This window comes from Mastacembelus armatus, chromosome 17, assembly GCF_900324485.2.
Source record: "Mastacembelus armatus chromosome 17, fMasArm1.2, whole genome shotgun sequence".
In the NCBI taxonomy this organism is placed as follows: Eukaryota; Metazoa; Chordata; class Actinopteri; order Synbranchiformes; family Mastacembelidae; genus Mastacembelus; species Mastacembelus armatus.
The window spans coordinates 16,288,323-16,344,970 of NC_046649.1; the positions used below are offsets into that span (position 1 = coordinate 16,288,323).

The 56,648-nt window shown below is 37.6% G+C and overlaps 2 protein-coding genes across 2 annotated transcripts; one reads left to right on the top strand and one right to left on the bottom strand.

Moving 5' to 3' along the window:
* Positions 1-292: 292 nt before the first annotated feature.
* pth1r (parathyroid hormone 1 receptor) lies at positions 293-36,320 on the bottom strand. The gene is made up of 13 exons (XM_026314336.1): positions 35,174-36,320; positions 16,322-16,424; positions 11,650-11,760; positions 11,332-11,453; positions 8,742-8,836; positions 6,840-7,026; positions 4,137-4,290; positions 3,634-3,694; positions 2,250-2,316; positions 2,002-2,096; positions 1,326-1,467; positions 883-924; positions 293-798 (listed from the first exon to the last, which is right to left on the bottom strand). The coding sequence occupies exons 1-13, from the start codon at positions 35,240-35,242 to the stop codon at positions 436-438; spliced, it is 1,611 nt and encodes a 536-aa protein (XP_026170121.1). The 5' UTR covers positions 35,243-36,320; the 3' UTR covers positions 293-435.
* Positions 36,321-51,030: 14,710 nt separating this feature from the next.
* Positions 51,031-54,168, top strand: myl13 (myosin, light chain 13). Its single transcript, XM_026314320.2, has 6 exons — positions 51,031-51,217; positions 52,777-52,804; positions 53,139-53,288; positions 53,469-53,642; positions 53,746-53,856; positions 53,952-54,168. Exons 1-5 carry the CDS (start codon positions 51,116-51,118, stop codon positions 53,850-53,852), a joined length of 561 nt encoding a protein of 186 aa, XP_026170105.1. The 5' UTR covers positions 51,031-51,115; the 3' UTR covers positions 53,853-53,856; positions 53,952-54,168.
* Positions 54,169-56,648: the final 2,480 nt, after the last annotated feature.

Sequence of the window (56,648 nt, forward strand, 5' to 3'; positions counted from 1 at the left end):
TGGCTTTACAAAGGTGATTAAGGCAGTTCATGGTAACTACTTTACCTAACTAATCCCAGTTTGATTTACGCAGAAAAGCTGAGCATAAGACATCTGCCAGTAAAACAAACACAAGGTAACAACAGTTATGGTAGTGGAGAAGAATGAAGAAACGGCAGTCTGTTTTCAATGTTTTACAAATTCACTGTGATGCTGAAAGAGTTGAGAGTATTTGCCAAACATTGAAGGTCGTCAACCATTCTATAAAGGCGACCCAGCTCTCTAAAGTGATACACCCTTTTTGCCTTGAGCCTCATCATTCAATAATGTTCTGGCTCGATTCACAGGAGAAAAAACTGGCAGTGTTGATGCATGCAGCCATCCCCTTCAGACTGTCCCGAGACTGGCATGATTTGCTTTTTCCAGCTTTCATCCCTATCCTCAGCACCCTGGAGGTCACATGACTGTCTCCCTCTCTTCCTCCACCACAGGGGAGGGTTTCTCATCCTCGCCGGGCCGTGAGTGAGCACAATGCTCCTCTTCGGGAATGTGAAGCTCCTGTACTGATGAAGGTATAGAATTCTCTGAGATAGAGCCGTTCTTCACGTAACCGGGGAGGTTCCGGTGCCCGTTCATAGGCACTGGTCCCAGCTTCGTGGTGAGGTGGAGGGCCAGCGGTCCTCTGGCAGTGACGTTGGTAACACTGGTGTGTGACACCATAGGTCCATAGCTGTAAGTGTTGCTGCCGCTCCGAGCTTTTCTTTTGAAGTCGAGAGCCAGAGTCCTTCTGCTCCAGGACTTTTTGATTTCAGCTTGCACCTTAGAAGAGAAGAAGCTGTTCAGTCACATAAGAGTTTCAAAGTTTTGCAGAAAATTTGCTTTAAAATACTTTTTAGATCTTACCTCTCCATTGCAAAAGCAGTATATGATTGCAACTATGAATCCCTGGAAAAAATACACAATGATTTCACTCATGTCATCCGTGAATTTCCAGGCCAGTTATCTTTAATATGCACTTAATATGACATTTTCACTATGTAATTTGCTGTTTAGCATGATATATTTGTAATCATCAGCCACTTCTGTGTTTCTCTTTATCTTAATTAAAATCTAACCACAAACAAATACCTCAACAGTAAGCAACTAGTAGGTAACTGATCCCCCCCATTGTGCTTTTCTGAGATATCGGCAGTGTTTTAGTTGATAAAGACATATTAACCCTGAGGACATGCGAAACTCTGATCAGGTCAGTGAGATTTGTTCACCTTTAAAGGACACATAAATATTTATGTGGGGTCCTCATTCCTAAATTAACAATCCAGGCATTTATACCACAAGTGCTTTACCTGGATGGAGTTAAACAGCATTTCATAGTGCATCTGAATCAGCCAGGGAATTCCATACACCTCTGTATATGGCATGGCACTGAATATGATGTAGTGGACACCAAACAGCGGCATCAACACCAACGTGGATTTTAACAGTTTTCTGTAACAGGAACAAGGCATTAAAATTTTAGAATCTTAACAAAACACTAGATAGCAGTTTGTCAAAGCATCTGTGTATTATGCAAAACATCTCATACATTGTTCATTGATTTATTAATTCATTTGTTATTCATTTATTATTTGCCTACTGCTTCACTTTTAGGGCCACTTTTCAATATTTAAAGCCATAATACTTTGGACAAGAGAAGCAATTTCAACACTTCACCATGAACCCCAAAAAAACTTAAAACAGTATATTAACTATTTTCTGACAGTTATAGACTGAACCATTAAATAACTCAACCAATAATGATGTGTGAAGATAATAATTATTAACTGCACTCTTTTCATAACTGGGCTAGGGTTCTAAACTGCCTCATGATGCAAATGTAGTAAGAGTAAAGATATTAATGGTTGCATTGTGCTGGCAGTGACAAATACAGCATATTACAGTATCAGTGAATAAAGGGAAGCAGCTGCTGTAGTAAATTTAGTAATGAAAATAATAATTTTGTACAATGCTAGTATTTGATACCTGTACTGTTTTCTTGTATCACACCTTCCGGCATTTGTTTCTCGCAGTTTTGTTGCCAAGACTCTGATGATGTTCAGAAATAATATAAAATTAACCTGAAGAGAAAATAGAAACACAATCATATAATTAAGTGTCATCATGAGCATAATAAGGTGTCTTATCTAACAGCTGTGATACCACAGGTGCAGTCAAACACTGTCATTTCCTCTGTAGTAGGCGAAAGCTGCAAACATTAAGCACATACTCACCACTACAGCCACCAGGATTGGCACTTGATATATCCATTTCAAATTGCCTGCACTTAAGTCCCAACACCTGCAAAGAACAACAAAATGGGGATCAGCAAATGATAACTAAGGATCAAACTGCTCACCAATGGTCCATCTCTTCCACTGTGGTGTCTCTAATGATCACCACTGCATTTCATAAAATGATAGGATTGCAACATGAGCTGGTCTTAGACCGTCGTGAGACAGGTTAGTTTTACCCTACTGATGATGTGTTGTTGCAATATTAATCAAGGCATGGTTCTATTTTCCTTTCTCTTTCAGGTTTATTTGAAAGGTTTGAAAGTTCTTAACTCCTGAAACTGTTTTAACTAGTCTACTTCAGCTTGACAGACAGTTCTTTGTAACAGTTGATGATAAATACTCAAAATCATCTATACTAAGTCATGGCGTTCCACAGGAATCAGTTTTAGGGCCACTATTTTTAAATGTTTAAATGTTATCCCTTGTGGTGTCCTCAGAAGACTGTATCACATACAGTTTTTAGATGTAGATTTTAGATCAGTGGCTTTTACATGTATGTAAGGTGCCATATAAATAAAGTTTAATTTCATTTGATTTAGATACAAATATCGTGTCAATGATAAATTAATCTTGTCAAAGTACAATTTTTTTTAAAATTTGATTTAATACATTTTTTTTTACCAATTACCAATCAGGTAGTTGGGACACCAAAGTCATAACTTTTGGTTTTAGCAACAAAAATGATTTGTAGACAAATGTAAACATCATGGCACTTGGTTTAGGCTAAATGTGACATTTACTGGCACAAATGTGAAAGCACATGTCTGAGATATGGTTTTTATGATGCTTGGTTTGTTTTCCTGCCTGTAGAAGGCTAGGAGGGAGGCAGAAATGTTTTGCTGCTCTCCTGTTGGCTGAGGAGGGAAATATGGTTGAGTTCCACTGGACAGCTGCTGGATATGAGCTTAGCCATAAGCTTTCTGAGTCCTCAGTGTATGATAGTACAGAACCAATGTGGAGACAGCAGATAGTGCTAGTCTGAGTGAGTTAGGGGCTGCCAAGCTGGGTTTAGCCAGAGGTGGTGGATGAATACATTTTAATTCCAGTCAGCTCTCTAACCAGTCTTCGTTTTGTCTTGTGCAAACTGATATCAGTATTTTTTATACTCAGTATCTTTACAGTTTGCCATTTCATCCTTCAAAATTTAGACCTGTCTGAAATGCTGCTTTTTAAGTAGCAATGTATGGACATCACATTCTAGTTAGTGATACAGCATGTACTTTATCATTAATCTTGTATGCTCCCTAAGCTATATACCATAAAGGACTCATAACCTTAGCATTTCAAAATAATGTATATATTATCAATGTAGATCACTTACTCTGTGTCTGCAAATGTGGCTCTTACAGTTGCCCAAACTGTCACAAACACAGCTGGTACTCCTGAAAAGTAAAATAAAAAATATTTTAACTCTTATGAAGAAATTACCATCACAGAAATGGTCATCAGAAATGGTCTCTAAAAATATTCTAAAACACAGTACAAGAATTTGCTCACAACAGTAGAACTTGGGTAGCACAGCATCCACATTGTATGCGCTGTGCTTATGTAACTTACACGCACAGTGTGTACAATGCAGGAACTGTAAATCCCATATTCATGCAGGTCGTGCTTTTTACACAACTTCAATTGTCCTCACCAGCTTGTTAACGCAATATCAGGGATTGGGCAGCATTTCCCTTCTTTTGTTGAAACTTTTTAACATAATAATTATACAATCAAAAATCAAATACTTTCCATAAGTTTAAATTAAACGCTATTAAGTCTGCTAATCATATTGCAATTATGTGCATGCATACAAAATGTAAATAAAGCTGGACTCACCCCACCCAATCAGAGTAAATCCCCACAGATACTTTCTGTCTGAGAAGAAGGTCATAAAGATGAGACTATGGAGGTAGAGACCCTCAACAAGGATCCAGAAGTAATTAGTTGCCAGAAAGTACAAGAACAAGGTCACAACCACCTTGCAGCCAATCTATACACAAGCAGCAAAGAAGAGCAGATGTAATCAATACCCACACTAAAAAGAAGTCCCAGTTTTCAAATACTTTGAAATACATTTCTATCATCTTATAGATTTCTGTTATAATGCTGCAGTAGCTCTTCAGTATTGTCTTCTGTAGGGTTGTCATCACACCTGGATTTAAACTACAAATGATATTTGAAGACAAGAAAGACACTTTTGATCATTTTCAACTTTTATCATTATGTTGATTGACTCTGACTTGGTCAAGGTCAGCTTCAATTCCCATTTCTTGAGGACTTGAATCTTTCTCTTTGTCAGTGTTTTTTTCCACTTTTTTGTTTTTTTTATTGGTATTTTCATTAAATTTTTAATGAAAGCATGTCAAACCTGTCACTCATTCAGCAAAATAACCTGACATCTACTACTGTAAATGGATTGGCACACAATGATGGGCAGCCTTGATCTGAATGATTGTGGAGATCCCACGGTGTCTTCTGTAGAACCACCACTGCAATTGTTGATTTTGCATGAAATTTCTTGACAACTATTGAGAAATTTGCAACATATTTTCAAGGATTCATTCTTTGTATAATTCTCTTATAATTAACACTGCAAATACCAGCACCTTATCTTCCCAACAGTGGTAAAGTTATTTTTACAGCTAATCAGCAAATGTTAGAAAGCTATCTAAGATGTTAAGTCTGCTAAACGTCAGGATGTTGGCATTGTGTCTCTGAGCATTTTAGCATGTGGCTATAGACTTAATTTGGGATAATAAGAATACCGGGGTGCTTTTAAATTACCTGTTTTTTAATAAATGTAAAAGCTATCTCCTACAAAACATGAAAAGTGTCATGTTTACATTTTATTTATTTCAAAGTATGCATTTAGAGCTGATATAATCCACATGAAGCAATAACATATATAGAGAATAAATAATGCACTTGCTTTGAGATTAGAAGACACTTTCCTGACAGTCTAATATTATTTTACTTTTACCTTGTGTTGATTGATTATCTATACTTGTGGAAAGCCAGGTTTTATTCTGAGCTTATTGTTTGAAGGTGCTCACACTTTGATTTTTAGGTAAGTGAAGCCGTAAATAGTTGAACACTTTGATAATGTGGAGTTCTGTAACTGAGCAGTTATTGTGTAACATACAGTATGTTTAACAAGCATATAGAAGGGTTTTCACCTGCCTATCAATGTGTTTGACACCTGAAACATATGATGTGTCATGAATGTGACATACATAACCTTTGACATGCTAATCATGTATTTTAGACAATGAATGCAATCACCACAACATATCGACTGAGGAAGAAGGTTATTGGAAAATTGGTTATTAGAAATTCAATTGCATCACAGTCGAAAGCTGCTTTGGTGTTAAAGTTACATGTCATAATTGCTTGCTGGACCATGTGGATTTCCCCTAGGCCCTGCCAAACGTTAATGGAAAGCAATGAAAATTGAAAGAGAGATCATACAAGTTATTGATTCAATTTAAAAAAAATATCCAGGTCCTAAATGAGTATCCTAGAGCTGTGCCTTTAATATACTATAGTAAAAATGATATTTTTAGATAATTTGGGTTTGAGCAGAGATTAATACATTATGTGCTGTTGTATTAATAGAGCCCTTGGAAGTCCCAGGAGCTTTCACTGATTTAGCCAGCCATTGATTTAACTGCCTCCAAATTGTTAACCAGCTTCGGGCTGTTGGTACCTTATTAGGCCATGATTATTAGTGCTCCGCTCTCTGGAGACTGATTATCAGTCTTATAAATTTTCATCAGTTTGTCTTCTAATAAGCATTGTTGTGCTGCTGCAGGGGATTTGTCATGGGGCAGCTATTTAATTGCAGTTTCACACTGTTGATGGTGATAGACATCTGTGATTTGAATTTGTTTGTTCCTATGAACATGATCTTTTCTTATTTCAGAAGAAAAGTATATTTATAAAGCTGTTTTTTATGTTCTGAAGTATGTAACATCTGACAGGTTATCATTATTATTATTAGTAGTAGTAGTAGCAATACTAGTAGTAGTAGTAGTTTTTAGTAGTACATTTTTATTATAATAGTTCTGCAGTAGTTCAGTTTGCTAGTTTATTTTCCCTAAGCTTGTTTGTTACATACAACTGTCGATTAAATATATGGCAGAAATAGTTTGTTTGCATATTAAAGCATGCATGAAAAGTGCCCAGTCTTTACCATTTTTTAAATTTGACTCTGAAAGTAAAAGCCAAGTACTGGCCCTTGTAAAAGCTTGGCATGGTGACAAACAGTACAGTTTATTTGCCCCAGCACTGGAAAAGCAGGTGAGACTTTGCAAAATACCACTTCCTCTTTGGAAGCAAAATGTTTAACATCAAAGTACTCCACAGATTTACTTATCTGTGCATGTAATTCAATCAAACACTGGGGATTCATTATGATTTTCTTTGGATTAAAACAAACACGCCTTTATTGACTTTAAAGTGTATTGCTTTCTCTGTGTATTTCATGTTTCATGTCGAATCTATACTGCAAGTATGTTTTATCTGTGTTGATGTACTTACAAACTGGGTTTTACTGGCTGGCGGTGCCTCTGTGATGAACTTGAGATCTTCCACTGTGACTCTTCCCGTGTTTTCTAAGGCTGACCCGGAGTAGAGCACAATATCTTTCACAAAAATGCTTATAGCTCTCAGCATGTAGGACACAAATAGGTGCATGTGAATGTAGTTCCTGGTGCAGTGTAATCGTCTAGGAAGAAAAGTAAAACAGTGTTAAGTTCAAACGCTAAATCTGCTGAAAATTCAGTGTTTTCTTCTTGTATATGTACTGTTTATGTGGACTAGTACACCTTCATTGAAGTGTGTGTAAGTATTTTCACACACACAAACAAAACTCATCCTAATTAGAGCCAGCTGAATTCCACGCTGACTATAACACATTCTGGGAATTTAGGGGCTTAAAATGCACAAATATCGAATTGCTCAGCTTAAAGTGAGCTGTAAAAACAAAATTGCAAGCATGTGTTGAAAAAAGCATGCAAATTTCCCTCCAGACAAACAAAACGTAAATCTGTCAAAATTTCTCCCAAAACATCCTGTGTGAGAGTTTTACTGGCCCTTTGAGGTCATACCCTGGTATTGGAACCAAATTGTGGATCGAATAGATGTAAAGGTTATGTCATTACTCAGGCAAGTAAAAAATAACAATGACAATATTTATTGAAAAATCTTTAGTGTTTCAATGATTTCCAAAAGCCAACTGGAACTACTGTACACTAATAAAAAACATCCTAACCTGCTACTGGACACTCGAAGTGTCCCACTGCATCCATTATTAACTTACCACCTTTGTCTCATTAATATATGACAAGCGACCCTCAGAGAACTATAGTTTTAGGAGCAGTGGGCAAAAACCAATCTAGTGTACATGGTGAAAAATATTGAACACATTGACTTATGGGAAATATGCCTTTCCACTCCCTTGGAACCATATATGAGCTCTCTCCTATCTAAAAGCTGACATTTTGAAGGGGAGACATGGCTTGAGTGTCTCACAACACAGAACCAAAATGTCAGATGGGCCCCTGGGAAAACTTATTAAACTCAATTGGCCTGTAGATTTCCTGGTGCCAGTTGGGAGCGTTCCTAAAGCCTTTTGACTGCCTGCCTGTACAGTAAGTCATGCTGATGGGAACACTGGTAAACAGCACCTTCACACAGCTTCCTGATTCTCCCTGTGCTCAACTAAATAAACAAATAATTACAAATGTGCAATACGTTAATCGAGAGTGAAAAACACATCAGACTGCAATACATTTATCCAACATTGTTTTACATTTTTAACACCTTTAACCACAATTACCACTAAGGAAAGTGAAATGAGATATTGTTAATGCCCGTGGAAAGTCCTTTTATCTGAATATTTCACTCTCATTTCATTATATTTGCATGCACTTTTATTTGTTTTTCACTCCATATTTCACTGGAGGAGAAAAAGAAAGAAACACACACTTTCTTCTTTTTTTTTTTTTGGACCTATTTTTAAGCTTGGCTTAGCTTAAATTCCACAATCAATAACTGTGCTTTGGTGGAGCTTTGGTGAAATCAGTTTGAAAATAACAAAGATCCTAAATGTCAGACAATGAGACACACATTACTGCAAGCCTGGAGGCAATCTCCTCCTCAAAGATAGATATGCCATAGTTTGGTAAAAGTCAATTGTATTATTTGATAAAGTTTGCATGCTTCCTGTTGTTGCTGTGACATGCAGTATGATACACTGCATGATTTTACAGTGAGTGAAAATTAAATGATTTCATGATAACTTCTTTTTTATTAAATGAATATGCCCTCTGCTCTTGAAGGCATCTATTGATCCCTTCTGCGATTGCTCCAACCTTAATTCCTGACCCTCTACTTTAATTAGTCTTTTGGGAATATTTGTAGTGCAATGGGCTGACTCACCTGAAATATCCCAAGATGACGACAGCCACCATAACTGATCCCAGAGAAATGGAATATCCCGCTGTGTAGATGAGATACAGACGATGAAAGACCTCCTGTTTGAAGAGGATAATCTGTTAGAATCTCAACAGAGTGAAAGTGTCTCATAAAAGGCAAAGTCAATATTCAGATGAAGGGAGAGTTCTCAAACATTCACATGCTGCTGCTTTTTTCCCCAAATTTCAAAACGTGTAAACGTCACCGTCTTTAAAAATAAATTGCCACTTGATGTCTCATATACCTATGAGACATCAGGCAGAGCCTACTGATAGGAATTGCATTTGACATGCGTGATGGAGCTGAGAAAGGCCGGGTGTAGCAGTTTGATTTTCCAGCAGTGAACTGGCAGCCAGAGGACACTGTAAGGAGAGCCACTAACCAGACCCTTTGTGCATCAACATGCAGACAGGGCCAACAGCCCTGTGTGATGTAACCAGATACTCCACCGCTGTTATCATTTAGCATCAGGATCCTGTGCCAGAAAAACGAATGTCTAAGTTGTGGTGGTGGTCTGTGGTATGGCAGTTCTCCTGTGTGGGGGCTTTCATTTGTGCATATGTATTTGTCATTAACTGCAACAACCTCTCCCCCAGGAGTCCATCGCCATAAATATAAGTCAGTAAGAAACTGAAGGGCGCCGTGATGAGGTTTTGCTCACATCCATCACCCCACATTCACAGAGGAAAGAAGAAAATATATTGGGACAGCTGATATTTGTATTATTTCATAACAAAAATGAATACAAATTCAACTCTGAAAGCCTTCACAGCTTTCTGCCAAGCTTTCTGGGTGAGCCTTCATTGTCTTTTATCAATGAGTGACTGATTATTACTCAATGTCCCCTATTTGTTGACAAATTGTAAGATTATTATTAGTGGCTATTATTAGTGTCTACTAGCAACAATACAAACTAGAGAGCCACTTTACATAATGATATTAATACACCTTCAAAGCTATTATAATGTTTTATACATCATGAAATGTTTCCAGATCGTATAAAAAAAAGGTTTTTTTAAAAATTACTTATATGAGAAAAACTTGTTCACATACACACAATAATGGCTGAGTAAGTGATGATTCTCATTTAAAGCCACAGTTTCCAGCTGTTTCCTACCATTCTTGCAATACCCAGGAGTCCTTTTCACTGCCAGTGTTGCACACTGACTTCCAAACCCACGACACAATCACAGAGAAACTTAAAAAGTGCAATTACAATCAGCATCACCTTTGCCTTTGTCATTCACATTGATGATGTCAGTGCTTAAAGTATTTATGGTCCCAGATTAGACGCTCAAATGCTGATTAACTTTAGATTCTAACTTACAGATGGTTAAGTTTCATCGTGTTTAGCATACAGGATTAGAAAGTTAGAGTTTAATGTTACAAAGGTATTCTTTGTGTTTAAATTAGCAATATTTAAATTTTAAGGGTGTAATGGGGAGTGAGAATTTGAGAGATACTGACAGTCATATGATCCTCGTTATACAATATATTTCCCAGTGAAGCTGCTGTATTTCAGCTGTTTCGAACTTGTGCACACAACAAAGGAGCTATGACTACTGATGGGACAGCCATGAAACTATTGCTACATTAGCTGATACCAATTATGCAACAACTGTATTTTTACAAAAGCAATAATTAACTAATAATAAATCACTGCTGCTGTTCACCATGGTTTCCATGGGTTGGTTTCGGTCAGTGGGAATTACAACCCTTCAGTATACAATGACATTACAATGACAATACTGCACTTCAACCACAGCTTGAGTGAAAGCAAAGCCGATCAAGAAAAGGCTTATTGAGTTTGGGGATGAAAAAAAAAGAACCTTGGCCTGCAGAGAGCCCTCAGCTTAAACCCATCATACACTTTAAGGGTACCTGGGATGAGGTGGCCCACCAAATGTGAGCCAGATCTTAATACCACTCATCTGTGCTTGACCTTGGTGATGCTCTTGTGACTCAGGAGCAAATCCTTGCAGCCTATTGTCAACATTTTGTTAAAAACCTTGCTGAGAGAATGGAGACTGCTTTAATAGCACAGCATCTCACTTGGGTGTAAGGTCCAAATATGTCCAATATGTATGTTTCTGAATTTAGAGGGTTTGAGTTTGTTGCAAAGATTGACATGACATTAGTACAATGCACAGTTTCTAAGCCTTTTAGGATTCTCAACTTGAAGCTGGATACGATGTTTAGTGATGACCTGTGAGATCTTAGATGGAGAGAACTGCTTTCAGTTAAGTTTTGAAGTGAAAGGTCATCATTTTCAGATACTATTTGAATGGACATTTAATGACTTACAAACGTCACTGTGTCCTGTGTCCTTGTAATCATCTGAACAATTATTAAATATGATTGAAGTTTGTTCACACCCTTCCATTATTGAGAAAGCATGTCGAAAATATACTAATCACTTCAAATGGATTTTAATTACAGAGAAAACAGTGCAATAGTAGCCTAAAAGGCAATTTAAGTATATTGCTCTTAATTTTTGTGGAGGAAGCCATAGTAACTGTCAGTATTATGTAAAAGAAAATGGGATTGCTCTTACCGGTTTATGGCTGTGGTTGTAATGGTGAAGGAATTTTTTACATTCGTTATAATTGGCCCATGTCTTGTTGGCTATGGCCAGCTCCCATGTTCCGTTGTTGTCACATCGACGGTATGCTCGACCTAGACATCAAGCAGAAAAGTGCTTTTTTTTAATTACCATTTGCCACTTGTTTGCCAACACAATTACTCATCCTCAGCTTGTTTCTTAATTAAACCTGCATAAATGAATACATTGCCAAGGAGGTTTTAGAGGGAGCCTAAGATATGATTGCAAAGTATACAGAAGTGCCCATCCTGTGTGCAGGACCAGTCTCACCTTCGGGGTCGAAGTCATGGATATAGTCTGGACAGGCAGTGGAAACAAGCTTTCCTGGAGGCCCTTCAGGCCAACAAACAATGCCATCCCATTCTGGTGAGCAGAAACCATCTGCAGTGAAAAAAGCAGATGAGTTTTAGTAATTGAGCCATAGAGAATTGTTCTCCCTTGATTCCAGTATTGCATCGTTATAGACATTTACAAGAGCAGTGGCACTGTACCGTACTGCATATTTATATATATGTTTATATATTATAAACGCTGGAAAGCAACCTTGTAATTTGCGTTAGGGTTGACTGTGAATAAGACCGTTTTTCTGTTATATTGAAGGAAAACATGGACTACCCAAAGAACACACATGAGTCCACTTCCCATCTATGGCAACATAGTTAAAATTGCAACCATGGAATTCCCAGAAGCCTGATAACTAGTTGTCCATTGAAGGCATCTTTGTTAGCAACTGCAGATTTCTGTAACTGCTCCATTGTTACATCATACTGTTTTTATGGTGTATGGAATTGGTTTCAGTATGGATCTCATTTACAATTCCCTGCAACACTGCATGCATTGTAAAACTTGAATAACCCTGTATAGTTGATTTTCCTCTCTGCAACAGACTGTTTCTGAATTTTATTTAACTAGAGATGCATGTCATAAATTAGTAAAAAAAAAAAAACATCTGATTTGCTGTCCTTAAAATGTCTGAAAAAAAATCTAAAAAAAACAGCAAGCAGCAAATCTTCACATTGGAGAATGTCCCATTTTGCTGTCAAAACACTGTAAAGATATTAAATGTTTTCAATATGTTTTCTTATTTATCAAGTAATAATTTCATTAGCTAATTGTTTCAAATGTATACTTTATTACTCTGAAGCGTTGGCATTCGAAGAACCTGCCATTTCTCTACTGTCATCAAATAAAGTAAAATAAAATGAATGACAATAATAATGTTACAGTTCAGACTGAATGTACATGAATGTAAAAAGGGAACATTATAACATTGATCTCTCAATATTTGTTATGCTTTTGAGAAAGTCCTACAATACTGCTGACTATGTGCTTTTCTTGAACATCACAAAATCTTTGTCTGTTTATATACTATATATCTATTTTCAGTGAGGAATGCACTACAAGACTTTGCAATAATGCTTCTATGCTCGGTTAGACAAAGAGCTGCAGGTTCAAAGGGGAAAAAAATCCTGTTTCAGTGCACGGAGTCCCATAATTATCAACTAACTCGTGGACCTCAACCCTCTGATAGTGGGAGCAAAGTCCCTTTCCCCACAGATTCCTGGCAAAACCTCCTTTATGGCTTGGCATTTATGCCGTATTATTGAAAACATCTGCCCCACTTCGACCACTAATAAGTAGCTAAGGATAAAACTAAAACTATCCTCTCCTTGCACTAGATCCATTATTTTCTCATTCCTGTAATCACACACACAAAGAAACATCTGAAGCAATGACGACATGCGTTTTATTTGCTTGTCACTTGGAGCACAAAATTAAAGAGTAGACTGAGTGGAGCTGACTGATTGCTACAGATCTCTGGTGGGAGAAAACAGCATTTAGTTTTCAAAATCACACTGACCACACATACTGGGAGTAAAAGTAAAATTGCTCTTCACTTTTTATTACCATAGGACCACCTACTAACAGACTTATATTAAACACCCAACACATACACATATATAATTTCCCGTAAATTTCTTGACCACGATTTAAATATAAACGTGACTTTGGTATTAGTGATGTCACTGGGGTTTTTATTAAGGGGTTTTCCCCTCCCTGATTCGTATGCTTCTGTCCTGCAGATGTCAAAACACAAATTGCACTTTTTCCTGATATATGCAACCTTTTATAATGATCACTGATGTTATTCTACACCCAGACCACAGGCTTGAAGGCTGAGCTATTTTCACACTGCAAGGTCTGGGGCACTGGACCCACATCCCTCCACTGTCCTCTCCAGGCAAACCTCAGTGTTTCCCTCAATGAAAACCTTGTCTCAGCCACGTAATGGAGACTTTGTGTATTTAAAGAACTGAAAACAAATAGATAAAATATTGAAAAACAACCAGAATGGGAGTTTCAGCCTCACACACAACCTAAACCTTTTTTCAGTGAACCTTGAATTGCATGATCAATTGATTACTGTAAAAAATCTTACATTTCACACTGGTAGTGTTTTTTTTTTTTCTTTTTCTTTAATAGCCACCACTCTACATCTCCTATAATAGTTCAGAAAACCACAGGTTTGCAGTGCCAGAAAAAAACTCTGAGGGTGGTCAGTCAGGACACAGGCAAGACAAATACAGATGTAAAGCCAAAGTCCTAAAAAATGCACACTAGCAACTATTCTCTGACTTTACCTCAACCCACAAATTCAAGGTCACACCACAATGCGAGAAAAAAAAGACTATGTAAAATATATATAAATACACATGTGAACTCCAAATCCTAATGACAGCTACAAATGAAACACTAACATGGGTTATCAGAAAGTGCAAGTAATGCTTTTCTTCAATTTTATATGAAATCTTGACAGTCTGCATAATTTTACTCTGCATCACAGCAAAACCACTACCCAGATATTAAATGATGTCCACATTACATAATTGTAAACAAACAACCAGATGAGACACTGAAGTTCAAATAAAGTTCGAATGAAATGAAGCCACATGTGCTATTAAGTAAAAAATCCCAATTCAAGCACATTAAATGAGCACATGTGGGCTCATCCAGGCATGTAGTACGGCCACATGTTATGTTTTATTATTAAGGTAGTACAGTAAATTTATTCTAATTGCTTCAACTGTTATGTGATTCAACAGACATTTGCAGAAAGAAATGCAGAAAGTAGCACATTATACACACATTTAAGATGGAATCAGAGAATGTCTTTTTTCCCCTGATGGATGCTTAAATTATTGATCGATTATTAGAATTCTGAACTTATCTTTGTCTGTCAAATAATCAATCAATTATTCACTAGTTTCAGTGCTACAATTCTATATTCTATATAATAATAAAAAATCAACATCAGCAAATGTGCTTGGATGTGGCTCCGTAAGTGTGACATCAGGCTTGCCATTCACTATAACATGTCAGGTTGAATTAAGCACAATGATGGGCAGATCAAGCATTATCTGGGAGAGGCCTGATGTTTGACTGACTGCTCTGCTCTGCATTAGCGTCTTTGTCCATCCTGTTAAAAGCGCTGTATTGTTATATAAGCCCAGTACATCTTACACAAGCTGCTGTTTGGCGCCTGCAGTTCTCAATAGTAGCAATTCTGTCATATTTTCTAAAATGAAATTTGAGATTTGTGGACATTTATGAAAACCATATTAAGATGGGAAATACAGCATGGGGCAACTATAGGAACCAGTCAACAAAAGCCTTTGTGTTCTGAGCCTGGAAGTAAACATTTTTAATTACGTGTTTCATTTACAAGGGGGTATCGTTCAGAGGGTCGAAGAATTTAAACATAACCACAGTGCACTGAGGTTAAAGAGAAAATAATATGATTGGGTTGGCTCTGGAATTCAAAATCCTCCTCTGAACAATTAACTTGGAAAATGACAGTAACCACAATGAGATACAGTAGATGCTGGGGTCTGCTGGAAAATGGTGGTCTTCAGTCACCCATAAATACACAAATATAGCCTAGGATCAGCTTTGCCTTCAATTCCAGAAAGCCACAGGGAGGACAAAGGAAACAGAGCAGCAGTTTTAAATGTAACCATCAACTTAAGAGTACCGAACACAATGAACTGCCTGGTATTTGATTTCAATATATCTGCAAGAAAGTACATAAAAACTGTTCCAAAAATGTTTATCCGAAACCTTCTTTCAAAATGTAGCATCCAGGTGATTTTGGCAGAGCAGAGAAGCGGGCGCAACATCCACTGATTAGTGTAAGCTCTTACAATCAACAATCACATTCAAACAAGTCACCAATCACGTTTAATCAAGATAACAAGGCGGTCTACAGTCTGATGCACTGTCACTTTCACACTTGTGATCATCATGCTGCTGCTGCTGGTGCTTACAGTGTTTAGATCCTCCAGTTCTATGAACTTTAGTATTTGTGTTGATTGTTTTTTTTTTTTCCTCCATCAATCCTGCCTCCTCCTGTTCCTCCTCCTATGTCTGATGGCATCCTCATCCTCATCCTCCTTGTAAATGACTTCAAATCTGTTGTAATGCAGTTCTGTTCTGAGCAGCCCCTAGGGGATTTAATGGGCTCCCCATTGAATCAGTGTAGTTTGAATTTACTGAGGAGCTCTCTCAATAGCCGAGCCTGTTCCAACAAATAAAATGATTTTGCTGTGATAAATGGCTAATCATCCTTTTGACATAAGGATCTTTGACAGAAATCTTTTCAGAGTAAGGTGCGTGTAGTGGAAAATCACGTTTGTAAACCTAAAAAAGGTTAATGAAATGGGGCTTCGCCATCCCTGTCTGTGACTATCTCAAATGCCCTGCATAATTACATTCCTTCAATTTTCATCTTCTTGTTTTCTCTCAGTGGTATTAGCCTGTTGCTAGACAAGGCATTTGGGCAGATATACACAAAGAAAACATCCAGTATTGTAAAGCATTGGTAAAGATACTGAGTGGTCCACAGTGAAATAGCTAAATGAATACTCTCATTCTTGATTCTCACCAGGAATCTTGTGCTTTGACTTGATGCTCCGCTCACAGTTCTGGCTGGCTTTGAACACCAGGGCCAACTGCTCATCTGTTGTGAGCACATCATCTGCATAAGCCTGCAAAAACACAAAATGAAATGGAGTTAGGGAAATTTTTCAGTGTAGTTACTAAATGCATTTTGTAAGCAAAACATAAAATCGGAGCTCCAAAAAGCAACATGAGAATCTGACCTGTCCAAAGATTTTGCCTTAAAAAAAAAGTGAGTGAGTATTTAACTTTACACCTCTGGTATATACTATATGGCTTTAAAGCAAGGGTTCTGATTTTGCTCTTAGAGTTAAAAAAAGCATCTCTATACACTTGCTGCACACAGCTTAATCAAATTCCACTAAAATACTCCATCAAATGTACAGAACCAACATTATTTTCAGAAAGATTAAGTCTAAGTGACAGAGTGGCTTGAATGTCAAGAACATGTGATCATGTTCTGTATTTGGAAGGTCAGATTAGATTGTACTTTAACTGCAAGAGCACACTCATCAAAGTGGTCATGGGCTAAGAAGTGTATTTATATCTATCTTTCTGTCTGTAGCAAAAAACAAAATATAAAAGACTGAGCTTTTTTTTCTTTGGCTAAACAGTATCAGGCTTATTTGTTGTTTATGGTCCCAACATTCTGTGGTTATGCTGAAAAAGCAGTAACTAATTGAATGTGACATGACAAAAATAGCTTCTATTCCCTAACATTTCCTCACACCTCATATTTTCTCAGCTTTTGAACATTGTTTGAGAGTGGCGTTGTACCCCAGGTGCGGTTTTCCACTCAAGGAAACATTTTCCATTCTAATAGGTCATACTGACTAGCCTGCTGTTTGCACACAGATCACGTTTGAGCAATGACAAATGTGACTGAATTGAAAATGACCACATTCATTTTAAACAGAGCGTGACAAGAAAAGTGGAAATGAAAACAAACAAAAAAAAATTAGCCCGGTGCTAAAACGAAAGCATAGAGGAGCACACAAATCACCACAATTTTCTATGCTGTCATATAGAGATTTTCATGGTGCTTTGAGCCAAACTGTGGCAAACATGCACTATGTATCCAAACACGTATACCACACAATGTGCCTGGAAGTATGACAAAAAAACAAAACAAAAAACGCTCTCAGTGTTTTTTTGGTTCAGTGATGCAGAGCAAACATTACCTGGCTGCATTTCTCAGCTTCAGATACAAATTACATACCTGGATGTAAAGAAATCAAATTCCCTTTTCAATTCTATGAAAACAAAAACTGTGACACAAAAAGAAACACAATGAAAAAGTTAAATGCATATATTATTATATGCATTTAATATTACACCTCTGTGTATCACAGCCATTTTTAGGCCAAATTATATTTTTTAAATATTGATATTGGCGTACTGCATCATATTATTGGATTGTTGCTACTTTTGTATATATAAGCAGCATTTTACAGCTACCTGAGGTGCAGCTAAGTTATTGTTTGTAGAAATGCACAGAAGAAGAAAACATTTCCCTCAAAAATGTAATGATTTAAAGTATAAAGTTGAAGACAATTTTCATGTACCTCAAAACTGCTCTAAAATGCAGTACTTGAAAAAAAAAAATACTACATCACTGGAATGTTTTACTACACACTGAGCTGTATCTTTATTTGTGGAGTTGGCTGCTACAAATAACATGAGAACCAACTATTGTGGTAAACTTTTGGTATTTTCCAGACTTTTTAAGCCGTCTCTGGTGCCTGTTTATAATCTGAAATAAGCAGCTAATAAACGTTGAAAGGAGGCATTGGGAACAAAGACGTGTATACATTGTCTCTGGTGTGCGTGCATAATGTCTTGGTCTTAAAATTGAACTGTAAATACCAAGCCGTCATGGGTTTGCTGCACACAAAACCGTACTACCTCTATCCATCAATATTTTCACGTCTTTCAACCCTGAAATAAGGATGTCCAGTCTGAGAGCTGAATAAGGTCACAGAATGAAGACATTTATAGCTCTGCACAGTAAACAACCACAGATGGAACAACATTTGACCGCAGCCGAACAAGGATAGATACTACCTGTTTACTGTACTAACTATGCCAATATAGAATATTCCACTGACAGCTCCTGAGCAGTACACACTATATTCATCTAAATGACTATTGCTTACTTTAGGTGAAAGCATAACCAACAGGAAACCAGACAGTTAATCTGGATGCTAACTGCTCTGAAAAGACAAGTGTGATTATCATCAGTTTAGTTCAGTATAGTACAGAGCAATTTTGTAAAACAGTACCACTGTTCATTTTCACAATTTAAATTGTGAATAAAATAAATCTGAATATATATTTTATATTATTTTCTGTACTGCAGATATGCAGATAGCTAAGCTGATACATCAAAGTTGCATTTTTATCATAAGGGTGATTTTTTACTTTAGTCAGTAACCTTTAAGTGATGTGAGATGTCAGCTAGTTTACCACCCTTTAAAATCACAGGGCACATATCCGCCACATATCTGCTTTTTTCAGCTCTTTTCTAGAAACCTGGTGTGTGTGCAGTTCCGATACATTAAGAACAAACATCTTAACCTTTACAGAGCAGTTTGAGCCCCTGTGAAACATTAAACTAAAATGAGGCATGGAGTTTCAGGAGTTTATTTTCTTTCTCAAAAACCAGAGGAATTTCTCCATCTTTTCCAAACTCCCACTTGCACGGACATAGAACAGTATCATTTACCATTTTGAGAAGAGAATCCTGGGTAATACGTGTGCCCCCTGATTATTTCTGAAAACTATTCCTCCTCCACTGGCTAGTGTCCAAACCTCCAAAAGTAAACACCACTCTCACAGGGAGAAACATGTATATTCTTATTTACTGCGTTTCAGTCAAAACACAGTATTCTTTTTGTCAACCGCTTTTGACTGTGTGCCAAAATAAAAAGTAGAAAAATACACACCGTATAAATATGTGTGTTTTCATCACTGGTCACTAGAATATAAACTCCACTTGAATAAACCACAAGTTTCTATTTGTCTTCACAAACTGCGGCTTGATGACTTGAACTGCAGCTCCATGCAAGGATATAAGACTAATATTGAAAGACCCGTATTTAGGCCGCTGTGTCAAGACAGCACCACTAAATACTGTACACAGTGTGGGAGTGAAGGTACCTTTGTTAGATTTAGTTTTCTAATTCAGGCATTTGTTTACTAAATTATTTTAGCAACTTAATACGAGTTATATTTAGTTTTGCCACAGATGAATATCTTCTCTGTACAGTTTTAACAGTTTGTGGCAAAAATTTCAAAACAATTTTTTTGTCCAAATCAAAAATGGAGTCATGTGGATAAATGTCATGCATACATTGAGTGGAGACACTGGGTTTCCGGTGCATTACCAACTTTTTTCTTTTTTTTTTTTGAAAGTTGTGGTTGACCAAAGTCATTTCCTGAAATGGCCTACAGTGAATCAGAGAGTCAAACCCTGGAGCGTGTGAGGTAGAGTGTCATTAGAAAACCCAAATCACAAAACTTGCTAAACTATGCAAAAAGTTTAAATGAGCCACAAAAACACCACTGACTTCAATGGAGTGTAATTATTTGTAATAAGTCAACGGTGGATTTTGAGTCAAAGTACAGCCCAGTTATCTCATTAGTAGTAACTCAGATGATGAAAAAGTTATCGTGATGGAGAGCTGTGTCACAAAACTCCAGTCTTCCAAAGGGGCTCGAACAGTGATGATGTATTCAAATGAAAAAATCTCTCACAGAATTACCATATTTTAGAATAAGAATGACTAGACACTGCATATATTTCAACAATAAATGCCTCCCGAGAGCTTGTGTTTACTGTTTAATAAAACAAATAATGAAATTCATTAACTATTCCCCTGTAAAGAAAGATAAATACATTAACTAACCGTCATCTTTTGACAAAGCTACAAGTGAAATATTGTTTGTTTTGTGACAGAGTTGCATGAATATATGAAGGAGCAGGCTGTGTAGAAAAGAAAATGCAAAACTATGCTGTGATCATTCAAGGGAATATCCTCGAATAAAGATCTGCTAAATAATCCAACTAAGCAAGAACCAGCCAAGCCGACTTATGATGGCTCTTGCTGCGTGACCAATGAGATTTCAGCCTAGATCAGAAAAACACTGGAATCCCTTCCATACCCGTCCACAAATGACAGAAAGCAATGACTGGTTTGTCTGTTTTTGTCACCAGAATAATCATAGTGTGGCCTAATGGTGATGCTAAGGGAATGACTGTAGGCTGTTGTTGGGAAAATACTTGTTCAAAACAAGCATTCTGTATTTAGCAGTAAGATCAGGAGATGAGTTATTTTGAGAGTTTAGGTGAGTTTGATGGCAGCTCTGGAGTGAGAATGTCCAATAGCTGACTCGGCACAGTCAGTGACTGGCTGAGAGCCAGTACAACTGTAGGGATTTAGGCAGCTTCTCCATAACAGAAAAACTAAAATGACATTTCATTTGTCTCAATTCCAGCAACAGATCCTGACAGTACACTCACTGTCCCCACGGCAGTCATGCATACTAAAACCGGATATCCCTATAGCAAGTTTGCATGTCAGTTCTTTCATGAAAGCCTCATCCTGTCACATTTAAAGTACTGTAATAATTAGGAATTAACTTACATGGTGAAATTATTAAGATGTGCATCATCGAAGATTTCGTTGCTAATGGGAATATTTTACACAGTTCAGTTATTTTCTACATGATTTACTGGTTTTCATTTAAGGATAAACAACATAATGAAACGGTTAGGTCAGTATTCAACCTTCTATTAAACTGTTTGGGCAGAGCGCTGTGTGCTGTAGAAACACTTAACACCATCTTATTTCAGTGTTTTCTGCTGTTCTTTATTGTCAACATAAACTCTCTGATTGCACCTCTGCTGGTGTTTTGACTGGAAACAAACCATATTAATTTTCTCTGTCAGTTCAGAGTCATCCAATAAAGCCTCTCTCTGTTAGCTGATCCATCGGTAAGGATAGGATTTTTAAGTAAATGATCGTATAAAGTGAGACTTTCCTTTCCAGATCACACTTCGTCACATGGATGATAAATAATATAGTGATAATATTTACTCTGCTTGCTGTAAAGCCCCTCTATTATGGAAATACAGTTGAATGTTTGTTTTATAAACTTGTTTTGGTCAATTGCCATTCTTTACACCATAGACTAACATTCACTTCCTTGTTGTTGGCATATATTCAAAATTTGATCCCAAGGGCTTTTTGACTTTCCTGTATGTTTCTTTTCTCCACAGAAGAGGGGGGTCTAGAAAATTATAACTCCGCTGAATCTTGTTTTTAATGGCCTGTCCTCTATCTGGAAAAAACATGAATATGTTGCTTTTGACATATTGCACCGCATGAATGTTTTAGCGGATGAGGTTCCTGGATATTATAAACTCTATGAGTCAGTGCCACTCCTCCTCAACTGTGCAATTTGCATTTGATGATAAAAACCTCAAACCACAAGACTGGTTGTCCTTTGGAAATGCTTGCAGACCACATTCTGACTTAAAGCAGCATTTAGTTCCTAATTATACCCTGCTCTGGTCGTAAGCCTGAAGAACAGCACTTTTGTGTTTGATGGAAACATTGTGTATGCTCTGTGAGGCAGCATGCGATTCATAGCTGTGATTGTGTTGTTCTTTAAATTAGACTAGGACCATTCTTGTGTTAAATGAGTGATGTAATACACCAAGTATGGGTTGCTCTTCCAATAAAGCAATGCAAGTGCAGCATTTTAAGTTTCATCCTTTCATCATTTCATTTCATTTTTAAATTAATTTAAATAGTGCAATATTTTTGGTTATAAATTTTAATGTGGGTTTATAATCCATAAGAGGTTTTTCAGATGTAACAAATCGTGCAGTTTTACTTCACAGACTGTGGCATTAATGACATGTGACACTCTCAACCGCAGTTTGACAAAATTAGCAGTAATCCTCAGTCACTGCATGAGATTAAACTAGGACATGATGTCATTGTTCAAAACAGCATTCCAAAAGCATCATGTATATTCATCGCTGAAAATAAAAAGAAATGAAAAATGAAAAGAATAAAATAAGAATAATTTCTGCAGCAAGGATTTTGTGTGTCATTAACAAAAAGAGTAGAGCACAACACTGCAATCAGTGCTATGGATGTAGTTTAACATTTCAGTGGAGAAGGACCAGAGTACAAAAAAGGTGATGCAGACAGGGTAACGCTCCAAGCAATCAACCCCTTTTTATCCAACTTAAAGGGGACCAAGCAGCCTCCTGCCTGTGGAGAAGTAGGACAAGGACACTGTTTGTATAAGAACTTTAATTGTAACTGCCTTCCCGATAAAGCCTCCACATTGAGCTCTAATTAGGTACTGCTTAATCACCCAAGGTGTCTCTCATTGCTTCCTAATATTACCCCTTTTTGATTTGCTTATTGCAAGGCTGCGACCCTTCTGCAGATGGTCACCTTGATTTAAGTGCTTTTCAGCAGAGCCATTCTAGCACCAACTGAATTTAAAATCATGAAGCAAATGCAAAGTCAAGACAAAGCGCATTACTCTTACCTGCAAACTAATCTTGAAAACGTACGTTGTGCCTTTTCCTAAAGCACTGTTTAGACTTAAAATAACATATACCATAATTCTCAGCAAGGTTTCCAAGAAAAAAAAACTAATTCACATGATCCATGTACACTTCAAATGCAAATGTACTTCAAGTATATTTAATTGTTTACATCACCTTCCTAATGCTGTTGCTAAAACATTAATTGTTTAACTAGGATGATGATTTAATTTATATCTGAGAAACAACTGTTGATGTATTTATTGAGGGTGATGATCCTCAGACTGTCCAGTGAGTGAAGAAAGCAAAAAGCAAGCACACATGGACTTCACTGTTCACAGTGTGCTCCAACTGAGAGGCCTGCAACTGGTCTGTCAGCATGAGCTTTCCACTTTCCACTTACTTGAAGGTCACTGGTGTTGAGGTCTTTGAACCATGTTTTTATTTGACTGAAAATGACTTGAACTCTTGGTTAAAAAGCAGAGTCTGTAGCAAAAGGCAAACAGTGTACACAAATAAGAACGATACAAGACAGATCACATGCTGTCCACTGTAAACACGACATCAGTCACTTAAATGAAACACATGTACTGTACATCCATGCCTTCGAGCAACACTGAATATTCTGAAGCAGAACTGATCTTTGGCACAAGAAAGGATCCAAAAGTATCAGTGTTTTGAGCTTTCACTCATCTGTTTGCAATCCCTTTCAAATTCACCCCAGACAACACAACATCTGCCCTGTCACATACTTTCAGCTGAAACCAATTCTGTACCTTGCAGATCATAATAGGCTTCAATGGTACCTTGTGATAGAGACCATGCAACAGATGTCTGCTAAACTCAGTTTTGTATTTTTTTATCACCACAAACTTTTTTCATTTTCAATCTCATTCTCTTCAGCCCAAAACAGCACTGACTCAAGTGACATCACCTGAGGCAGTTTATTAGCTTTCATCCAACTCCCTTTGACATACAGTATGTATGCATTCCCTGAATATTTGCTAGGCATAATATGTAATAGCCTGTTATATCTATGCATTTATCGTGATTGTCATTCTCTTCTTCTGCATGTGTCATAGATATGCCATAATGACAGTCTGTACATTCTGGTGGGGAACAAATGTAGAACCTGTTCCTTCCAGTATCTGTTACTGTGTTTGCTCAGTGTAGACTCTTTATTGGTGTTTACACCTTTTACTGTAGCAATTACGAATAACATTATCTTTGAAAAATACTCAATAATAATAATCTTGTTTCCGGAGCTTTGCTTTCTCCAAAAACTACCAGGCTACAATACAAAAGCAATAAAAGTAATTACGATAATTGCAATAATTGCAATCATTGAACTAAGCTACAATCTCTAACGGATGTTTCAGCTTGAGAGTCTCATGCCGTGTTCAACAATTTTCGAAACAGTTTGCTATATTACATAGAAAAACAAATCTATGGGATAAATTTTAAAAATGACCTTTATTTAGTGGACATGTACACACGTGGATGCAGACCTAGAGTACTGTGTACTCTACACTGCCATATGTTCTCTGTACTCGCTGTACATGCACTAATTCACTAATTTGCTTTTTGTTGCATATCAGGCTTTAAATCTTTGAATTTAAAAACATGACTTTTATTGTAGCTCAACTCCCCAAAATAAACCTTGGGAAAGGAAGAAAGAAAGATAATTAGATATCTGATAATTAACCAAAATATAGTTACTTATTTCTTATCTTATTTCTTAGATAATAATTCAGTCACTCACTCATCTTATTCACTTACTGTCTACTGAATGTATTAGAGCAACAGAACTGGTCTCAACACATGTCACCAGTCTACCAGCAAGAGACAATGAACTTTGGTCGAGGACCACTATGTGCTAACATTGGAAGAAGAACTCATTCAGAAAATTAGCTATAACACATTGGGAATGTATCCTCTAGCTGACCTTTACCACACAAAATTAAACTTGTAAATGTGAGTCCCAAACGTTTATTTGATCCCTCCAGGAATATGCAAGTATTTTCACGTGGAGCACTTTAACATCTGCCATGAGTTGAACTTTGTAACTGCATTCATAGATTGTGCACTCTTTGGCTCGTGTGTTAAGTGGCATGGGGATAATACAGCAAAGTCCTGCCAAACTTTGCACTGTTATCTGAATTTAAATTGGCTGAGATTTCCCCTGTACTTCAGTGTGGATTTCTTCCTCGTTGCTGGAAAATCTGGTGCTGTGAAGTGCATACTTACAAACACATAAGCTCCTGAGTTTTGCAATGAAACTAATAAAGGTCCTTTTAAGAAATCCAGCCTCCTCTCATCCATAAGCCATGTGCCAGGGGAGAATTCCTGCCCAAAATTTGAACTGCTTCCAAATCATGTAAACAACTGGATCAGATGTATAAAATCCTGCACAGAATAGTAGTACTTAAGTAGTACTTACTACAGTAACCGACTCAGAACAGTCTACGAACTATTGAGAAAAAAAGCCCATGTTAGATTTTGTGCTTTTAGTTAGTCCATCCTTTGTATTTATTCAGCGTTTAGTCAGTGTAAAACTGTGACAGAAGACAGTTGATAAACATGGTTAGCCACGACTAAGAATCAGCATTTTTATCACACTTCAGGGACAAATTTCAGATGAAAGTGAAAATAACATATTTATGCAATACATTCAGTCTTGAAAGAGGATAAAACAACAAAGTCCAGAGAGACACAATAACAGTAGAAAATTCAATGCAATCTAATGTGTGCAAGGTGAGTCAATAATTGCTGTAATAATTGCTCTTCTGCCTGAGCATCCAGAAAAAAAAAAGAAACTCCACAAACCTAAAAGAATTCTAAGCAAACGCCCTGCAATAAAGCCAATACTTAAAATGTACAGTTTGGTCTGGACTCTGCCAGAAAGGTGTTTAGCTGTAGAGTTGTACTAGGCTGCATTATACTCACAGAGGCTTTACAACATGTTGTACACTAGTATTTTAATGTATTTATAAAGAAAATCTTCAGAACCACTTTACACACAGCATAAGTATTAGACAGCTGGCTACTGCCCAACAGACATTTTCCAAGTAGAAAATCAGTCTTTTACATATTATGTGCTGCATTTTAATAACCAGTAGGTTGTATAAATAAACTACATTTAGCTGCAGTGGGCCCATTTTAAATCGACAACAACATGAAATGTGACTGGCAGTTTAATCATACACAGATTGAAATATACATGCGGTGCAAATACATAACATAATGCATAATACATAATGCTACACTGCTGTCTCAGTTATTTAGTATAAGTTTAATATGAGCAGATAATTTATTTCAAATTAACATTTGGTTACCTAATTTCTGTCTGGGAAACCTTGAGGTGTCTCTTAATTTAGTTTTTGTCTCAGCAGTTTTGTAGCCTCAGCGCTTCTCTTTTCATTCTCCTGTCTACAGCATTATATTGGGAGTGGATACAAATGTCAACCTCTTTTTTTCCACCAAACCCCGCTGTTGCCATCACGTTCTTTTCCCCTATGTTTTCTGTAATATGTCCAATCTCCTACAGCCATAGCATATAAAGTGCACACAGAAGGTTCAGACTAGCACTGTTGGTGCTGAATTCATGGGTGTGCTGCTGGTGTGTTTTATTTTATTTTATTTTAAACTCTGTTTTAGTCAGCTGATTTTCACTGCAGTTACTGTTTCACGTTCGTCTCATCTTGTCTTGGTCATTGGACATTTTGGTTAACAAAACTAATACTGTTACAAACTCAGTTTAGGAGAGTAGCATCTGGTGGAGTCTGGGAAATTCTGTAGATTTGAAACTCAATCCCTTCACCAGCAGTGGGGGTAGGGCTGTGCAGAACTGTCCATCAATTGCAAAGGCATCTACATAGCTGAAGATTTTCACATGTCAACTCAACTAAGTCACCCTGGGATCCCAAGCATATTGCCTGCAAGGAAGTCTGCACTGCAATATTTATACAGCAGGTAACTGATAAAAAAGGACCACATGGGGCCACAAACTCACCATACTGCCGGCAATCAATCAGTATATCCCTGACCTACTGAATTTTTGAGTTATAAAGTATTGTTATTTTTCTCTCCAAAAATTTCTTAGTTACAATGCTTTATGTTGGACATTCTCAACACCCAATGAGCAGAAGATAGAACCCAGACCACCTTATCAAAGAGTGACAGATAGGCAGGCTATGTCTCTGAAATGTTTCAAATGTTTGACACATAGCTTTAACTTCACAGAGATAACATCCCAGCACATCTCAAGTATTCAGCTGAGATTTCATTTATGACGTGCCCTCAGTGAGAAAGAAAAAATAGCAAGAGGTGAGATTTGGGAATGAAGCTGTCAGATGTGGTTTACTAGAGCATCTGTGGCTCCATTAAATACTGCCTCCTTTCCGTTCAGTGATTTTTGTCAAACTGTTACTCATTTTGCTTTTGAAGATGCATCATTCACAGGATGGCTGAGTACGAATGAGCCTGATTAAATGCATTTAATTATGTCATGAAGGTAAAAAGGAAATAATAATTTTCCCGTCATCTTATTGTCATACACTACACAGCCAAGTGGCAGATCTTTATGAAACAGATACATCATTAAAATATTTGTAAGACGTGTTACTTTTTTCAGTGAGGTGTAAAAGTGGTATCGAGTTACACATACTCTAGCATTCTTCAAGTGGAAATGTTACGGGAAAAAAAGCAGAGGTCATGAGAAGTCAAGAAAACAAGCCCTTTCCTGAGTCAAACACAGCCATGTCCTAACCTTACCATGCTGGTGAAACGGAAAACCTTCCCATTAACACACAGTTTATGAGTCTGACTCACAGGCCATCTGAAAACTGAGCAATGTGTCACTACAGAAGAGATAACTGTTGCACAGAGACATATGCATTTCTGAGAGAAAGCTCAAGAAGTTTGATTATTATACAGTTTTTGCATGAATCCTCTCAGCTAGTGTGAGGCACTGCAGTGGAGTACTGGGCACAGTGATACGTGTGAAGGGTATTTTCACACCACAAGTTGCCTCTGTGGGCTGAATCCCATGCTGATCTCAAGAAAATTCAAGCAAACATGTTGTCCGACCAGTGACGACAGCAAGTGACTCATAATATACAGCAACAAGTCATGTACAGCAGCTGATACAGACCTTAGACCTCATTTTCACCTTATGTGAGACTAATTGCAAAAGAAGAAGCCTCAAATCTGACCAACATAAAATCTCATTTAGATGGAGAAATCACATCTTAACCAAGGTGTGTGTAAATACCATCTGTGCAACAGAACACACCTCTCATTTCCTTCAATCTTACATACTGTTGCTGATTTCCTTTACTTCACACTCCATCATGCAGAATTACGTGGTACTCTCAAAGTTGAAACAGTAAACATGTCATTTTTGGAGTGTTTCGGTTACACGTTGATTGGATATTTCACTCAAGAAGCTAGTGCAGTGCCTGTGAATAGGATTTTCACAGTGTCAGGCTTCCTGTGGTTAAAGCAATATCCATAACTATACCTCAAGCACAACTTTATAAGCTTTCCTCACCTACTGTCACCCCTTAGACCTGTTAATTCATCTATCCTGTGGTGTAGAGAGAGGTTTCAGAGTAATTTTCAGAGTATGACAAAAGAGGAAAAAAAGCTGACTACTATTATCAATATTTTACACTATAAGCAAAGATTACCAACCAGTGGGATAATATTAGTAAGTCCTTTAGTACTTAATTTCAAACACATACAGCAGCATATAAAAACTACTGTAATGAGTGTCTGCATTTTAATGTGTTTGGTTGATGTCACACTATTTCTTCTATCTAAGGTAGCTAGCATCCTGCAAGGATCTTGTTATCATAATATAAAATCCTTATATTATTACATTGCCATACCTGACAAAGTGTCAAAGATATTTTCTACATTTTACACACTAAAACCTGGTTCAAAGGATTCACAGCCTGCAGGAGTGCATTCATAAATCCTTTTATCCTGTTCAGCTGTGCAATTTATGAACCCCCTGTTTGCAGAAGTAACAGGCTTTAGCATGTGTCATGCTGTTACAAAGATAATGCTTAAGTCAAAAATGGCACCCTATCCCAGAGATGGAACCTGGTCAAATGTAGTGACTTCTTTTAAGTTGCAAACAAGACCTGCTAATAGCTAATTCTGCATAGTTTAAATTTACTGATATACAACCAACCTGTACAACTTGTATAAGCTTAAAGAAGGGGCTTAAGTTGGGGCAGCATGGTGGCTGAGTGGTTAGCACTGTTGCCTCACAGCAAGAAGGTCCTGGGTTCTCAACCCAGCCTTTCTGTGTGGAGTTTGCATGTTCTCCCTGTGCTTGTGTGGGTTTTCTCCAGGTACTCCAGTTTCCTCCCACAGTCCAAAAACATGTATGTCAGGTTGATTGGTGACTCTAAATTTTCCATAGGAGTGAGTGTGAGTGTGTGCCTTTGTGTGTCTATATGTGGTCCTGTGATGGACTGGTGACCTGTCCAGCGTGTAGCCCTGCCTTCCACCCAAAAGAGAGCTGGGATAGGCTCCAGCAGATCCATGTGACCCTGGTTAAGGAACATGCGGGTATAGAAAATGGATGGATGGGCTTAAGTTGTAGCCCACAACTAACTTACTGACTTCTGACTAGTACAGATACGACATGAGGAGAGGATCATCATAGTGCTGTGTGATTTCGCTAAAGGTTGAAAAATAATATTAAATTACCAGTTAGCTATTGTATTGTATTACTGCATGACCACTGGCTAACAGCAGTAATTTCATGGTTTTTCATTATCAAAACAAACATTATTCTGATGTAAAAGCAGCGAGAGAGCCAGGAAAGTGAGCACAGCAAACTGGTTGATTACAGCACTTCAGGCTCTATTTTCAGAAATCAGTGTGATGTGAGTACAAAGCGCACAGTGACTGATGTTTGAAGATTTCATGAAAAAGGACATGCAATACACTTGATGCACAGGTGATTACAGACCCAAACTTGAAGACATACCATAAACAACCAGCGGGGGCCAGAATCAGTGGTGACCAACCAGAAAGCCTCTCAATCTTCACTTCAAATGCTGCCATTTTCTACAAAAAAGCAGTTCTGTCAATTTTGTGACAGAGAGTAGAGTTTGAATTGAATCCAGTGTAAAAGCTTTTGCAGTCCTTGAGGCATAGCCACCACAAAATTAGACGGGTACGCCACAACTTCAATTAAATTAACTTGGAGGAGATAACACATTTAGTTACTGTGTTGCTCTTATCCTAGGCAAGCTCTTGTACTGTGGAAAATATTTTGATATTAGATGATGACGCACAGAGACATACATTTCCTGATATTTAGATCCTTCTCCCAGCTTTATCATTTTATTGAACTTATTTGATCACATTTTTTTAATCTTCACTTAATCAGAGTAACAACTATGAGGCATTTTGTAGGGAGCCCTGGCAATGAGGCACACACACAATAAACATTATTAAAATTCTGCAAATAGCCAGATAACATTATGTATTATCACTATCAGTGCTATATACTTTGGAAACATGGAGGGAGTTCCCTAACGGATGAAAAGCCTAATTAAAGTTATAATGAGAAACACTTCAACCTTTCCCTGCCTGAAGAATTAGTATCAAAGTCAAATTAGTCAACAGACAAATATGTCACAATTATCTTCAGGCTACTTTCAAGCTCAGTGCCTGTTATGTGTGTGACGGTGACCAGCTATCAAACCAAAGGCATGTTAGTAAACATATATATTTATATATGCTCTGTGGATCCTTGGTGGCTAACTGACACTGTGCTAAGACTGGATGTTTTCTGGTAGTTGTTTCTGTGTTGTTATAAGCTGTGGGGCAGCATGTAAATTAGAGGCAGCTTACAGCAAAAATGACCAATGGTAATACTGGAAAAATCTTTGTGATACTCAATGGAGATTGGTTAAGCCAAGCATAAACGCACACCAATAACATATGTATCATATGCTGTTGTCATGGTCTAAAGGCTAACAATAAATTAAATTGCAGTTTGCTACTTAATCATTGCTGACACACCTCCTACTGCTTCTCTTGGGAGCAGTAAAGGTCACGATATGAAGCTTGGCTGTGCATCACACAAATAAACCCAAGAAAAAAACACAAGCTCCTCAAATATACAGAAAATGCCACACATTGATCATACATATAGTGTAACCATCTGGGGGTGGGTTTTCCTTTAATAAAGAAGGATAGGAAATGACACACAGATGACAGAAATGTACATTGAGGCAAGTAAATTGGTTTTGGCAGGGCTTTGTGGTCGCTCTGTGTCTTAATGTGGCCTGATAAGAGAAAGATTCAAGATCAAGGCCACGTCTCAACTGTTTAAACTCTGCGTCGTAAATACAGCATGAAATAATGGCTTCACATTTGTTTGATGGAAACATCAAATGTAGGACAGTATGGTCAGATACCTGGTGTCACTTCCTGTCAAACTGATAGTGGCTTAAAGGTTCAGTGTGTATTATTTAGAACAATCTATGAACAGAAATGGAATTTATTCATAATTGTGATGTCATTAGGGTTTAATTGCAGAAAATACCAACTGTTGCATTTTCTTAATCTTAGAATGAGCCTTTTAAATCTGCATAAAGAGCAGGTCTCATTTCATAGTCCACTATGTTTCCACAGTAGCCAAGAATGGACAAACCAAACACTGTCTATAGACAGGGAATCGCATTTTGTTCTAAAAGTGAAGGTTACATTCTGCAGTCTCACCATGAGATGCCAATAAGTGTTTCACATTTTGCACACTGCACTTCAATTGAAAATTTGCAGCTGCACCTTTGACTGTGTGCTTAAAAGATCATTTTCAAGTAAAATTATCTGCAGCACTTAAATCTATAAATGTACTAACATGATAAGTTAAAATATGAAAAAAATAAAATAATTATATCAATCAGCTTCAACCAGCTATTATCTCTTATTTAAAAAACTAGAAATACTATAGAGTCCAAACTATACCAAAAGGGGGTAGACTGTAGTAGATTTGTCTGAATTAAATCAAACCTGTGTGTTATATACGTAGGAGACACTGTCAGACACACACATACCGCCACAAACTCAGGCAGAAGTGGAAAAAAAATTATAAATACTGTTATAGCGCAGTCAAACAGCAATGCAAAAAACTTATTTCAATATTAAAGCCTAGTTCACAAACACACCAGCAGTTCATACGAATTAGTTTGAAGTTATGTGCTGTCTCTAATTACCAGAGACAGATTGAGATGAGATTAGCCTGCACTCTAATCTGTTTTTTGAAGTTTAACTGAGGATAATTTGACAGAGATGGATGCAGCTACTCAGAAAGGTTATTCTAAGGGCACTGCAGTATGTGCTCCTTAGGAACATTGATTGTAAAGGCTTTAAAATTATCACGAAAGGGTGTGATTGATTATAAAAAACTGTTTCCTGTACACTTTATGGCATATTTCTCTCCTGTCAGCCTGGCCACACACTAGATGAGTTTTAAATATTCACTGATTTAAAAAACATGGGAGACCCTAGGCATGAAGACAGTTTCAACCAGTTTTTAACCTTATAACCCTCCAAACACACACACTAGATGATTCAGCCAAACCGTGAAACCACATACCTACTGACTGTGGTTATAATTTCACAATGGCAATTCCACAGACACAAGTTCTCACAGTAACTCGTGCGATCGAACTTGACTTTCATGCCTTTCCCTTGTCAGCCCTATTGTGGTATGTTGTGCATGGGACATCATAAAGGTACTCATGTTGTCTATATTCCATTAGCTCAGGTTGGGTTATGTTTGTGTTCGCTGATATGTTTATTAGCTGTAGAAGTATGCAACATCCAGCTGGTGACACTTACCACTCTGCTCATTTTCACTTGCTATTGGGTGGGCAGGCTGCCTGATCAGTAATTGGTTGATCATTTGAAGATTGAGGAATTGATTGAAGGCTCTGACACAATCAGGAGCAGGAAAATAAAAACACACGCCGCATACTTGAGGATTATTTAGTCAAATAATTGCAGAAAGCTATGAATTGGGCCACACCTCCACAAATGTTTGGAGAAGGGTGCAAAATCAGGCCCAAAATCGGACATAAAATTGGCTAGTGTGTGGCCAGCCTTACATGCAATTTAAAAAATAATAAACTAAAATTGTAACTCTATGATTTGATGGATTTTTCATGTCTGTGGACGTCAAATGAGCTTTTTTACACTGTGAAACTGGAATCTTACATCTACAGGTTTTTTTAACAGCTCAGTCTCTGTCATTTTAGTTTTGCATTACTTTGACAAATATTATGAGTGAAATTCATAGTCACAAGTGTTCAGCTCCAACATTCATTTAATCACTTAAGCTGGAAATTTATGCCACATGGAAGAACCAATCTGCTGTTGCTCTGCAAAAAAAAAAAAAAAAAAAAAAAAAAAAGTTCTTGGCTAAAGCTGTCAACAACAGATATTTTCCACATCTTGTCAAACTATTCAAAACTGCCTTGTGTTCTAGGCAAAACATGACAACCCTCTTTGTCATATTTTGTCCAGAGTGGACAGGGCGGGCAGATACAGATATAACTCGAGTCCTTCCAGTGAGGATCCAGACATATGCAAGTCATCACGGAGAAAAACACAGTCATGAGGTAGAAATTAAATGCTCACTAAGGTTCCTGAAAGCAGTGCTTCCGCTTAATAAATGTAATAAGTGAGTAAGTGAGGCAGCCAGTCACACTGAACAAAGCCTGTATCAGGTAGTGCTTTGTCTGTGAGCTGTCACTGCAGCATGCCCGCTGAGCTGTAAAACACAATGGAGAGATTCCTTGTCTGTTTTTGTCTGTTCAGCCAATTTCCTTTGGGTAAAACACTGGTTAACACCTATGGATCCTACCAGTTCACAGTGTTGTACTTATGAGTGTGTGTATTTTATGTTACCAGGGTATCATCACTTACATGTAAAGCCTCTAGAAAGTGGCAGTCATGCAGTTTGACAACTGTATGTCTCAATTTAAAAAGCTTTGTGTTCTTTCCAGAATTTCCAGTCTTAGTTTTGGCTTTCAGCAAAATCATCGTCCCATTTGGTCACAGTTTGGCAAAAAAAAAAAGGACTTTTTTTGTGGAGAGAAGGACTAAGCAAACACAAACTTAAAAATGGGTAAACAGCATTCACAGACCCATCCTTATAACGGCTGAATGTTGAATCAGCTATAAATACACAGCTATGTTATAATTGTTTTCCTCTGCCATCTAAACCAATGAGCCTAGAGGTCCACTGCGGTACAGCGATGGGCCACATCACTGGGAAAATGCACTGTACCTCAGAGCCTGGGCAAACGGCCTGTTGAATGCGCAACAGCCTCAGCCAAAACACACAGAACCAAGTTGGTGTGCTGTTCAGTCTGCACAGCATGTGAGTATATGTGTGTGAAAGTGTGTGTGAAAGCTGCAGGCCTTCTGGATACAGCTATGGCAATATTTGAGAGCACAAATTTAAATCACAATGTAAATTATTCCAGTAGTGCGTCGGAAGTGACATTGTTCAGGTGCTGCTGGATCTATGAATGAAATATTTACTTCTGCTCTGACTGCAAGAATTGCTTCAGCGCAGGCAATCTGTTATAAATTCAAAGTACTGTCTGTTACAGGAATTGGGTTACCAGTCACCGCTTTATACTGCATAACCGCTGTGTTATGGTAATGTAACTCTGGGAAGCTGCATTTTATGGAACAAAAGTGTAATCGCTCATCACAGCAGCTTATTATTAGGAGCTTTGCCAACCTTTTCAGTCCAGTTATGAAACTAGCACTATACAGTACACAACTTATTCAATATTTAACAAATTTTCACTGACACAGCACTTCCTGAAGCATGACACACAGACACGTAAAAGTGATGTATTTAAAAGCTTTTGTCTTTTCTCAGCTTTGACATTTTAAACACTTGAACCATGATCTTTCCAGAACCTTTGTCACAGGTTACACTAATCACAATTTGCACGAGTTTCAATGAGAAGATACCACAGGTGTTGTCATCATGAAGCTTTTGTTTTTAAATGAAACATTGAGGTTTTATGCCGTTATTCCCCAGGATGCGTTCAAATCATGCTGGAAATGATCTGTGCACAGAGGAGGCACCACTGGACTTGCACAGCTCATTAAGTGTAACATCGAAACACCATTTTGGCTGTTACACAACATGACTGCGTGTGTGTGTGTGTTTTTGTGTGTGTGTGTGTACATGTATGTATAAAAATGACTTACCAGGCATAAACTGCTGAGTAGCGAGATGAGAAGAAAGTCCAGATTGTGGAGCAGCAGAGCGGGTCCCATCCCTGACCTGAGGCAACTCTACCTCCAGGAGTCCTTGCAGGGCTCGAACAGACGCAGATGATGCTCAGATGAAATGATTTAATCTACTTAACTCTCTTCAAAGTCGAACGAGTTGTGTTTTTTTACTCCATCTGGCCTCTTGATGCTTATGGCGGCTTGTAAAATCATAACTCTCTAATCGCCTCGATCTACCCTCGGTTTAATTTCCTACAATCTACTATAGAGTCAGGCTGAGCGCGCTCTCTTTATTTCTCAGCATCTGTCTTTTTTCCCTCTTCTGAAATTACATCCACATGTCAGAACTATTTATGTCGCTCTCGCTCTGCGGTGGGAAGTTCAAATGATTCTTTGTAGGGAAGAAACCAACGCTGTATTTTTAGGTCTTTTAAATTTCCCCTCAGACTAACTTAAACACTTCAGTATGGAGCTGTGCGCCTTATGGCTTATTCCAGTGCTCTCTTCCAAATGTTAGATCAGTGGTGGGCAAAAAAACAAGCCCAAAATGTATCACTCCATCACCAGTCGCTGTTGAATTTCACAACTGACTCCCTCTGACTCATGTCACCATCAACACAGCCATCCAGTGTCGTGCAGACTGCAGGGAAGCCCGCAGACGGAGTTGGCTCTAAACGTTTAGCAATAAACAACCAACTTTTCATAGATCTGTCTGAATTAACAGTCAATGCACCGCTGCGCTTCACTCTGCCCCGCCACGCTTCGTTTTTTCACTCATTAATGACAGGACAACGTGGACTAGTGTCATTTATGTCATTTCCAAATATCGTGTTGAACTATAAGACAATCTAACGTGGTTTTTATACAGCAGCTGAATGTATGAAACTCCCAGAAGGGCTCTGTTTACCAATGGTGATGTTAAAAAAATAAAAGACTCAGAGAAGAGAGAAACGCCAACTTGGCTTTAAGAATCTCTACTTACTATCCAGAGAAAGCCAAATTCACCCTGACGGACAGATAATTCGCAAACGCCTGAGTGTTTCTGCGCAGAGCAAACGCAAACGTTGAAGTTGGAAGTGGAGTTGTGGGGAAGCGTCTCCAGATGTGGCAGGCGGCAGGTCGTGTCCAGTAGTGGGTATGTGGATGGAAAAGGAAGGGGGGGCGGAAAGGAGGCAGGTAGGGGTGGGGCGTAAAGAGTCTGTCATTGGTGCGCACTCTCTTACGTTGGAATAAACCACGACTCCAAAATGACATATTTTCTCACCCCTCAAACAAACTCTACATTCAACAGATCGCAGGGCCTTTGCCAAACCACTTTTTTCCCCAACAGTCTCTCAAAAGTTGCATCTAGTAGGACTGGATTACCGTATGGCAGGCCGTTTGAGCATAAATTCCATATCCTTGATATCAGATGTTCATTTCATATACTAGTTCAATCTTTGTCAGAACTAGTTGGACATGTGATTGCACTAGTTGAACAAGAACCCTTACTAGTCACACTTTCTCAGCAACTAGTGGCATTTCTGTCCAGCTAGTTCCAAGAAAAGCCCTACTATCAATGCCAGTCACTGCACTAGTGGGACCAAAGTCCCAACTAGTCGGCTTTTTGATGCACTAGTGGCCCTCTGGACGACACTAGTAAGGCTAAAAGTCTTCTCAGTTGTCTGCACTAGTTCACTAGTGAGAGCCTAAATCTTCACTAGTGAACTAGTGAGGGCCAACATGCACACTAGTTAACTAGTTAAGACCTCTAGGCCTTACTAGTTAACTAGTGAGGCTAAAGAATGCATACTAGTTAACTAGTGAGATTAAAACCACACTAGTTATGCTAGTGGCAGACATTTTCATGTAACTCGATAACTAGTAAGTTCACTTACTTCAAATGTTCACTAGTTGAACTAGTGAAAGCCAATATGCCCACTAGTTAACTACTCAAAGTTTTTGTTTTACTTTACTAGTTAACTAGTGGGCTCAAAATCTTTACTGGTTAACTAGTGAAAGCCAAGTCGATCACTAGTAAAGTAGTTACACTAAATGCTAATGAAGAGGCAGGGAAGTGAAATAAATCTAACCTTCCTATTGGCTCTCCTGGAGTTCAATCAAACCAAAATTTAACTCTGTAAAGCCTGGCTTGCTCTTCTGCTTCACTGCTTTTTTGAAACTTTTTAAAAGAAATACCAGGAGAGGAAACACCACTCTCCAATTTAAAGTAAAATTTGATGGAGGTAGCAACAGTTAAAAATGAAGTTTGTTTACAAGGAACCATGTATAAAAATATACTATATTATTGCTGATTAGTGGCAATAATCCATCTAAAATACTATGTAATAATGTTGAAAAATAAGAAAAAATATATAGGCTACTACTCATTAGCTCGAAGCATTATAAATGATGAGTAGGCATACATCAGAAAAAAAAATCTTTCAGGTTCATTGTGATCAAAATTGATACTACAACATTTAGTTGTACTTTGGCAGCATGGCTCTGTGGTGGAGTGTACTGGCCGTCCAGTGGGGCAAAAGGTGGGGTAGACACTGGCCAGATCACCACTCTATCGCTGGGCCCCCAATACTTAGGAATTAGTGATAAACTACAAAGATGCATGAGGTAGCCTCAATATTCAACCAATATTCATTTGAGAATATTATGTAAAGGGCTAAAACAACAAATACCAGTTTGTAATGTTTTCCTTTAAGATGAAAAAAAAAATCACAGCTTTTCTCTCAATATCCCAACAACCATGCACTGACTAAACACTACCAGTGGCCAGTAGACAGACTGTAGCCAGTAGACTGCTTATTGTTCAGAAAAGCTGCTTCTGAAGATGCTAAATAGAAATAGCACTAGTGGCCCTGTTTGTATGTGCCACTAGTAGCACATACAACTACTGCCACTAGTGCTGCAGTAGTTAAATTTATCAAATGGAATCTCTGAAAGTAAAAAATGTTACATTTCACTGACAGCTACTTCTTCTCACAAATACAGATCAACTCAATAACAGCTTTGTAATTAATACAATAGATTTGATTTTAAAATAACAGCAAACCTAATAACATTGATAACAGAGGAATATTGTTTTAAAATTACTTTGTGTATTAAATTTACTAATTAAATTGTCATTCCATAATAATACAAAATAAAATTATTCAAACACCTGAAATTAGTTTTGCTAAAACTCAAGTTACTATTCAGAGCAGGCACTTTAAGGCTTTCCAGAACACAGTTGACCACTGACCAATCAAAGTCTTTGGCCCGCCCGTCTCATTTGCATTTAGTCCTCTAGTGCAACATGTTGATTTTAAAGTGGCAGTAGAGACACTAGTGGCTGCATGTTTTACTTTACATGTTAACTAGCGAGGGTCAAATGTCCACTAGTTAGGGACTTTTGACCTTACAAGTTAACTAGTGGCATAGAAAAGCATCACTACTTGACTAGTCAACACAAAATGCTAACTAGTCAACTAGTTAATGTTTATTGGTTCTTAAAATTTCACTACTGACATTCAAATATTTACTAGTTTAATAGTAAATACCACAATCTCTACTAGTTCCACTAGTGGGGATCATTTTGGCCTTACTTGTTAACTAGCTAAACACACAATCTGTTACTAGTGAGCTCGTAAGGTCAAAATGGAGTAAGTAGTTGACTAGTGCCAATGATGTTCTCCTCACTAGTGGAAGACATTTTGTCTCAGTAGTGAAAGTCTGTAGCAGACATGTTCAAACTATAACTGAACATGTCACACATTTTTCCTACATGTTGGGCATTTTCCTTAACTAGTGTAGGATTTATTGGCACTAGTGAGCAACTATGTGCAACTAGTGGGAATAGAGTAAACTAGTTACATGAAAATGTCTGTCACTAGTACAACTAGTGTAGTTTTAACCTAATGAAATGAACATCTGATATCAAGGATGTGGAATTTATGCTCAAAAGGCTTGCTATAATATATCCAAGCCCAGGCTCGAAAATTTCACTAAGTGTTGAATGAAGAAGTACCATATTGCCCAGCCCAGGCTTGAAAATTTCACGAAGTGTTGAATGGAGAAGTACAATATACCCAGGTTCAAAAATTTCACGAAGTGTTGAATGGAGAAGTACAATATACCCAGGTTCAAAAATTTCACGAAGTGTTGAATGGAGAAGTACCATATACCCAGGTTCGAAAATTTCACGAAGTGTTGAATGGAGAAGTACCATATACCACTATGTTAAACAAATATCTCACTAGTTGAACATAATCACTCACTAGTGCCAATAAATGCTAAACCAGCTAAAGAAAAGGCCCAACATGTAGGAAAAATGTGTGACACGTTCAGTCATAGTCTGAACATGTCTGATACAGACTGACTAGTTAACTAGTGAGGAGAACGTCATATGTCACTAGTCAACTAGTTACTTCATTTGGACTTCATTTTTAGTAAGGCTTTTCTTGGAACTTGCTGGACTATGGCAAGCCGTTTGAGCATAAATTAGATATCCTTGATATCAGATGTTTATTTCACATACTAGTTCAGTCTTTGTCAGAACTAGTTCGACGTTTGATTGCACTAGTTGGACATGTGATTGCACTAGTTGAACAAGAACCCTTACTAGTCACGCTTTCTCAGCAACTAGTGGCATTTCTGTCCAGCTAGTTCCATGAAAAGCCCTACTATCAATGCCAGTCACTGCACTAGTAGGACCAAAGTCCCAACTAGTGCAACTAGTGAGACATTTGTTTAACATGTTGGTCTTTTTGATGCACTAGTTAAAGTTTTTGGTATACTAGTGTAAGTTTTCATTTGACTTGTCTGCAAAACCTGCTCACTAGTTGACATTTCTGTGCAACTAGTTAACTAGTGAACAGTTGCAAACATCATACATGTTAACTAGTGACACTTTACAACATTACTAGTTGCACTAGTTGAGCACACAAATCGACTAGTGAGCATTTATATTGGACTGGTAAGATCAAAACGTCAACTAGTGTATTGAAAATATCAACTAGTGCATCAAAAAGACCAACATGTTAAACAAATGTCTCACTAGTTGCACATAGTTGCTCACTAGTGCCAATAAATGCTAAACTAGCTAAAGAAAAGGCCTAACATGTAGGAAAAATGTCTGACATGTTCAGTCATAGTCTGAACATGTCTGATACAGACTTTCACTAGTGAGGCAAAATGTCTTCCACTAGTTAACTAGTGAGGAGAACATCATTGCCACTAGTCAACTACTTACTCCATTTGGACCTTACTAGCTCACTAGTAACAGATTGTGTGTTTAACTAGTTAACAAGTAAGGCCAAAATGATCACCACCTGTGGAACTAGTGGACATTTTGGTATTTACTAGTAAACTAGTAAACATTTGAATCTCACTAGTTCACTAGTGAGCCAAACTCATGCTTGACTAGTAAACTTGTCACATTTTTTTCAGCACACTAGTTAACTAGTAGGACTTTTAGCCTTACTAGTGTCGTCCAGAGGGCCACTAGTACATGAAAAAGCTGACTAGTTAGGACTTTGGTCCTACTAGTGCAGTGACTGGCATTGATAGTAGGGCTTTTCATGGAACTAGCTGGACAGAAATGCCACTAGTTGCTGAGAAAGCGTGACTAGTAAGGGTTCTTGTTCAACTAGTGCAATCACATGTCCAACTAGTGCAATCAAACGTCGAACTAGTTCTGACAAAGACTGAACTAGTATGTGAAATAAACATCTGATATCAAGGATATCTAATTTATGCTCAAACGGCTTGCCATACTGGACAGAAATGCCACTAGTTGCTGAGAAAGCGTGACTAGTAAGGATTCTTGTTCAACTAGTGTAATCACATGTCCAACTAGTGCAATCTAATGTCCAACTAGTTCTGACAAAGACTGAACTAGTATATGAAATGAACATCTGATATCAAGGATATGGAATTTATGCTCAAACGGCCTGCCATATTACCGAGACATAATGCAGGAGATGTCCGTTTTTTGTTTTTTTTTCAGGGACCATGCTGCTTTTACTGTAATCTGTAAAGGCTTTACAAGAGTGAAGCTTTCAAACTGGTCAGTGTGCTTGGAAATCAAACACACTAGGATTTTACCATACTGTTAAAAAGACATTTTTTCACCCAAGTGTGTTTTCTGACATTTCTGATCCTGACCTGTTTTATTTAACTTCTGAGTCTTGTTGACACTGGCTCTACCTCCACCTTACATAGGGTAAAACAGATCCCATTGCTGTAAGTGCCAAGAGCTTCTAATAAAAATAGTTCAATGAGACAAATGATGACCATGTACTACAGTTATTACACCAGATAAGAAAATATAACATGTTTAATTGACTCTGCATGAACAAAAAAATATTTATTTTGCTATTTGTTAGAGGTCAATTTTACCCCAGAAAAGTGTAATTCCTACTTAAACCATCACATGCACCTATGTGGAGAATTACATGGTTTGGCAGGTACCAAGCTGCACATAAGAAATGCTATTAATTCAATTTCTAAGAAGTTCTGATAACTGGAAAAGCTGTAAAGTATCAAGTTAGGTGTCTTTCTTGAGCTCTCACACAGTGCTTAGGGCCTCCAAGACCCACAATATAATAAACCTAGATTATTAGGAGTTCTGTCTTCTCACATTTCATTATCATTTTTTTTTTAATAAAACAGGCAGTGGTGATGCTCCAATTTAAGAAGTGACTTCTGCTTCTGAAGCATACTTTACTACCTGCTGTTTTGAGTCCACTAGTTAGTCTGATGTCATATTTAAACGAACTCAGGGACAAAGACTGTTCTCAAGAAAAGAGAGCACAAAATATATTCCAATAATAAATTGTGCAGGCTATGATCACTTGTTTGGTGAAAAATATTGGCACTACAGGGTTATCTCTAAAATAACATTGTAAATAACCACACTAGAAGCTCTTGTACTGTATAGCCAAGTATATATAGCCAAGCGTATATTGTTGCATGTGTGGTCTAAATGAGAGTGAAATGTTCAACCTATTAAACAATATAGGTCCAGAGCTATGATTGCTGAGAAATTGTGTAGTTCAGTAATCACTTCAAACATGTCACACTATTAATAATATGATGCAAACAGAGACAAACAGGAAAGAGCTGTGGTGTTAAAGCTTTTGGTGCTGACATGCAGTGATGGAGTGCTGCTGTGCACTGAGACAACATATGTATTATCTAACAGAGGGACCGCTATCTCAGTCATTTACTGCCATATGTTACTGGCACACACAGAGAGACAGTGTGTGTGTGTGTGTGTGTGTGAGGGTGTGTGTGTGTGTATCAGTTTGGCACAAAACTAACTCAGTCATTAATCCCCATGTGGAATCTCATGTTACTGACAATATTATCACATGGTAGAAGATAAAAAATCAAATTTCAAACTTGCCTGCACTCATTACATGTCCAGTTATACAGTAGTTGAGGATGCATAAAGATATGAGTCTCTTTGTATCTCATCAGGTGACTTCTGGTAAAAGGTAAGATTGATGTCAAATGCCGTAAAAAAAACCCAATACAAACAAGAAAACTTATTTCTTTTATAAAATAGCAGGACATTGTAGTAAACAAAACTGCCTTGATGCTGTGTAGAGTACATCCTGTCACTTGCTAAGAGAAAAATAAAGCTATTTTAAAAAGCAATTTGATATTTTAGAGTTTCAACTTGATTTTAATAGTTTCATTTGTTTCTGAGACACTTTGTTCAGTGGCTCAAATATACACACACAAATAGAAACATAATGATATTTGCTTTTAGCTTCATAGCACCTGCTTCATCAACTTGTGCACAATCAATCTGCATATTATGAAACCTGTTGTGTTTGTACAGCACTTGAAATATATTTATATTCTGTTTTTTTCTTCTGTTTTCCTTCCTTTTTTTAACTATATCTTTTCCAAAGCCATTAACCAGCCTACATACCCATCATCAAGGGTTTTTCATAATGTGAGAGATAGGGAACAAAACAAAAGCTGTCATATACAAATAGCTAGCAATAAGACATGTGACCTTACATTTCCTCATTATCCACTGAGCAGCAGACTGCACTCTATCGTGTCTCCCTGGGAAACTAAAAATATTGTAAGCTGCAGAAGATTAACAGGAGAGACTATGTTCATGACGTCTGTATAATCTCCACGGCATTTTCAATCTGTCCGAGTCTCTCTTTCCCTCGCCGTTTCTAAAAAAAAAAATTCTCTCTGAAAGGTTACATGTGCCTTTAAGCCAGTTACTGTAGCTCCATGCCACTCTTTCCGGTTATAATACTTGTGTCTGATGCTTGGTTATGTAAATTTTCATTTTTTCACCTAATGACTTTGTCCTCTAGCCTTTAATATCCTGTTTGTTACAGTAACATGCCACTTCTGATCCTTGACATTTATCTGGAAATATGAACATTCTTCTCCTGTAAGTGTTTCAAGTGCTTGGCAAATGTCATCCATTGCAGGCAACAGCTGAGAGCTCATTAACATGGGGCAAATATTAAGCAATGTTAGAGATTTAAGAGGTGTTCTTATATAAAAATGATGTTGCCATTTTCTTAAAAAGAGTTTGGCCTTCACAGTCTGGATCCCACTCACTGAGTCAGTTTGCCTCTTTTCCTGAATTTGCATCCGTTTAGTGATGGGAGTCAGATGTCAATGTCTATGAAAACGCTCTCAGGGAATTGAAGCATTTGCCCTATTGTGAAACAGTTATCCAGGTAATGTCAGAGTGGGTAATACCACACATAAGTCCATGTACAGATCAGTTTGTCTTCATTGGCAATTTGTAAACAGAGCAGGCAAGGATTAGGCAAAAGAGTGGTGTCAAAGAGCTAAAAACACAGTCTGGTGGTTGAAAAAGATAAGCTGACAAGGTAAGCTCATATAACCAGCGAGGAACAATAGCCAATTCGTCAGTACCCTAAAATGGAAGTGAAACTGTCTAAATACTCGGAAGCTTCTCATTGAATACAGAACTAGTGAACCCGGGGTGATGCACTGGTTCATGAACTACTGTTCTTTCATAGTAATAATGTTAGAGTTCATCCTGAGTCAACCACTGGCTTTTTACTGGATATGACTGTCTGTGTTGTCTGGGTCAACAGGTTGGCTTTTTATGGTGTTTTTCAAAATCAGATTCCAAACCCAGTATTCAAATACTACATATTTTAAATAATCGAATCATTTACTTTAAATATCTACAATAGGAATGGCTTCTTTGTCTTTATTTTAAATCATTTCCATTTACTGTATTTGCGTATTGAAGACAATAAATGTTGTGTACAATCCAATAAATTCCCTTTCTTTGTCTCAAAGATATTGGTGACATGTCCCAGAGGAAGCTGTTTCCAGGCGGATCAAGGTCAACTCATCTGCTCTGAAGTAGCACTAGTTGTCTTGACAACTAACCCTCTCAGGTCTCCCACAGGTACACTAGATTTGTTCCTTCACTCGAAATGGAGTGAAGGAACAAATCTGCTCACACAAACTTTGTTCCTTTGTTCCCAAACATGGGTTACACATACACACTGCTAAGCTTAAAGTCTTTATGGGTATGCACTTTATTCTCTCACTTCGATGTCTATAGCTATTAAGGTTACTTTCATCAAACGTACCGTAGAGCACAGAAAGACAAGTTGGCATGAGGTAAACCATTACCTTTACTGACCTCTTACTGATCTGTGTCACATCAGCAGGTCTGCTCTGCATTGCACTTTGACTTGGAATTAATGAAGATATTGATGATGGTTCATACTGTGAGGATTGGGCATGGTGTGTTCTGATGAGATGACATGAGATAAACGTATTTAATCCCCAAAGAGAAATACAGGTAGTTTTGTAGTGAAAGTAGTACTACCTGGTGATCTTGGTTTCTGGTTTTTGGGGTCTACACTGCTACTGAAACAGAAAACATAGGCTACATGCAAAAAAAAAAACAGAATGGCAGTCGAGAAAACAATTTCAGAAAAGTCCACTTAGTAGTGATTTTGGACCCTTTTTTTAAATCACATGACATGATCTTCCTCCTCAGATGGAATTTGTCCATATTGATGTAAACGTTATGACAGAAAGATCCTGTTTGATTTCAGCAATAGCAATAGGCAGGTCAAAGCGGTCTTGCCACAAGGTCAACTTAGTAGATGTAGCTTTCGAGCTTGGGAAGTCAACACATATGTAGTAGCAAAAAAATAGCAATAAGTAATCATTAAAGTAAACCCAAACGCATTCAAAAATATATAAAACCAGGCAAAAACCGATTTAAAAAAAAATATCACCAAACTGTATAGAAATTTCACATTGCATTAGATTAAATCAGATCCTATATAATTTTATGTATTTCTTTTTATATTAAATGATACACATAGGGGAGTAGACACTATCTGCACAGTCTTACCCACTAATAACAAACTGAACTTCAATATTTTAAGAAGTGTATCTTGTCATTGACATATAGCACCACCAGTAATGCAGCAAAATCAACCAAAAGGAAGCATGTGAAGACACAGTTTAGACTGGAAGCCTTGGGCTCCTACAGTATAACAGTTAAACTTTGTTTCTCTGCCCTGATAGAGATCTGACTAGTAAACAAATATGATGTAGACAGAGCAGCGTACTGATCAAAAAAAGGGAAATAAAGAACAGCTGTGACAAGTGGGTTGTTAGTAATTATAATGCAGTTTCTACATCACAACCATGAGTGCAATTTTAAAATAAATGAGCGGTTGTCAAAGTAAATTGGCACTGTCACTTTGCAGCAACAGCTTCTCTGGTTTCTATAAGGCTGAAGACTGTGAAGGCTGTGTACTTCTCTGCCGAGTCAAATTTAGACTGTGATTGTCCCCGTAAGGATCAATATGCACAACATGGCTCAATAAATCTCTTCTTTCATTTCACTGACTCATGAAAGCAGAAAGCTGGACGATAGGTCTAAGGGGACAGGGTATTACCAGATAATAATAAAAAAAAGAACAGGGAGAATGGAGTTTTAATCAAATTAACATCATGAATCATCTATCTAATACAAGGATACTTTCACATAGGGCTATCTTTAAAACATCAGATGATTTAGTCATGGTGCTAACATTCAAAGCTAAAATTCCGCCCTTTGTTTTGTGTGTACGAACATTTTAATTCAGGTAAAAATCTAAAAGAACAAATTAAATACACTTAGGATTCACATCCATCTAGTTATCCTCTGACCAAAGGAGGGTACTGTGGCTCAGCTGTAAGCTGCTGTTGGTGTTTCCCAGCACAGATGTTGACTTCTCATAACTTAGGCGTGTAGACTGACATACTGAATAAATTATACCTCTTCCTATCTTAATGTAATCTTTGATGTATGAACTTTCTGCTTGTGAAGGCTGAGGACACATGTCAATGTTAGAGGTATTTAATTGATTGTGAAAGAATGGAGCTGAGAATAGTTAAAACTAGGACACACACTCACAAGCACTCTTCCAAACAGGAACAGCAAAAAAGTTGTTTATTAAGGCTAGAGTGTTATGTTTTAATGCAAGCCCTGCTGTGAGTCCCTATAAAAGAGTTTTTATATTATCGTTACTAAATAGGAATTTCTGCCAAATGCCATGGCTACTGAATCTATGTTGGAGTTAAGCCTGTACAGACTGGCACCATCACCACTTATGCACACTAAATTGGAAACCATCTTGGGCCCTAGCTGGACGGGGGACAGTTTAATTACATGCTTGCTCACTTCACTGACTGCCTTGTGAATTTGATAATGAACACGTCACGTCTACCAGGAATCCAGCTGCTGTATTAACCACCTTATTAGTATTAGCATTGGCATGGACACACTATATCCTGAGTGCTGGTAAATGATCACAGTGGAGCAGTGTCACTCCAGCTCCACAGAGAGGTATTAAAGAGCCATAGGGGAGTTTCAGCCTGTTTATGCAGTTATAGAGCGCTACATACACTTGATACTGCAGTTCAGCGCTAACTAAATGTAAATAAATGGGCTGTCCTAAGATTGACTGACAAGTCTTTTAATGCTTATAAAAACATTAGACAACATCTATATTGAAAAAAGTTATGTTTTCTGATGCTGTTAACAGTTGATTTAGGTGAGATTTTTGGGAAGAGGGAATAGCAGGGAAGAGGACAATATTTAAACAGGGATCAGTTGAGAAACACACAAAAAAATACAAAACGCATCCAAATCTCAAACATTTTAATCATGCACATCAACTGAAGAATGTGCATACTAGTCAGTCTAGCATGTCTGAATGATTTTATATATCTGTTGTATCATTTTCCTTTCAGGGGCCATTGTGGTCAATTTCAAAACTTTTCTACTTTTCATCACCCACCTCTTCTTTCAGAAAATAGGGTTTTCTGTATCTCTCCTAACTGGATTTCACACTTGTCCACCATTACAGCACATATAGAAGGGTGTGATATATTGTCTCCAAATCGAAATGCCTGACAGTATCACTTTGGACCTTTGAATTTAAACTTGTGGATTTTGTGTCTTTTAGCCATAGTTTCCATTTTGATGAAAAACAGTAATATTGTTTTACTGATAGAACTTTTTCTAAGTAATTCTAAGAGCACTGCTTTTATCTAGGTTGTTAATGCACCATAGAGCAAAACGTCCAGCTGCACTGAAGGTCGTCTGATGGGTCCAAGTAACAATTGGCATTGTACACAGATTGGAGACTTTCCAAGGTACATACCAGCCAGACATCAGACTCCAAAATAGCAAGCTGCACTGGTCTTGAATGTTTTAAAAGCTTGACTGTATGCGGTTGGTCATGTCATGAGTTGTTGTTGCAGCCTGTCAATGGCAATCACCTGGTGTGATCTGAAGGGGGCTTGGCTCTGAGCTTTGCTGAGCCATTTATACTTCTACTGGCATGACCTGTTTCCTCAATGTACATTAGCCCTAGCCAGACACTGACAACTTCAGTCATGTGCTGTAATGAGGAGCAAACTGCAGCCATGTCCTATTATTTTTCCGGGGCGCACTAATCTGACAATAATTTTATGTATTGATGTCCCATCTATTCCACAGTTTTTTTACAAATAGTTAATGATAGGTCAAATTGCCTCTGGCATCATCCCAGAGAATGTCAATTTAATTGTGTAGTTATTTAAGGTTTGTGTTTGACTGGCATATATAGATTTTGTTTTAATTATGTGTGTCAACTGGATAATCATCATTACATCATCCTGCTCAGGCTCCTTCAGTATTGATTTTATTCCAAACTGGTTTTGCGGAGTTCACAGCTTGTTCAAAATGCATACTTCGAAATAAAGTCTTTGATTTTTATTATAAATAAGAAATCTCAAATCTCTTAGACAGGCATAAAAAGTACATATGTATGACTGCAGCTTTGCGAGCCCAGCAAATGTCAGTGAAGGCCATGCTGTGGATGTGCTTTTTGACAATGGATTTGCCAGAACACACTATTTGCCACTGCTGACTTGATTGGTTGCCACTTTTGTCATGCAGTGGGTGGGAGCCATGCTTTAAATACAAGCCCAGAGCAGCTGTCAAGTAATATCTTTCAGTGCCAAGACAAAGGGATGCAATGACATGTGCAGCCATGGATGCTCAGCCTGTAGAGAAATGAAGATGAAGACACAAAACTGTACCTACAAGCACAAAGGCAGGCCTGATTTTGTATCATCGTTTTGTTATGTACAGAGCCAGATGCAGATTTGATCAGCCCTTTGAAGTTGCAAGAGAAATTGTTTTTTTTTTTTTTTTCTTTCACTGTTGTTTATGTATTGATTGGTCATATTTCATCTTTGATATGTTGAGAGATATGGGCAAAAATAGACTGCAGCACCTGCACACAAATCAAAATGTCCTTCTAAGCTCATACTGAACCTACCCCACCACCCAGCCTTCAAAATGAAAAATAACAAGAAGAAAGAACAATAAAGAAAAATACTGAAAACCTTGAAACCTTTTACTACAATACTACAGACAATACAAGCATAGTAACAGAATTCATTGTAGAACTGTGGAATATTAACTAAATGTCTAATTTTTCATCATGATTATTATGATCAATTCTGTCATATCCCACTGTGACCCTAAGAACACGTGCATTAAAAGATGAAACACATGAATGGTAACACTTTGGGTTAGTGACTTTGTGGACTTCATGTTTTCAATATGTCTTTTTTTAAACAAAGAACATTGTTAAGTTGTAATGTTACACGTTAATGTTACAGGTTAATGTTATTTGTACACCGTCAGAAAGAATTAACTAGGAAAACCCAAATTCAGGTTTATATACAGAGCAAAATTCAAAGTGCTCTACACAGTAATGAAATAAATTATGTTGTGAGATATACCAAAAAAAAACTTTAAAACACACTAACAGCAAAATATATTCCATTTACAGTAAACAAAAACATCTTGAGTGTATTTGAAATTATTATATTATTATTATATTTTGAGTCCAAATCTCAAATCAGGATGGCTGTTCCATAATTTATGAGCAGGAAAACTGAATGCCTTATGGCCTCTCCTGAAATTTACCATGCAGAGTGAAATCAAGTCAGATATAGTATTTTATTTTTCTAATGTAGGCCTATTGACCAATCTATCGCTAGATACACAGGTTATGGAGTGGATGGAAAGATGGGCAGATGTTATTGAAAACAAAATGTTAATTAAATAAGAATAAACAGGTACAGATAATGAATGGATGGATGGATGGATGGATGGATGATGGATGGATGGATGGATGGATGGATGGATGGATGGATGATGGAAGGATGGATGAATGGATGGATGGATGGATGGATGGATGATGGATGGATGGATGGATGGATGGATGGATGGATGGATGATGGAAGGATGGATGAATGGATGGATGGATGGATGGATGGATGATGGATGGATGGATGGATGGATGGATGGATGGATGGATGGATGGATGATGGAAGGATGGATGAATGGATGGATGGATGGATGGATGGATGATGGAAGGATGGATGAATGGATGGATGGATGGATGGATGGATGGATGATGGAAGGATGGATGAATGGATGGATGGATGGATGGATGGATGATGGAAGGATGGATGAATGGATGGATGGTCTGTATTTCATAACAGCAGCCTGGCTGCCGCTCTGTCTTTCTCCATTCAAGTGGGACTGGCAGCTTCACAAAGTGGCACTTAGTGTCATCCTAGATTACTTTCTTCTTCTTTCTTCTGTCTTCTAGATACCCAGCTTTAAGGGATGTTTGTTCACACACAGTATAACTACACTTGAAAGATCAGACACAAGCAACATTCTGTGACTCCTATTTTGAGGCGGATTTGAGTTTAAAGCTCTGCAAATCCCTGTGATAAGACCAGATAAATTGTAATCATAAAGGCTTGTCCTGGCACACTATGTGCATACTGAATAACGTTGTCTCATTTGGTTCCAGTTTTGAATAGTAATCAAGGATAATTGCTGAGAATTAAAGTTCAATACAGGCATGGTAGCATTGAAATAGAAACAACTTTATCTCATTTCTTGCTCAAGAGTGATCATTTTGTTGACCTCTTTCCTTACTAATAACCTCCACTATTCACAGGACAAGGAATAAGGTCAAAAATAAGGGTGGTTACATGAGGTGTCACTTGGGTTGATGGCAAAAGCCTAATTCATAGAAGGTTCCAGGCCTGGGATTTCAGCTGATATTACTTTCCATCATTCATATCCTGATGATGTACACAGACACACATACAACGACCCTTGTCTTAAATAGAAGCACAATAGCATATCCTTTTATAGTCCGTCCCCTATTGTTGGCAGTTGGTTGGGCATGGAACTGGGGGTGGAGATGACACCTGTGGATAGTGGATAAAGGGGGCTAGCCTCTAAATGGGCACCTTCACCCACAGTGTGCTGGAACCCTCTGCTGTGTCAGTCCTCCCCTCTTTTCCTCCTGAGTGCTTCTTGCAATGGCCCCTAAGAAGAAGGAAGAGCCTAAACCTGCACCAGCTCCCAAACCCCCAGAGCCTGAGCGCCCTAAGACCCCGGAGTTTGACCCTGCATCAGTGACGGTAAAACAACATAAACAGCAATATTAAGCAGAGCTGAGCGACTGTAAATTCACTTTAGGATTAAGATAAATTCTAGTGTTTTAATCTTTTAAATGACTGATGATTAGTCACAATGTAAATTAACCTTGAAATCTACAGATATGTTAAAATAGATAAAAAGATAATTCTATTTATCTTACAATTAGATGATTATTAACACAGAGGATACAGAGTTTTCATATAAGTGTAACTCGGCATTTAAAGAGCATTGGAGACCCCATGTGACCTGACCTTGTCAGTGCAAGCAAAACAGGACTGCACAGCCATTTCAGTAGGTTGCCAATGTGTACTATGTTCATAGGTATTTTTCAGTCTTCCAACATAACAAACTGTATTATACAATTAAAGAAGCTGTGACTTCCTGCTGAAGCTCAGAAGCCAACCAGTTGATACCAGACACCATGGAGAGATCTTCTGCTGACTTGGCCCCTTCTCAATGGATAAATGTTTTCCTGCTTGATTTTACAATGTCATGTTACAATAGGGTGTAGTTAGAGCCACAAAATATGATTTTCATTACGCTGCAGACCACCCACAGCATTTCTCAGAGGGCAAATAGGGTGGAAAAACCAAGAGGAAAAAAAAAATAGATAATTATATCCATGTTTAAATGTGCTTAGATAAGTGTTCAGATAATATTTTTACGAAGCTTTATGGAAGGGCTGGGGTTTGGGCATAACCAGACATCAGACAGCAACTCAATCCAAAATATACAGTACATAGATTATAAATAGTCAGCATTTGTCATGGCTATTCAGAACAATGATTTATTTTTAGATTTAGAATAACACATTAAACATGAGTGAAATGCAGATTGTATAACTGTAATGTCATAAAGATACAATAGGTGGTCACATATCTTAAATCATTTTTTAGGTTTTTTTTTATATAGAACTACATAAACTATTGCTGCTTTGGCCTTAACAGCTCTGTATCCCTGTGAAAGTTACTTCAGTCTTTAAAATTTGTGTTGTTTTGGTGAAGCCTGTTTCAAACTGGGAAAAATACTAAAAGTGAAAAATCGGTACCCATCTACATTTAGAAGCGCCTTCATGTTTCACTCAACAAGCAGTCAAGGAAATATCAGCACACATTTTAATTTAATGCAGTTCAGTAGTTCTGCATCTAATTTGTGAAAGACTGCAATTTGTCAGCTTAATTTCAGCCTTTTTTAATATTTAATACCTGCATACACATCTGCCCATAATCATTAGGTTCTGAATCTGACCTTATGGGTGTTTATGACGACTTGCCACATACCGCATCCAAAAATAAACTCAAATGAATCTGATGGAAGCTGATAGTAATGAGGGGGTGTTAAAGTCAAGGTCACTGATAAACAATGAGCAGAACAGATGCAGACAATAGCTCAATCTTCTAGAATGACATGATTGAGGTCGAGGCAAAATCAGGGGTGTAGTTTTATATTTCCAAAGCTGTTTATCCCATTTACTTGACTTGTGATCTGTACTAATTCCTAAATAAAAACAGCATCTTTTGTTTGTGTTGTCTCTTTCCAGCTGGAATTCACCCCTGAGCAAATTGAGGGTAAGGCTGAGTTTGTTGTTACACTTGTCATTTATGTTTCATGGACTGTCAGCTATTTATAGAGGTAATGAATGGTTTGTGTGATCCAGCTCTGTATTAATGTGTGAGAAGTAACAGTTGACACAGAGGTTCTGCAATATGCTTTTATTTTGAAGTAAACACATCCATCTAAGTCGATCCCTTTGAGAGGAGATGAATGTGCATGTCAGTCAAGATAGAGTTGAACACTTTAGGGTTTGACACAGACATTTTTCCTCTGAAAGGTGGCATCTATTCTTGGATCACAATGCAGTAGAATTCAAAAGGAATACCATGTTTTTCTTTTTGTTCACAGACTTCAAAGATGCTTTCCAGCTGTTTGACAGGACACCAACCAATGAGATGAAAATCACTTATGCCCAGTGTGGTGACCTGATTAGGGCTTTGGGTCAGAATCCGACTAACGCTGAGATCATGCATGTCCTTGGAAAGCCCAAGCCCGAAGGTTGGTAGTTTGCACAAGCTTGGCTGTGGATTCCCTTGTTGTCTATGTGTACAGTCAGATTAAAATCTGGATCTGTCAAATACAGAGAAAGGTTAAAAAAAGGTTCAATTTTACCCATGGCTGAAGCTTATTGTTTTTTCTTTTTTTAAAGAAAGTCAGTATTTCCATTGTTTTCCACAGATATGCAGACCAAGATGCTTGACTTTGATCAGTTTTTGCCTATCCACCAACACATTTGCAAGGCCAAGGACCGTGGAACATTTGAGGACTTTGTGGAGGGTCTGAGAGTGTTTGATAAGGAGGGGAATGGCACAGTCATGGGGGCTGAGCTCAGGCACGTTCTGGCAACACTGGGTAAGTTGAACCCTCTTAATGCAAACTTATTTTAAATAAAGTGGCATTATGAGGACACTTACAGAGCTGACAAATCTTCTGTGTTTTCCCTGATGAACTACAGGTGAGAAGATGAGGGAGGATGAGGTGGAGCAGCTAATGCAAAACCAAGAAGATGCTAATGGATGCATAAATTATGAAGCGTTTGTAAAATACATAATGGCATCTTAAAAGGGTACGTGTCTATTTCAACCTCATTTTTATTCTGGTACTACATCAGACTGCATGATGAAATCAATGACAATAATGAGTTTGTTTCTCTTTCACTAGAAAACCAAGCTCCTGAATTATTGACAACAGAAGATGTTTATTTTTCTGTAAATACCATCTTGTCACCTCCTCAATTCCATACATCTCTTGTGGATCTATAACTCATCAATATTTCATCTTGTTTTTCTAAGATGACGTGTTAATGCACACTGCACCTGTTCATGTTGTAGGTCATGATAAATAAATACATTCTGATGGTGTTCTGTTTTTAAAAGTATCCATAGCTGTGGTTTATTGTCTCCATCCTCTGGAGAAAAAGTTTGTAATGTTTGGAAAATGTTTTAGAGATAGTTACTAAATAGACACTTTATGCAATTAGTATAGAAAAAACAAATAGCTTTAACAAAGAAAGGCAGGCATAAAGACTCACTAATTAAACTGGGTAAAAGCACTTAGATATGTTACCCACAGTATCTTTAAAGTCATGTTTATCTCATAATTTGAAGGAATGAGGTATACAAATAGTTCCTTCCTTTGGCCAACAGAGTGAGCTCTTGCTCAAATAATTTTTATCATTCATTTCAAACAACTGTGGGGAAAAATAATATGCTACACTTTTGTTTAATGAATGACAAAAGCTTGACTGTGGTTTATGACTCCTTTGGTACAGATATAAAGGTCTAAAATAGTTTTCAACATGAGAGTCTGATCAACTTCCTTGGTCAAAGCCCATCTTTCCCACTGGTGTCGCAAATTACATCAATTAAATCAAAACTCTATGTGATATGAATCTATGGTACATCTTCATCATCTTAGAGAAAACATATAATGAACATAACAGACTTGTTCCTTCCAAAAACAACACACATTAACTTCTGAATAACCCCTTTAACTTTCTCTCTTGACTTTTCCAATTACAGTAAAATAACGCAGCCTTCTCACAGAATTGAATGTGATGGATTTGTGTTGTTACACTGCAGGCTTAACTTTCTGTTGTTTGGTGTTTAATGTCATGAGACCACAGATATGGAATTTCCCTCCCTTGTTAGAAATAAAGAAAATCATTGTTCTTAGTACAGTATGTAAACCTGTTTATGCTGTTTAGGCTTTGTTCTTTTAAATGATCTATACTATGTCACAGTTTATTCAAAAGTGTATTTCTCCACAATCAGTGTTAAGGATAATAAAGACCATACCTACCATTAGCAGTATTATATATGGCATATAATGCATTCACCATTGATGGCACAGTTTATCCCACATTTACAACATAAAAATACTGTAACTACGAGTGAAATATACGAACCATCTTTTTATAGTTGCACCAGTCAAGTCCTGAGAACAAGAACAATAAAGAATCTATATCTGCAAAATCAATACACAGAAACAGGTCTGAACCATAGACTGTTTATGGTCTGGTGATGGTTTGTACAGCATGACCAGACTCACTAACTTGTTAGGAAATAAATTAATTTGGACTAAACAAATCCATATATACTGTTTTAATTTTGACATTAATATAACCTTCACCTTCACAACAAATATCTCTTTTAAGTGCCTATCCTTCACTGGACTGTTGACCTTCCTCACACCACATAATCTGCCGCTCTCCACTTCCAGCCTAAGCCTGTATATTTAGCCATTACTCGTGGACAGCCAATTATCCACTGTACTTCGAGGATGGCATAAGTTTAGGATGCTGGGATATTTTGACTCCACTGCAGAGCCTCAGTAACTCAGTAAACCGGCTGTATCATAATGAAATCGTTTCCTTAATGGGATTTCAGGTAAAGAGGAAAAACTGTTCTTGTTAAAGTGCACTTCAATCGCCTCAGCTCCCAAAGGCTCATCCTTAGGGGAGATATAATGTTCTCATTTGAATTCTTTGTTTTGGCTTGATTGATTTGATTAATTACAAAGATATTGTATTCAGCATTCCTTTTGAATTTTTATTACCCAAAGGTATAAGCCAAAGTATATAATTCTATTGGTATTCCTTTGCTTTTCAGGTTTAGTGTAACTGTTACTAGAGCATTGTGATCTTAGTCTTTGTCCAGTTTTTTATGGTTACTAGAAGGTCCTACACAATACTAAATGATAATAATAATTTATTTATATATTTACATTTTTAAACAGGAAAGGATTATAAGCAACATAAAGGTCCTGTTAATTGGGCCTGACTCAGTTTACACTGTTTCACAGCAGGTTCCTGCTCTACAGAACAAACATCACAAGCATCAAGACAACATATAAAAGAAGACAAAACAATCATCATTGAAAACACACAAAACTTCAAGAAACAAGAGGAGGTTTTAGTGATTACATGTATAACTGTCCATCACAAAACAAATGAAAGTCTTTTGAAATTGTCTAAGAGATGTTATGATTCTGATGTCTTGTGTAATCTTGTTACAGACTTTAGCATAGGCATAAAAAAGACATCTGTTCATAGCAGTTCTTGTAAGCTGGTAATGTCCACGTGTAAACGATCTGGTAAAACGCACATTCTTTGAGTTAGGTTGTGGCACCAAAGCAATGTGAGCTATGGAAGTGCTTTCATTTCATTGGAGTCAAAATATCCCAGCATCCTAAACTTATGCCATCCTCGAAGTACAGTGGATAATTGGCTGCTTTCATTTAATATTTGAGAGTACAGTTCAATAGTAAGAGTTGTTGCATAGCTCTAAAATGTCAAGGCCTGAGATAAAGCTAATGCTGAGCAGTGGTGGGTCCATCCTGGAAGTCTGCTGTGGATCT

What these genes read in the sequence shown, in the direction of transcription:
- myl13 (XM_026314320.2), top strand. Translation starts at nt 51,116, where the DNA reads ATGGCCCCTAAGAAGAAGGAAGAGCCTAAACCTGCACCAGCTCCCAAA. An exon ending in CACCCCTGAGCAAATTGAGG is followed by an intron (nt 52,805 to 53,138) that starts GTAAGGCTGAGT and finishes TTTTGTTCACAG; the next exon opens with ACTTCAAAGATGCTTTCCAG. An exon ending in TGGAAAGCCCAAGCCCGAAG is followed by an intron (nt 53,289 to 53,468) that starts GTTGGTAGTTTG and finishes TGTTTTCCACAG; the next exon opens with ATATGCAGACCAAGATGCTT.
- pth1r (XM_026314336.1), bottom strand. Translation starts at nt 35,242, where the DNA reads ATGGGACCCGCTCTGCTGCTCCACAATCTGGACTTTCTTCTCATCTCG. An exon ending in GTCAAAGCACAAGATTCCTG is followed by an intron (nt 11,761 to 16,321) that starts GTGAGAATCAAG and finishes TTTTCACTGCAG; the next exon opens with ATGGTTTCTGCTCACCAGAA. An exon ending in ATTTACTCTGATTGGGTGGG is followed by an intron (nt 3,695 to 4,136) that starts GTGAGTCCAGCT and finishes TTTACTTTTCAG; the next exon opens with GAGTACCAGCTGTGTTTGTG.